The sequence below is a fragment of the Lathyrus oleraceus genome, chromosome 1 (genome assembly GCF_024323335.1).
Source record: "Lathyrus oleraceus cultivar Zhongwan6 chromosome 1, CAAS_Psat_ZW6_1.0, whole genome shotgun sequence".
In the NCBI taxonomy this organism is placed as follows: Eukaryota; Viridiplantae; Streptophyta; class Magnoliopsida; order Fabales; family Fabaceae; genus Lathyrus; species Lathyrus oleraceus.
In genome coordinates, this window is record NC_066579.1 from 178677917 (window position 1) to 178750005 (window position 72089).

A 72089-nucleotide genomic window follows, 5' to 3' on the forward strand; every position below is an offset into this window, starting at 1 on the left:
CTCTTAATACTAGACAATTCTGCCAAACTAATTTTGGAGTGTCCTTCATAAAACTGTTCATGGAACTTCTTTTCTAACTTGGCCCATGAATCAATCGAACTTGGGGCCAAAGAAGTGAACCATGTGAAGGCAGCCTTAGTCAGAGAGGAAGGAAAGTTTTTCACTCTCAAACACTCATTGTGAGCTAAATCTCCTGACTTTGTTAGGTATCTGGTGTCGCAACGCGAAAAACAACCGGCGGGAAAAGACAAAACAAACAGAGCCGCCATCGTGCGTTATTTATCCCAAAGGAGGGAAAGGAAACGCTCGAAGTAAACCTGGAAAGGAAATGGTCTTGCGACCGGAGTCGGTTACGCAAGGGGAAGGTATTAGCACCCCTCACGTCCGTCGTACTCGACGGGATCCATGCTCAGAAAGAATAGAAGAAAGGTTGCTAAAGAAACTGCTCAAAGAATGCACAAAATTAGACTGAAACACAGATGAAATACGGAAGAAGCGGACTCGGCAGGATATCGCATCCTGGGCCTACGTAGTCTGTCAGACACAGACATCAGAGTCGACGTAGTTCAGGGGAACGGGAAACGTGCTCGCTAGGATACCGCATCCTATGCATATGTATCTTCTTTAACCAGAGAAGAATCAGAGCACTCGTAGCTTGGCTAACGCACACTGAAATAAAACACAAACAGGAAACCGACTGCCAATCGCTGGACTTACGTCAAACTCCGAACAAACAAACACAAACAGGAAATCGACTGCCAATCGCTGGACTTACGTCAGACTCCGAACAAACCAACACACACAGGAAACCGACTGACAATCGCTGGACTTATGTCAGACTCCAAACAAACAAACACACACAGGAAACCGACTGCCAATCGTTGGACTTACGTCAGACTCCAAACACACACAAGGGGGTTGAAAAAAAAAAGGGCGCCCGGAGAGATCAGCTCATCTCCTTCCTACGTACCTCATCTGGTATGAGGATCAGGGCGACGTAGTTCCCCTTAACAGGGAAAGAACTTCTATCCTAACCAAAGACTAGGGAGATAACAGACTACTAGGGAGACTACGACTCGAGCCTAGAAGTTGTCATGCATATGATCCCTATGTTGAAGTCTCTAATCCTAACTCGCACGGGAAGCAAGCTAACCTAAACATCAATCAAGTAAGCAAACACAAGCACAAGAGAGCAAGCACACACACTATATGCAAACAAATGGCTCATACAAGATTGGGCTTTAGTCAAGGGGTCATGTCAACCTCGACAGACAAGCCAACTGGAAAGGGTGTTTTGTGCTCTTAACCCTAACATTGAGAGTTAGGGTGAAGCAGATGAAATAGGAAATGAGGGCAAGACCTCATAGCTCTTATCCCTGGCCTGGGAGAGCTTGAAACAATGAAAGTGTGGGAGTCCATAATGAGGAACTCTACTCCACATGACTGACTCGATATACAATAATCTTCGGTGTTTATTCAAAATGCATCAGCACGTAATGCGAGCAAGATGAATGACTTAACTGAATAGCAGGGGATGGATTGCACATCCCTTCTATCTGCCAATGCCTCTTCACTTAGGAGGTCTTTACATGTACAAGGCACAAAGATAGACAAGCACAAACATTGCCTCTTAAGGAGGGCTTCAGACAGGTGCCTTCCAAAATAACATGACAGGTCTTCCAGACTACATGGAGAATAGGAAGTTACCCAGGTGGTATGCCAACCATAAGCAAAGTAACTCAAACAATGAGTTAAAGCGGCTAAAGTACCTGTGTAAACAACCAACCAATCGGTATGGTATTCAGACAAACTATTAACAAGCAAAACAACAGTCAGGCAACCAATATACACAACAAGTCAAACCAACAAGTGGCAAACAATCTAGTGAATTCCTCTCCAAGGGACCTACAGCACAATCAACATTAGTTAAACAAAGCAAAATCAAAAGCTCAAATGAGGAAGCAACATCAACCATGGAGCTAAAGGCTTGATCCTGAAATACAAAGCTCAAATGTGAGTCTAAACCCCTAGGGCAAAGCCTAGGGTAAAAAATGAATCAAAAAGCCAAAACATAAACCAATATTCAACAAGAAGCATGTTTAATCAATCAAGAACATGTCCTAAAAAGGACCAAATCAAAAGCAATAAGCAAAGGCACTTCATGAGCATGAGAAGGCAAGGCAAGCAAAAGGTGCATACAATTGACCATCAAGAATGAAAATTCCATATCAAAACAGAAATGACTCAAACAATTCTAGAAATTTTTATGAGCATTCAGCACATCAAACACAACCATCATACCAAAAATCATAAACAGAGAAGCTCATTTGACATGGAAATAAAAATGCACAAGCTAGACATCCAAATGTGTGACACAAATTGTCACACCTAAAGTACATGTGTCCCAAACAGTGAAGACAATAGCAAAAAATGCCAAATAAAATCACACAAATCCATCAACATGTTAACAATCATCATGCAAAATTTCATGGCATTTGGATCATGTATGAGCATTTTATGATAGAAAGAATGAAGCAAGGTCACAAAAGCATACATGTTCAATCAATCAACCACAATTCAAAATCCAGAAATGGTAAAATCATAAAATCAAAACCATAAAATTCTAGACATTTCAAGGATCATTTAGCAAAAAACCTGGAATTATTTGGATCATTTTTCAATTTGGTATGCATTTTTCAAAGTTGGATAAAAAATTATGAAATAAAATGTGACATGTACATGAAAATGGACGGAAAAGGTAAAATGATGAGTAATTTGAAATTGTGCGTTCAGCCAGAATCGAAGCGAGGGAAGCGCCTGGACCAAAACGCGGTCGCTTGATGCGCTACAGTGAATTTGCAGCAAACCCTAGCGTTACAGTAACCATGGTCGTGCACGGTGGGGCTCACGGCGGAAACCACCGTCTTCCTCATGAAGACGGTGGTGAACAGTACCACGTGAAAAAAAAAATTGCAGATTTTTAAAATGAATACATCATTGGACTCGTCTTGGCACGTAGATTACAAATCTAACAATATTTCAGTCTAAATCATCACAACAAATGCAGATCGAGCAAAATAAGTTTGATGCACAAAACTTCACTCAAGCATATCTCAGTCAATAAGCCACCAAATCACATGAAATTTATATCAACATGCTCAGCATTCAATGTTCTACAAGATTATCCACATAAACTCAGCAATTAAAAGGATCGAAAAACCTACCTCTTGAAGAGCAGTTCTTGAAAACGCACGATTCAAGGCTTCAGATGATCCAATTCAACTCATGAGATGATAACTTGAAGCTTTGTGCAGTAATTGAGGCTTGACATGACCTAGATCCAGCTCAGATTTGAACTTCCATGTATGTGTTCTTGAGCTTGCACCACACGAATCTGGTCCAAATTCGATGATCCAAGGCTTGATCTACACCAATTCCATGTCACAGAACCAGAATATGCAAGAAAATAGCAAGGTTATGTGGAAGAAATTTGAATTTGGATTGGGAGAAAAATTTGGAGGGAAGAAGATTTTAGATCTAGAAATGGTGAATAATGAACAATTCTGTTAGGATTTAGTATTTATATGATGTCCTAATCATGCTGAGAAACTTAATTAAGCTTGGTTAATTGTGATTAAGTGAAATAGAGTGTGTGACCAAAATTTGGAAAATGGAGGTGTATGGAGCATGCATACGTGAACAGTAACCAATGAGAGCTCAAATTCACTTAAAAACACCTCATGCACACAATGGCAATGGAAATTAGTTCATGAAATGCACCAATTTTAAATTTAGCATTTTCCCTCCAAAATGGGCATGAATATGCATATGATCATATGATGAATTTTCATGTAATGTGATGAATGATTTGTACAGTTCATGTCATGAGAAGAATTTGGCAAAAAGGAGCACTCAATTTGGAGTTATGAGCCAAAAGTTATGGCCTTTTGAAGTCTCATGCACACTTGACAACGATTGGATCATATCTCCTCAACCATTCATCAGATGCTCATGATCTTGGACTTTTTGGAAATGGGAGAGAAAGATCTTCAACTTTCACGTTGGACAAAATTTCATTTGAAGCTTCTTTGATGATGTAAGATCAAGTTGAATTTGGACCAAAAACTTTCCATTTTTGGAAACTTTCAATTACAGGTCACTTTCCATTTTTGGAAACTTTTGATCTGGCCTCAAATTCTTCAAGATAGGCATTTGACATGATAAATAAGCCTCTTTGGCACATGAATGAAGTGTTAAAATGCAAAGATTCTTTATCAAAATAAACGGATGTTTTTGCAATCAAAACGGTAATGAACACAAAAAACACAATTATTTGACTGAATATGCATTTTACTGATTGAAAAAGGTGGCTCAAAAACTGAGTAATACAAAGGAAGCAATTCCTGAAAAGAGGTAATTGCAATCAAAAGAAAATCTATCCTAATGGCAATGTGAAACCGTGATCTCATCGAGTTCCAACTCGGTTACACCCCATATGTCCTCAGACTCTCCGTGCTTTCTGCCTTCTGAACAAGACGTTTTCGACCGATCCCTACCGGGGATTATCCATGTCATAACCAAAGCACAAACGATCATGCTAGACGCAGTTGTTCGTTTCAATCCCTCTTTTGCCTGGACCGCCCTTTCGGGTTTTCAGTCCACCGGGATACCCTTATTTGCCCAAGCCGCCCATGTGGGGTTTTCGACTTGTCGGGTGTACATTTTTCTTTTTATCCCTAATTTTTGCCCGAACCTTTTTTCATTTATTTTTTTTGGTTCGCCGGGATGCCCATTTTTGCCTGGACTATTTTATTCTTTTCGTCCAGCGGGTCTCTTTATACGAAGTATTTTTTAATTGCGTCTGCATTCACAGGGGATGGAAAGTCCTCGCCATCAATGGTCGTCAACAACAAGGCTCCGCCAGAGAAAACCTTCTTGACCATGAATGGACCTTCATAATTGGGTGTCCACTTGCCCCTACGATCGTTCTGAGGAGGAAGGATCCTTTTCAGCACCATGTCTCCCACATGATACACACGAGGTCGTACCTTTCGGTCAAAAGCACGCTTCATCCGCTGCTGGTATAACTGCCCATGACAAATGGCCGTCAACCTCTTTTCCTCAATCAGGCTCAACTCCTCGTACCGAGTCCTTACCCATTCAGCTTCTTGCAATTTCACATCCATCAGGACCCTCAACGACGGAATCTAAACCTCAACCGGTAGCACGGCTTCCATTCCATACACAAGAGAGAAAGGCGTTGCCCCAGTAGATGTACGCACCGAGGTACGATACCCATGCAATGCAAACGGCAACATCTCATGCCAGTCTTTATAGGTCACAACCATCTTCTGCACAATCTTCTTTATATTCTTATTGGCTGCCTCAACCGCCCCATTCATCTTCGGACGATAAGGAGAAGAATTGTGATGCTCAATCTTGAATTCCCGGCACAGCTCTGCCATCATCTTGTTGTTCAAATTAGAACCATTATCAGTAATGATTCTCTCGGGAACCCCATATCTGCAAATGATGTCACTTTTCAAGAACCTGGCAACGACCTGCTTTGTCACGTTTGCATAAGAGGCTGCTTCCACCCACTTGGTGAAGTAATCAATAGCCACTAATATGAACCGGTGCCCATTCGAAGTCGTAGGCTCAATCTTCCCAATCATATCAATGCCCCACATAGCAAACGGCCACGGAGACGACATTAAGCTCAACAGGTTTGGAGGCACGTGCACCTTGTCAGCATAATCTGGCATTTATGACATTTCCGCACGAAGTTGAAACACTGGGCCTCCATTGTCATCCAATAATAACCAGCCCGTAACAACTTTTTCACCATTGCATTCCCACTGGCATGGGTACCAAACGACCCCTCGTGTACCTCTTTCATCAACTGGCTTGCTTCTTTATCATCAACACATCTAAGCAAAACCCAATCGAAATTCCGCTTGTACAAAACCCCATCCTTTTTCAGATAGAACACCGTGGCCAACCTCCTCAGAGTCTTTCGGTCCTTTTTGGATGCTCCCTCAGGATACTCTTGGGTCTCCAGATAGCGCTTGATATCGTAGTACCACGGCTTCTCATCATCAGGCGCTGTGTCAACAGCAAACACATAAGCCGGTCTATCCAGATGTCCCACCTCAACACTAGGGAACTGATTCCACCATTATACCTTAATCAAGGCAGCCAGAGTAGCCAAAGCATCTGCTAAAGGGTTCTCCTCTCTAGGCACATGATGTAATACCACCTTGGTGAAAAACGTCAACAATCTCCTCGTATAATCCCAATATGGAATTAAATGAGATTGATGCGTATACCATTTTCTGTTAACTTGGTTCACAACCAAGGCTGAATCTCCATAGATAACAAGGTTCTTGATTCTCAAATCAATCGCCTCTTCAATCCCCAAGATACAAGCTTCGTATTCAGCCACGTTGTTGGTGCACTCAAATGTTAGCCGGGCAGCAAAAGGAATGTGGGATCCTTTCGGCGTAACCAAAACAGCACCAACTCCACTACCATTCACGTTAACGGCCCCATCAAACATCAGAATCCATTTGGATTCAGGGTCAGGCCCCTCCTCCGGGATAGGTTCCTCACAATCTTTCGATCTGAAAAACATGATGTCCTCATCAGGGAACTCAAACTTCATCGGTTGATAATCCTCAATGGGTTGCTGGGCAAGGTAATCAGACAATACGCTCCCCTTGATTGCTTTCTGAGAGGTATACTGAATATCATATTTGGTCAAAATCATTTGCCACCTCGCAACCCGTCCGGTCAATGCTGGCTTCTCAAAAATATACTTGATCGGATCCATCTTGGAAATCAACAAAGTGGTATGAACCAGTATATACTGCCTCAGTCGGCGAGCAGCCCATACCAAAGCACAACAAGTTTTCTCGAGCAGTGAATATCTTGTTTCACAGTCGGTAAACTTTTTGCTAAGGTAGTATATGGCATGCTCTTTTCGACCAGACTCGTCATGTTGCCCCAGTACACACCCCATTGACCCCTCGAGGACCGTCAAGTACAGAATTAACAGTCGTCCCTCCACAGGAGGCATCAGAATCGGAGGCTCCTGCAAATGTTCTTTTATCTTTTCAAATGCCGCTTGGCAATCATCATTCCACCTGACCGTTTGATCTTTTCTCAACAACTTGAATATAGGTTCGCACGTGGCAGTTAGATGAGATATGAACCGTGAAATGTAGTTTAATCTACCTAAGAAACCACGAACCTCCTTCTCTGTTCTCGGTTCAGGCATTTCTTGTATTGCTTTTACTTTAGCAGGATCAACCTCGATTCCTCTTTCGCTTACAATAAAACCCAGCAATTTACCGGACCGCACTCCGAAAGTGCACTTATTCGGATTCAACCTCAGTCTGAACTGTCTCAGCCGGTCAAACAGCTTGGCCAGATCCACCAAATGCCCCTCCTCTGTCTGGGACTTTGCTATCATGTCATCAACATAGCATTCGATTTCATGATGAATCATATCATGAAACAAAGTCACCATGGCCCTCTGATAGGTTACCCCGGCATTCTTGAGACCAAATGGCATCACCTTATAGCAAAAAGTGCCCCACGGTGTGATGAACGTTGTTTTCTCCATATCATTTGGCGACATCTTAATCTGATTATAGCCAGAAAAGCCATCCATGAATGAAAACACCGAGAATTGAGCTGTATTATCTACCAACACATCAATGTGAGGTAACGGAAAATCATCCTTCGGACTAGCTCTGTTCAGATCCCGGTAGTCCACACACATTCTCACCTTCCCATCCTTCTTCGGCACCGGCACAATATTTGCGACCCAAGGTGGATAATTAGTGACAGCGAGGAAACCAGCATCCAACTGCTTCTGCACTTCCTCTTTAATTTTCATGGCCATTTCGGGTCGAGTTCTGCGCAACTTCTGCTTCACTGGAGGATAATCTGCTCTCAATGGTAACTTGTGCACAACAATATCGGTATCCAACCCTGGCATATCTTGATAAGACCAGGCGAAGATATCAACATACTCTTTCAACAACGCTACCATTCTGCTCTTGACATTTTCCTCCAAAGCGGCCCCGATTTTCACCTCTTTCCTGACCTTGTTGGTACCCAGATTCACAATCTCGACTTGTTCCTCGTGCGGTTGAATCACCTTCTCCTCTTGTTTCAACAACCTGGCTAATTCCTCCGGCAGTTCACAATCTTCTTCGCCTTCTTCTTCTGCATGATAGATCGGATTGTCGAAGTCATATGAGGGTGTAACAGGATTGTTATCAATGAGATCCGGAGAATGATCGCATCTGCATGAATGTTGATTCATGCATCGCTTTAGAACCGGAACGAAGAAAACGAAAAGGAAAATGAAAACAAACATTGCCATTTTTATTGTTTATTATTTTTTTTAAACTGCAAAAATAAATGAAAAACAAGGAACACCGCTTTTAATGAAAAACATCCATTTATTGATGATGCAAATTTTGCAAAATGAAACACATGAGGTGGCCCTTACAATGAACCATTACGTTTCGGGCAAAACGTATGGCTTTCATGTAGACAGAATTGAAAAATAGAAATATTACTCTTCACGTAGAGTGACAGTGATGATCTTTTCGGCCTTCCAGTTCTGGATCTCTGTTCCTGGTACGCACGGTTTTATCCATTGATCAAGCTCACAGTCACTGTCGACCTCTTCACCCACCGCACAGATGCGATCTGGATCCAGCATTCCAGCACTGGTGAACGTGAAAGGATGACGACGTCCTCTGCCCTGTCCAGACGAGCCTCGGCCCAGCTGATAACCAACCTCAAACCGGTCTTCCTTGGCGGCGATGTCAATCATCTTTCCCCAACCTGGGGCTTCTCCGCTCTTCACCACCTCAGCAGCCTGTTTGTACGAAGAAATGGACGGCTTCTTCTCTTCTTTGACAAAAGTGGCATTCTCCACCTTAACGGTTTCAAATGCTTGACTTGGTGTTTCCCATATTTCACCGTCCATTTCAACATACTTGAACGATGATAGGTGGCTGACGAAGATGTCTTCTTCTCCACAAACGGTGACAACCTGCCCGTCCCAGATGTACTTCAATTTCTGGTGCAAAGTCGAAGTTACTGCCCCAGCAGCGTGTATCCATGGCCGACCCAACAAGCAATTGTATGCCGGCTGGATATCCATGACATGAAATACGGACTTAAACACCTCGGGCCCGATCTTTACAGGGAGCTCCACTTCCCCGAACACAACCCTTTTCGAACCATCAAAGGCTCTAACTATCAGGTCCGTGGGCCTCAAGATCAACCCTTCACAGTCCAACTTCGCCAGGGCCTTCTTAGGCAACACATTGAGTGATGAGCCGGTATCCACCAACACGTGCGAAAGCACCGCTCCTTTACATTCCATTGCAATGTGTAATGCCCTATTATGATTACGCCCATCAACCGTCAAATCAAGATCAGTAAAACCCAACCCATGGCTGGCATTGACATTGGACACCACTGTCTCTAGCTGATTGATCGTTATCTCTTGAGGAACATAGGCTCTCTTCAGTATTTTCAACAAAGCCTCTCTATGCCCCTCGGAGCTTAACAGCAAGGACAGGATTGAAATCTTAGACGGCGTTTGCTGCAAGTGGTCAACAAGCTTGTACTCTGACTTCTTGATGATCCTCAAAAACTCTTCATCTTCGTCATCAAGTTCTCTTTCCGACCCCACGGGCGCCGGTGTCACCACAGGAGTACCCTCGCTTACCACCTGCTTCCCTCTTGCCCTGGCTAAAGCCTCGGCCTTATCTTTCTTTTCTTTTTCTCCCTCTCCACTCCTCAAAGTGTCTGGTGCAAACAACCTTCCACTGCGAGTGAAACCACTGGGTCCGGCATTATCCACCTTTGAAACGGTGGTTTCACCTGCAACCTGATCCTCCAACTTCTCCCCATTACAGTAGACCTCTCCACCATAATGTCACGGCACCGCATCGTCATTGTCATAAGGAATTGGCCCAGGTACCGTGATGGTAACCGGAGCCGCATCTGCTAGCGCTGACAGATCGATCGGATCATAATAGATGGTTATGGTGGAGACATCCTCTTTCCCCAAATCAACTTTCTCAAATCTGAGGCTTCCCTCATCCATCATCCTCTGGACAACCTCCCTCAACAAGGCACACCCATTAGGAGCCACGGTGCACGCAGCACAACAACCATCACACCCCGGGAAGACCCCATTCCTCAACAATTGTCTCTTGACCTCAGCCAATGGAGTCTTTAACCGGTTCACATCCGTCACCCAGATTCGGCCCTCAGCCTCAGAAATTGCATTCACCCCCATTTGACCATGCGCGGGCATGGGATTCGCATTCACATTTGGAGATGGAGCAAAATTGATGGCTTTAGAATCCACCAAGTCCTGGACAACATGCTTAAAAGCTTTACAATTCTCCACATTGTGTCCAGGGGCACCAGAGTGGAATTCACATTTGGCATTCTCATCAAAACTGGCCGGCCTCTGATCAGGTCTCAACGGAGCCAACGTCCTCAGCTGGACCAACCCCAAATCTTTTAACTTTTTCAGCAAGAAGGAATATGTCACAGGTGGTCTATCAAATTGACGATCATTCATTCGCCATCTTACTTGATACCCGGCCCTCTGCGGTCTCTGTTGAAATGGTTGTCTTTGTTGTGGTTGTTGTTGTTGTTGCTGTTGTGCGGGTGAATTATCAGCAGGAATTGTTACCGCAGCAGTGTGTTGGTAGTAACGATCCCTACCTTGTCCCCTCTGGGTATACACAGCACTTGTATCACCCTCCTTCTTTCTCTGGCCATTACCAAAGGGCTTCTTCGATCCAGACGACGAAGTGTTACCCTGTATCTTCCCCAGCTTCAACCAGCTCTCAATTTTTTCTCCAGCCACCACAATATCAGCAAAGTTGGTAACCGGGCATCCCACCATTCTTTCAGCAAAGGTCCCCTGAAGGGTACCCATAAACAGATCAGACATCTCTCTATCTACCAACGGAGGTTGGACTCGGGCAGCCAACTCCCTCCACCTCTGTGTGTATTCTTTAAACCCTTCATTAGGCTTCTGAGACATACCCTACAATTGGGTACGGCTAGGAGCCATGTCATCATTAAATTGATATTGTTTAAAGAATGCATCTCCGAGATCCTGCCAACTCTTGACATCAGATGACCTCAACTTAGTGTACCATTCCAAAGACCCACCAGACAGACTGTCCTAGAAGAAATACATCCAAAGCTTCTGGTCCATTGTATAAGCAGAAATCTTTCGGACGAAAGCCTGGAGATGAGTTTCCGGGCAAGAATTCCCATTATACTTGTCAAACGCAGGCGCTTTAAACTTTTGCGGGATCACAATCCCCTCAACTAGCCCCATGTTTGACATATTAACAACCCCCAGAGTAGCATAGCTTTCTAGAGCCCTAATTTTCTCCGCCAGCACCTGAATTTCCTTGTTTGGTGGTTGAACACCATATTGACCGAATTGCTCATTTAGCATGGAGAACTGATCCGCTTCTTTATCTTCCTCTCTATCCTCCTCAGCCCCGAAGAAAGGAGGAAACAGACTATCCTTCAGATTGTTGTTCATCGGACCCGGTCCACCGCCTGTAGCAACACCAAAACCACCACCATTATTGATCACCACCCCAGCAATAGTCTTCTTTCTGAGATCTCCTCCATCCCTAGAACCACCCAGACCATTGTTGGAAACACCCTCCTGATTATTACCGCTGTTGGCAGCCGAAGCCCGCTCGAGCTTTTCCACCTTATCAGCAAGTGCCTTCTTCCCCAAGGTAAGCCCTTGCATAACATTGATCAGTTCTCCCATTTTCTCTTTCAGCTCGAGAATATCTGCGTTGGATAGATCCATCAGCTTGGATTTGTTGCGCCTGGTAGGGTATCTGTGTGGACGTGCTACGTGCAAGGGAATGATTCTACGTGCGCGAGCAATGATTCCTGAAACAATCAAGCACGTTAGAAACCGACACCTGCAAAATAGAAGACAAGTTATTATGATTGATGCATGAATGCAATGTCTATCCATATGAGGAACACTCTGTCTTTCGATCCTGGTTTCATCGAGACAGATAATAATTTTCCAGCAACACTTTGACATCAATCATCTGGTTTCACCATATAGAGCAGAGAATTATGATTTAGCAAAGATATCACCCAACCATGTGTGTGCTATGTGAGTGCATACAGGAAAGCAAATAAAGCTCAAAGATCAATCACTGAATGATGACAATCACTGTATATCAAAAGCGCACAGTACGTGCAACAGTCATACATCAAGTTTGATACAAATCAAATACAATTCTCCATAATCAGAAAGAAAATACAAGCAAGTGAATTCCGTCAACATGCCTGACGGTAATCCAACACAAATAAGAAAGGTCTAATCTGACGAAGATCCCACAAAAGGCCCTACATCATCAACCATCTTGGTAAACTTCACGGCGAACCTGAGCTCAGTGTTCTCCTGCTGCAATCTCCCCACCTCCTTCTGGTGAATCTTCATCTGTCGGAAATAATGATCCCTCTCAGCAAGATAGTGATCTCTCTCAACCCTAATCTTCACTTTCTCCGCTTCCCATTCTGTGGCAAGGACTTTGGCTCTAACTTCCCTCTGATTCTTCACAAGGATCTGCCTCCTCTTCTCATCTTCAATGACCCTTAAAGCTCTAGCCAACTTCTCCTTGGTGATGTCATGCTCCTTCGTAGATGACTCCAAAGCTTGGCTGATCTTGCGGTAATAAGCAGTGTCTATCTCAAAGCGCTTCACCTCAATGGCATGTCTCTTATCCTGGTCTTCTATTTTCCCTTTGATTTCATGATTAGCCATTTGGATTCTAGCAACACTCATCTCCCACTTAGTCTTCTCTGCTTGCAGCTGATCTCTGGCTTTCTTCATCTCAAGGAACTCTTCCATGCTGATGGAAGAACATAGCCCCTCAATCAATGGACACCAAGGATCACCCCCAGGAAATGGTAGATGCGTGAGCTCAATCCTCTTCCTAAGCCAATCATCAAACAGAGGAAAAGACCTGCTATTAACCTTACCAAAAGGAACCTTGCCCTTTCTTTGAATGTCGCGCCACTCATCAGACATTTGCCTCAACTTTGGCTGATTACCCTCAATTGGGAAGTAGAAAGACTCCTGAATCTCGCGCCCAAGGGGAGGACCCTCCACAGCAAATCCCATTTGTCTCCTCAGAAGCACCGTGTTGTAATTAATGCAACCTTGAACTCCTATAAGAGGCACATTGGGAAGACTCCCACAACTGCAAATGAAATATCGTCCAGCCACACCATTGTGAGTCCAAGCTATGTCCTTGGCTCGCAAACCCATCAACCTGATTGACCACTTGACAGTAGGATCAAGAAAGACAAAGGTACCTCTGGAAGGCAAGTATCCCATAAACCATTTGTACAATAGTTGAGCACAACATCTGATCAATCCCTCAGGCCGCTTCTCGTTCCGATTATGGACCGATTAATAAACATCCTCAACCAGGGTAGGAATAGGATTCCTCCGAGCAAACAACCTGATGGCATTAATATCCACAAAGTTCTTCTGATTGGGAAACAGGATGATTCCATAAATGCTGACAGCAAGCAAAGCACAAACAGCCTTCCAATTCCCCAAAGTAGCATGCTCCTTGGCTTTAACCTTCAAGAAACTCAGATGAAAACCGGGCAACTTTCCCTTCTCCTTCAAACCCCCCTTAGTCACCTCCGGGCTCAAATAAAGAGCACGAGAGATCTCAGCAACATCAGGTTCCTCCTTAGTGACATAGAATGGAATCTGATCTCTGATCTGAATACCCAGGATACTAGCATAGTCCTCCATCAAAGGCCCTAACAAGTAATCCGGGAGAACAAAGCATCTCAAACTCGGGTCATAAAACTGGAGAAGGGTATGGATGGCACTCCTATCAATGTCTGTGAGCCTGAAAACCAACTTCAGAATACCACCATAAGTCTCACGGAACATCCCCACACGGTCAGGTGTAATCAATGTTATCATATCCTTCAGCACACTAATCTCTGGATCAAAGAAACTGTAGACAACATCGTCTTTCAAGCCGGTCCTCATATCTGGAACAAGAACGTCTCTCAACCAGGATCTCAATCAAGAATGTCCCCTGCATATGGATAAACATGAGTTAGATGCGGATAAATGCAAAATGAGAATGATGTTGATGCATGAATGCAATGCACTGTGCCATCCTCCAAGTCATCTGAACAACCACTGCACTGGGTTACGGCCTCTGAACTGATCACAACCATCTGAGGTACTGAATAACCATAAATCCAACTTTGGAGGTTCCGAAATAAAGGGAACAGATATATCACCATCATCACCGGAAAACCACTGATCTGATAGCAACAAAATCATCTGTACCAGCCCAGGGAATCCTGAAATAAACGGATCCCCACTGATAACCACCACGGATAGAACTCCGGCGTCTCAGAAACAAATATCCATAAATCCGACTTATAAATAGGACTCTGATCAAGAACTGAACCATTAGTCACCATCAGGAAGTCACCACCAGAACATGCATCTGTAGGAATCAAACCCTCCCCTCACAGGTGAATTCTAATCAGGTCATCCTAAGGCGGATAATGGTCTCGACAATCGGACAAGATACTCAACGGGTTTGCCCTTCCGGGTGTGCCGCTGCAGCTCTCATAAGATCGTCTAAACCAAAGATCCGGGAAAGAACGGTCACCAAAGTCACCAGCTCAGATGAGGTGACTCAACCAAAGTGGATACTCCACAAAGGAAGAGCTCCTTCAAAAGAACCTCGTTCGGCTTGTGGTATGTCACGTCGCCCAAAACATGTTGACCTAACATGAGATGCAACATGAGACCACGCTAATCCTAGGTGTATACTCGGGCCTGGGTTTTAGCCCCACTCAGAACACCCACCCCAAATCAGAGGAACCAAACCTATACCGAATCCAGCACAATGATAATATGATGCATGCAAACATATATGCAAATATATACAAACACAGTATAATAATCATAAGTGCAATAAATAGAGCAATAAAAGCAACCAAAACTATCCTAGAGAGCGCTAGGATTGACTCGCTTAGGGAAGATGGACCAGCAAGAGGTCAACTTCTTTTTAGTCCCCAGCAGAGTCGCCAGTTGTCGCAACGCGAAAAACAACCGGCGGGAAAAGACAAAACAAACAGAGTCGCCATCGTGCGTTATTTATCCCAAAGGAGGGAAAGGAAACGCTCGAAGTAAACCTGGAAAGGAAATGGTCTTGCGACCTGAGATTGCAAGGATCAGGAGTCGGTTACGCAAGGGGAAGGTATTAGCACCTCTCACGTCCGTCGTACTCGACGGGATCCACGCTCAGAAAGAATAGAAGAAAGGTTGCTAAAGAAACTGCTCAAAGAATGCACAAAACTGGACTGAAACACAGATGAAAGACGGAAGAAGCGGACTCGGCAGGATATCGCATCCTGGGCCTACGTAGTCTGTCAGGCACAGACATCAGAGTCGACGTAGTTCGGGGGAACGGGAAACGTGCTCGCTAGGATACCGCATCCTATGCATACGTATCTTCTTTAACCAGAGAAGAATCAGAGCACTCGTAGCTTGGCTAACGCACACTGAAATAAAACACAAACAGGAAACCGACTGCCAATCGCTGGACTTACGTCAGACTCCGAACAAACAAACACAAACAGGAAACCGACTGCCAATCGCTGGACTTACATCAGACTCCGAACAAACCAACACACACAGGAAACCGACTGCCAATCGCTGGACTTATGTCAGACTCCAAACAAACAAACACACACAGGAAACCGACTGCCAATCGCTGGACTTACGTCAGACTCCAAACACACACAAGGGGGTTGAAAAAGAAAAAGGGCGCCCAGAGAGATCAGCTCATCTCCTGCCTACTACCTCATCTGGTATGAGGATCAGGGCGACGTAGTTCCCCTTAACAGGGAAAGAACTTCTATCCTAACCAGAGACTAGGGAGATAACAGACTACTAGGGAGACTACGACTCGAGCCTAGAAATTGTCATGCATATGATCCCTATGTTGAAGTCTCTAATCCTAACTCGCACGGGAAGCAAGCTAACCTAAACATCAATCAAGTAAGCAAACACAAGCACAAGAGAGCAAGCACACACACTATATGCAAACAAATGGCTCATACAAGGTTGGGCTTTAGTCAAGGGGTCATGTCAACCTCGACAGACAAGCCAACTGGAAAGGGTGTTTTGTGCTCTTAACCCTAACATTGAGAGTTAGGGTGAAGCAGATGAAATAGGAAATGAGGGCAAGACCTCATAGCTCTTATCCCTGGCCTGGGAGAGCTTGAAACAATGAAAGTATGGGAGTCCAGAATGAGGAACTCTACTCCACATGACTGACTCGATATACAATGATCTTGGGTGTTTATTCAAAATACATCAGCACGTAGTGCGAGCAAGATGAATGACTTAACTGAATAGCAGGGGATGGATTGTACATCCCTTCTATCTGCCAATGCCTCTTCACTTAGGAGGTCTTTACATGTACAAGGCACAAAGATAGACAAGCACAAACATTGCCTCTTAAGGAGGGCTTCAGACAGGTGCCTGCCAAAATAACATGACAAGTCTTCCAGACTACATGGAGAATAGGAAGTTACCCAGGTGGTATGCCAACCACAAGCAAAGCAACTCAAACAATGAGTTAAAGCGGCTAAAGTACCTGTGTAAACAACCAACCAATCAGTATGGTATTCAGACAAACTATTAACAAGCAAAACAACAGTCAGGCAACCAATATACACAACAAGTCAAACCAACAAGTGGCAAACAATCTAGTGAATTCCTCTCCAAGGGACCTACAGCACAATCAACATTAGTTAAACAAAGCAAAATCAAAAGCTCATTTGAGGAAGCAACTTCAACCATGGAGCTAAAGGCTTGATCCTGAAATACAAAGCTCAAATGTGAGTCTAAACCCCTAGGGCAAAGCCTAGGGTCAAAAATGAATCAAAAAGCCAAAACAGAAACCAATATTCAACAAGAAGCATGTTTAATCAATCAAGAACATGTCCTAAAAAGGACCAAATCAAAAGCAATAAGCAAAGGCACTTCATGAGCATGAGAAGGCAAGGCAAGCAAAAGGTGCATACAATTGACCATCAAGAATGAAAATTCCATATCAAAACAGAAATGACTCAAACAATTCTAGAAATTTTTATGAGCATTCAGCACATCAAAGACAACCATCATACCAAAAATCATAAACAGAGAAGCTCATTTGACATGGAAATAAAAATGCACAAGCTAGACATCCAAATGTGTGACACAAATTGTCACACCTAAAGTACATGTGTCCCAAACAGTGAAGACAATAGCAAAAAATTCCAAATAAAATCACACAAATCCATCAACATGTTAACAATCATCATGCAAAATTTCATGGCATTTGGATCATGTATGAGCATTTTATGATAGAAAGAATGAAGCAAGGTCACAAAAGCATACATGTTCAATCAATCAACCACAATTCAAAATCCAGAAATGGTAAAATCATAAAATCAAAACCATAAAATTCTAGACATTTCAAGGATCATTTAGCAAAAAACCTGGAATTATTTGGATCATTTTTCAATTTGGTATGCATTTTCAAAGTTGGATAAAAAATTATGAAATAAAATGTGACATGTACATGAAAATGGAGGGAAAAGGTAAAATGATGAGTAATTTGAAATTGTGCGCTCAGCCAGAATCGAAGCGAGGGAAGCGCCTGGACCAAAACGCGGTTGCTTGATGCGTTACAGTGAATTTGCAGCAAACCCTAGCGTTACAGTAACCATGGCCGTGCACGGTGGGGCTCACGGCGGAAACCACCGTCTTCCTCATGAAGACGGTGGTGAACAGTACCACGTGAAAAAAAAATTGCAGATTTTTAAAATGAATACATCATTGGACTCGTCTTTGCACGTAGATTACAAATCTAACAATATTTCAGTCTAAATCATCACAACAAATGCAGATCGAGCAAAATAAGTTTGATGCACAAAACTTCACTCAAGCATATCTCAGTCAATAAGCCACCAAATCACATGAAATTTATATCAGCATGCTCAGCATTCAATGTTCTACAAGATTATCCACATAAACTCAGCAATTAAAAGGATCGAAAAACCTACCTCTTGAAGAGCAGTTCCTGAAAATGCACGATTCAAGGCTTCAAATGATCCAATTCAACTCCTGAGATGATAACTTGAAGCTTTGTGCAATAATTGAGGCTTGACATGACCTAGATCCAGCTCAGATTTGAACTTCAATGTATGTGTTCTTGAGCTTGCACCACACGAATCTGGTCCAAATTCGATGATCCAAGGCTTGATCTACACCAATTCCATGTCACAGAACCAGAATATGCAAGAAAATAGCAAGGTTATGTGGAAGAAATTTGAATTTGGATTGGGAGAAAAATTTGGAGGGAAGAAGATTTTAGATCTAGAAATGGTGAATAATGAACAATTCTGTTAGGATTTAGTATTTATATGATGTCCTAATCATGCTGAGAAACTTAATTAAGCTTGGTTAATTGTGATTAAGTGAAATAGAGTGTGTGACCAAAATTTGGAAAATGGAGGTGTATGGAGCATGCATACGTGAACAGTAACCAATGAGAGCTCAAGTTCACTTAAAAACACCTCATGCACACAATGGCAATGGAAATTAGTTCATGAAATGCACCAATTTTAAATTTAGCATTTTCCCTCCAAAATGGGCATGAATATGCATATGATCATATGATGAATTTTCATGTAATGTGATGAATGATTTGGAAAGTTCATGTCATGAGAAGAATTTGGCAAAAAGGAGCACTCAATTTGGAGTTATGAGCCAAAAGTTATGGCCTTTTGAAGTCTCATGCACACTTGACAATGATTGGATCATATCTCCTCAACCATTCATCAGATGCTCATGATCTTGGACTTTTTGGAAATGGGAGAGAAAGATCTTCAACTTTCACGTTGGACAAAATTTCATTTGAAGCTTCTTTGATGATGTAAGATCAAGTTGAATTTGGACCAAAAACTTTCCATTTTTGGAAACTTTCAATTACAGTTCACTTTCCATTTTTGGAAACTTTTGATCTGGCCTCAAATTCTTCAAGATAGGCATTTGACATGATAAATAAGCCTCTTTGGGACATGAATGAAGTGTTAAAAATCATTTCTCCCCCTTTTAGCCCTCAGTTGACTTTCTGTTGACTTTCTGGATGACAGATGACTTAGCAGTGCTTTGATCAGCTTGAGCCTCAACCACTTGAGGAATTGGCTCCAAAATGAAACCCTAGCTCTTGTAAGTTTCACATAATAATCATATGATCCTCATCCAAGCAAATAACCTCATCTCCTTGAAAATCCCTGGTTGAAAGAATGGCACTGATTAGGGTTGACCAGAGGTCAAAACCCTAATCCAGAGGAATCTGAGCATGAACAATGAGCCCCTTGAGAATGACATAACCATGATGATGATGATGTACCCTTTCTAATAAGATAATGCTCAACCTCCTTGAGAGATCAAGAAAACCCTAATTGAAGCACATACCTTTAGATGGTTGGTGATCAATTCAATAAGACCCTCAGGCTTGAACCTCTTAACCCCTCTATCTCTGACAAGACCTTAGAGGATGACTTGCTTGTTCTCATATGCTATGAAATATGCAAATGCCTAATGTCCTAAAAAAATGAAATGCAATATGCTAAGCTAGTCCCAAGAAAGGAGGGCAAATTTTGAGGTGTTACGTATGGCAATATGCTCTATTGTTGACTCACTAGATTCTCCCCCAACTTAGTGTACTTAGGCACTTTCATTCCCCTAGGTGCCTCGGTTTGGAGAATAAATTCAGCCAATGGGGAAGCATATAATGGCCTTTGCAATGTGGCACTCATACCATTCCTAGCCATAATCCTTTCGACAATAATTGTCAAATTATTTTCTACTGCTAAGTCTTCTTGTCGATGTTGATCGACAATTTGGTCAGCATCTTCGTGTCGGTTAACCAACACATCTGGTTACGTCCTGCTACTCCTGATTCAACGCCTTGATTTTGTTGGGGTCTAAGGATTTGTCCCTCGTGAACTGTCTCATCTTTTGTTGCCCCTATATCCATCTGAATAGGAACGGTTTGTCTAACCACTTGTGTCATCTGTCGAGCCGGTGCCCCCAGAAAATTACACAAACGCATCAATTGATTCTCCACCTGCCTATTTGTTTCAGCAGATTCCTGTATCATAGGATTAAAAAATGTACCCATTTGATTAGTTAACATATTAACCAACTCATGGTTACTATCATCCATTTGCTGCCTCAACACCACTATTGAAGTATTCGACAGCGGCATGGTTCTATTCTGAGTGTTATTCCTATTCTGAACATTGCCCCCTTGTGTTGATCCTTGCAAGGAGGGATTCGTAATTTGAGCGTTGTCTGAAAATAATGTTGCACTTGATGTCGACTGATATCCTGGCATTAAGGAATACGGCATTCCATAAAGAGGATCTGTGGTGCCAAAGCGAGGCACATAAGGTCTGAATGTCGTTATCGTTGATCCTGAACCTCCCGATGGAGGTAAAGGAATTGATGCTCCAACCGCACCCGTAGTCGACATCGTTGAGGTTGCACTTGTCATCGACGGCAAAGTTGCAACCTGTGAGATTACTGTTTCCGTAGTGGATAAAGTCCCTTGTGGCACTTCATCTGCATTGGAGTTTGACACTTTCACAGTTTCTTGTGGCCTACTATATAGTTTGCCACTTCTAAGTTTCATGCAATTGCGTAACTACACTAGCATTGGTCGCACTGGGCGTGCCATTTTGTTTACTGTGGAAATTGGTAAACAACTGTTGGTCCTCCCTAGGCCTTAAACTAAGGGTTACTTGCAGGATCGACCAGTTGATCCTAAGACATGTGCTAGTGTGACAGTGTGTGACTTATTCAATTCGACAGATAATTAGCTTTGTGAGAAACGGCTCCTGACAAAGTATTGAACAAGCACAGGTTTTTTCCACACGAAATGATAATGATGCTATAGCCTATGGGTGACTCGTGACCGACAATACTACAACATTCAAAAGACGTACACGACGAACACGCTTTTGGTGAATTCTATTATCGTAATAGAATCAGTGTCGACAGCATAGACGACAACGTAAAGTGATAACTCAAAAGTAAATGAAATTAAAATAAAGTGTTCAACGGGAACAATTGAAAAATAAGGAAGTTGCATTGAAATAAATGTGGTGATTCACGTACATGGCACTCTTAAAAACTCTTGCTTCCTCGCGCTGGGAATGAGAAGTTTTTGATAAGTGATTTTGGTACAAAGTGAACACCCCGAGCCCCTCGTGGGATATCCTATTTATAATAAACTAAAGAAACTGCCTATATGCCAAAAACTTCTAAAAAATAACAGACGTTGTGTCACACGATCTACAAACTGCTCCATACACGTTCTGCAAACTGCTCCATATTCTGGCGCTTATTCTCCTTGTAACTGCTAGCCATTTCAAATTTCAAACTTCTCCCGCCCAGGTATTTAGGTCGACCTTGTCTCCTATGTGTTTGGCGCAACCAGAAATTCCTTAAGTCTCAGTCTTCATTTCAGTCGACGGAATGGGTTTCGACCAAACATGATTCGTCTGTCGGTTTCATCTCCTGGTGACTTATATTTTTCTCAATTCTTGCTTATCTTAGACACATCTTTCTTTCAAACTACCCCTTGGTGGGGTATAAACCTTAAATTCATAAGGCACTTTCATTGATTACGCCTTCAACATGCCTTATAGATTTCTTGTGGTAACAGGATGTTACTTGATGTTCAAGTAAAAGTTTGTTGGAGAGAGAATTTTGTTCTAACAAAAATTTGCTGGCTTAATATCCTTTTTGATCTCGTATCTTAACATTTGGGTTCCTTAACTTAAAAAAGTTTCATATTGGTCCCTTAACTCTTAAAAATATATCATGAAACTTGAGGTTAAGATACATGACTAAAAAAGTATTAAACCAAATTTATTTAGTTAGTTAGAGTATTTTAAAAATTATTTAGAGGTGGTTGAGTTGCTTAGAGTGCAAGAAATCTCATTTAAATACTCTAGCATTCTAAGCATTTATGTGTTAGTGCAATATATCTTTCTTCTTTCTCCGATCTTTAATCTCTTATCTCAATTCTAAATAGTGCATAGTATGTGTGAGTGAAGAATAAAAGGCTTAGTTATCCAGAGAAAGAGGAAGAAATGCCAACATTATGCTTAGATTAAGCGGGAGAGTAGAGAGGGAGTATTCGCAGAGAGTTTTGGTGGATGCGGTGGAGATGACGGTGTGCACTTGTAGATTAAGACAGGTAGAGTATTCCCCACCAGCTCTCATTATAGAAGGATTTAGCAGGCTAGGGGCTCGTAGAGCTGGACGGGTCAGAGATCATGATGTCAATGCATATGTTGACATTGTTGATGATGTTAAGGAAGAGGTGACAATTCAGGATGATACTGAGGTTCCTCCTAAGGCTAATACAAAGGTTCCTGATGTAGTTGATATGAAGATGTCAATTCAGGATAATACACAGACATTTGTACATGTCGACAAGGATGAGGGGGATTCTTTGAGGGCATTATGACCCTACAATGCTAACTGAGTATGCAATAATTTGATATTTTGATTATGTTAAAGAGAGGTATAAATATTTTAATTTAAGTTATTTTTATTTAATAGTGTATTATTGAATGTAACTGGTGATTTATGTTTTACTTGTTACATGATTGGGCTCCATTGAAGGTTCACTCATGGTTTGTAGTTGAAGAAATTATCTGAAGTGCATATGCCTCATGAGGTCAGGACGATTGTCATTGATGATGGCATGCTTCCGTTGGTGGGGTGTTCACTCACCATACTTAACGCTCCCTTGATGTTTGTTTTTGTTGAGCAATAACATAATGAGAAATCTTCCTTTCATCTTCCATTTGGTGAGATGAAAATTATCCTGAATGATGTTTACATCCTCTTCTGTCTCCCCTTTGCCAGTAACTTTTTCATCTCTCAGTTGATGAACTGAGGGATTGCTTGTATGGTTGTTGACACATAATTGGTTATTACACAAGGAGGATATTGGAGGAGTTCATGGCTAACAGGGATGCTCGTTTCCTTCTTTCTTGGCTCTAGGATATTTATCAGTCACAGGGGAAACACTCTATGTATGATTTGATCGCTCGGGTATACATGTTGCATATGGTTGAATGTATTATCTTAGCATATAAGTCTCATGTATACATCGTTGCAAGATACATATCCATATATTATCTTAGCAAATAAGTCTCATGTATACATCGATTAGACATGAGATTGTGTCGCTTTGATGATACTATCTACTTCTCTTAGAAAGGCGACTGCCTTTTAGACGAGATAACTTGTCGGTTATATGAATCTATTTAAAGTAAGAATGATTACAATATTTTATTTATCTTCTTCTTATTTATCAAATACATTTCATATATGTGGTTTGTGTTTATTGTACAGTTTTAAATTTACAAGCATTTTTCGTCCATTTGTGAGAGGTGTGATCGTGGTCCTATCATGTATGGCTCCCCACAGACCACCAGATGGAGGTCCGAACATTCTCATTTAGGAGGTCTTCTGTAATACAGGCGGAGGATCGATTCTCTGATCGTCGAAGATGTCATATGGACACCCTATGTAAATCATAAAGTGCATCAGGGAGTTCGATGATATTGCCCTTTTTGGGGCTATCTGCAATGGGAGAATATAGTGGCTAGATATTTACCTGAGAGGTGTTTGCGCATGTTTGGGTATGTTCAGGGAAATCCTATACTAGTTCCTACTGTGCCATATGTGGGCGTGGGTATTGATGGATGGTTTAGGTCTAACATTATCAGCATTGTCATTATTATTAGAAAAAATGCATTGAGGATTTTTTTCCTAGCCAGTATCTGAATGGTTATTTAGAGTGGTAATTTAGAGTAGTACACCCTCGGATCATCCCACTTGTCTAGTCTGTGGATAATGTTGGACCCTCACATGATGAAGGACATTCAAATGACGCGCCATTGTCTCCATCTAGAATGATTGGTCAGCAATGACTACATATGATAACATTTTTCTCTAATAACCTTATGGATTTGGTAAACTTGGATCGTGAGGTCCATGTCGGGTTATCACAGATAACACACATTGCCCGTGTTGGACCAATGTAAACTTTATTTGTTTATTTTTTATTGTCGTTGGAATTATTTTGGATTTGTACTAAATTATTTGTAAATTATTGACATTTTATCTTAAGGTTGCATTAGATAAAAATTAGCATTACATTACGGCGGAATGAACATAACTTAACATGAACATTGCTTAACTTAATTTAACATGAAAATAACACAAACGTAACTTAAAAATTACTAGATGATTCAGGACGTTTCAACATCTTGATAATATCATCGACAAATCTCGTAAATGTCGCATCCACCTTGATTGGACATTTTGTTTTGTATTGATGAAATGTGCTCCATATAACTCTTAAATCTTCATTGGTACTCATCTCAAAGTTGTTGAACTTCACCTTTCATTTGTCATCAATTGGTGAATGGTACTCGATTTTAACCACCTTTTTGTTGTTTGGATAGCGCAAGAGATTATACAGTTTGTATTTCAGATCATTAAGAGAGACGTCCTCTGTGAACTTAAAATCAATAGGACTCACATCGTTGAAGTACACAAATGCGAGATAACAAAATTGAGATATTGCGAGGTATTTTTGTTAACAACGTGTAGGACATATTTATATAAATTTTAAATCATTATGGTCCACACAAAAGTGTAATTGCAATCACAATCCTACAAAAAGTATCGGCAAAATTACAACGACACAAAAAAGCATTACCGAATTTTAAGGGGTGGGAATAATATTCGGTATAACAGATTTTTTTTAAATAATCTGGTAAATCTTTTACTAGAACCAAATTTTTTAAATAATTCAATAAATTTGTTGTTAGCGCCAGATTTTTCAAATAATTTGGTAAAAACATATACCAGATTTTTTGTAGCCACTAAATTTTTTTATGTCTGAGAGAAAATTTTGCAATGACAAGTTAATATAAAAGTGAAGAGGTATTTTTGACAATTTTTGTACATCTAAGAATTTTTTTTTGCAATTGACATGTTAATAGAAAAATGAAGAGGGCATTTTTAGCATTATGCAAATATATGAGATGTCCTCACCTACATTTCATCTCAATGTTTTAAAAAGCAAAATCTCAGTTATTTTGGTAATTCAAGCCTTTTTGTCCTGTTTTGAATGGTTTAGTGCTGTTAAAAACTATGACCAAGTAGAGTATTGCCAATTCAATATCTGGTTCAGTTTTAAAAACATTGCTACTTAGTATCTACATTTTGCTAAATGTAATGAAATGATTCATTAATTCCAAACACAGCATTTGTGTTTAAACTCCAACAAAAGGTAAAATTCATTCAAAAGTTATTACAGAATCTTACAAAGAAACTTAAACCATATTCAAACTGCTAAAACTGATCCTCTATTTCTACACTGAACTTCCCAACATTTGGTTGGAATTAACCAACTACTTTCATAATTCTCTAGATCCTCAAATTGTACACTAGAAGGAACAAACTCATTTATGTAGGGACGAGGAAATGTGCTTCTTCTTGACTGTTGATCCAGATTAGAGGTGTAGCCATCGCAACAATGAGAAAAGACAGTCCACAGAAGAATTTGCGCTTCGCCTTTTGAAGTGGCTTCTCCGCAGGAAGAGTTTGTGGAGCTTTTCTATTCTCAAGAACCTTTTCAGAAGGCTTCTGCGTATCAGAATTACCGAGAATGTCATAGGTTGATGAGACTGACTCTTGTTCATCTTGATACTGCATGTCATCGCCACATGAGCTTCCATTCTCATTGCTATCATCATATTTGATATGATGAGCAATACCGTTCTGGTCATACTTGGAATAACACGATGGACTCAAAATAATGTTTTCTGAGGATAGACTCTTGTACCGTCTAATCGGTTTTTCAGAACAATCAGAACTATCATCGGTTGGGTCTTGAAGCGAACGAATGAGCCTCTTTGGAGTGTCGAAAATTTGAATCCCTTCAATGACTTGAGTGCATGATCTCTGAGTAAAGGATACATCAAGTTTCAATTAATAAAAAGGAACACTAAGTTGAAGCCAGAACTGATTTATGCTAATGAAAAGCTTGTGCATGAAAAGCTAAGTAATAGCGCATTCAAGTTTATGCATGTTCGTAAAAGAATTATGATATGTAAGTGTAAACCGTAAATTAAAACGAGTAAATGAAAAAGTTTAACGTGTACAATAGTGATTATGCATAAGCAATTCATTAGCAGGAAACATAAAATCGAAACAACGTAGAAAACCAAACTAGAAATATCTAACCATTGGGTAAAGAATGCAACACTTACGAGGGGACTTGTGTTGGTACTTCTGGATATTCCATGCATAAGATTTCCTTGGACAAAACCAGCAAATTCTTCGGTTAAATCTCCATTTCCATTGGAAAACTTGTGATCCGTTGTGTTATCGAAGAAGACATTTCCCTCGTCTGCATTTGATGAGAACAAACCATCCTTGAGAGACACATCGACTCCTCCATTTTCACGGCTCCAAAGCTTCCTATTGACACTCCTTCGCGAATAGTTCAGATTATGAGAAGACTGAAAAGTCGAAATGGGAGATTCAGTAAGGGATCCATGTCCGGGGAAATAGTCAAGTGTACGTGACTCAGGTGAATTAGATGCCGGAGTAAGGTCTCCGTCGCCCGAAGAACTATCCCCTTCCATATAGTCTTTCCTGCTAAAATTTGAATTTGAACCTGTCACTGAAGCAGGACTCTTCATACATCTCAATTTTTTATCGGTTGCAACTTTCTTGGCTGTTTGCAGGGCTTCAAGTGCAGCACCTTTGATGAATGCCATTTTGTCGAATTGGCACTGTTCCATCTCCTCAATTACTTGTTCGACTTCCGAAAAAATACTCCTTGGATCCAAACACTTCATCAAGTAGTTCACCATTTGAATAGCTGCGAACCGCTTCTGAGAATTCCCGTCCGAAAGCTCTCCGCCAACATTTAGTATTTGAAGTCCGGAATGTATGAGCAGCCGGGCATATGCTTCGACAATCAGAGAATTGCGCTTGGCTAACGACATTACCAAACCCATATGCGAATTAGTCTGAGTAGACTTTCCGTCTAAGGCCGCAGCAACGTTTTGGCAAACGTTATTAACCATTTCATTCGAAGCATACCGCCAATTATCGGAATCAACAAGTGCCTTCAAGCAAAGAGCTGCGCCGCAGCTCAAACTCTCCTGAGAACTCGTGAGCGAATCAGAAAGCGGCTTACAAATAGAACGAATTATATTCTTCTTCTTATCTTCGGGCATTGTAGGGTCAATTCCGTATCTCGCTACAGCTGGAACAACCTTGGAACATGCCTGTTGGAGAGGGAAAGATCCTGCACTTGAAGCTAAAGTCTGAATTATGGATTGCATGATACTCTCAATCATGGGAACAATTTTGACACCATGAACCCTAGCAAGAACTTCGTACAACGATATTGTGAATTCTCCGGACAAAGTACCGGTTTCCTTCGTCTCAGACACTTGAGCTAGAAAGATAGGAATTGTCCTAAAGTCCAAATCCTTCACATAAGACTTCAATGCTCTCATTGCCGATTTGCGACTATCAGCATCTTTGTCAAGATTTTCAAGCTCTCTTTGCAGCACAGGACTCAAATTCCTCCCCATTGATGAACTGAAACCGAAAAACAACCACCATAAGTAACAGCAACAAAATCAAATCCAAGAAGACAAACAGTCACACACAAAAATTGAGCTCATTTCACATCAGAAATTCTATAAAACACAAATTCGTAACCCCATTACATTCTTCCTCAATTTCTTATCAAAAATTGACCTAATTTTTCCCCTAAAGCTCAAAGCTTTTCAAAACAAAATTCAACAAAACCACTAATATTTAAAATGGCTTTCTTTAACAAAAAGAAAGTAAAAGATTAATCTATCAAATGTGTCTATTAAAAAACTCTCAGCTGAATCAAAAACTCCAATACCTGAAAACCCAATAAATCTAATAATCAAAAAACAATCTTTTCTTCTGAAAATTCACAACCCAGTAGAAATGAAAAATAAATAAATTATTAACAGCAATAGAAAACAAAAAGAACACAAAACCCTAATATTGTAATCAAATCAGAATAATGATGAAATTAAAAAAGGTAGTACCTTTATGATTTGGAATGAAGAATTGGAGGTAGAAATTGAGCTGTGGAGTAGTAGAGTGTAGAAGAAAGTGAGTATGTGGCAACGTTTGAATGTGAGTTTTAGGTTTTGAAGATTCAATTCTTTTTGGCGTTAATAGATTTTGAATTGTTTTGGGGAATTCTTTTGTCCAAATTCCACCGCTATCCCTTCCATGTGGGGTCCACATGAAAATGATATATTTTCTAAGTTTTTTTTTCTTTTGATTTGATGTTATTTGGATTTAATGGTTGAGATTTGAAATTTGAAATTTGAAATTTGAAAAAAAAAATGAAAGAAAAATCTTGAGAGAATCCGTTTCAGTTTTATTTTGGACAAATATATGTTTTTTAATTAATTAGAGTTGTTATTTGATATATATTGTTATTTTAAAAGTGTATCATTTATTTTAAGAATTTGCAATAAAGTGGTTGAATTAATTTATTCTTTTATATAAAAGAGAAACTGAAAAGTTGAAATCTAACGGAAAAATTAACTGAAATTGGACTTTATGACACGTATAAAACTTTATTGTATAGTATTAATAATAAGATAAGAAAATATGAGAATAAAGAAGAAGAAAATATTGAGCTAGAGAGTTAATGAGACATTTATTTAATAATTAACTAATAATATTAACTGATATTATTAGTAATCAAGATTTCGTTAATGAATGTTGATAGAGAACATCAAGGACATTTTTTTATAGAGAATGTTCAGTTGTGTGGCATAATTAAATAAGAATATATATATATATATATATATATATATATATATATATATATATATATATATATATATATATATATATATATATATATATATATATATATATATATATATATGATCCTTTATGCGTAAATTAATGAATGATTTAATTGCGCAATAAACAATTAATATATAAAATGTATTATATTTAAATAATCATACAAATAAAATTTTATTAATGTATAATATAATTATTGACTAATTTATTTGTTTCGATTGACATGATAAGAATATGATGATTTTGAATTTTCAATATTGATATAGTATTGATTGTAATCACATTTAAAGCATGTTCAACAATTATGTGATAACCATAATTTCTTTTATAAGTGCAACCATGAAGATTGAATTGTAGTTAATAAACATGGACATATAAATTGAAATTGGTCAAAATGTTAATGAAGATATTAATTGCTGTTATACGGTTATAGTTTTATATTATTAATTTGGTTACAAAGTTTTAATTATAATCATAGAATTGAATTAACACTCTCTTAGTAGGGGTATTGGTTAAGTTGGTACTTAGACTCCAATTTTTTTATGTAGAAGTGGTTGATTGGATAGAGCAGCTCATATAAGCAAATTGGGTCTGCTGTATAAGAAAACACATTTGGTCATGTTACAAATAAATTCACATTTGAAGAAAGCTATGATACCATTGACAAAACTATTGTTATATTAGTAATTAATGTACCAAAGGAAAAGTGATACATGTAACATGAAATAGAAAGTTGAACATTGTAACATGACATACTACTTTTTATTGTAAGACAATGACTTCAAAGATGATCCCTAGACCCTTAAAATATTAACTAAATGACGGATGGGATCACTATAATAATATTTATTAGTTGTAATTCAAATTTAAGATTTCTGATGGTGAATCTTCAAAATGGGAACACCAATACTATTTTCTTCCTATGATTAATGAATATAAATACTATATATTTTCATTTCATGTCTTATAATATGAACAACTGAAGAAAGATTTTTGGTGGTTAATGGTTACTATTATTGTATTTGGGTCTAAGTATGTTGTTTATGTTGTTGACAATTTGGTGTATGTGTAGAGATCGAGAATAAAATATCTTGGCTAATGTAATGAAAAGATGTGGCAGGAAATTTTTCAAACATTGTGCATAAAATCAAAGTGACCGAACATTATAACCTGAAAAAAGAAGTGATATTTCTAAATAAAATTTTACTTGATAAAACAAAGTAATAGTTGTAATATGAGTGATACTTGAAAAGAAAGTTGATCAGTGGTGGAGCATTTTTGGATATTGAATGTCATAACAAGTTTTCATATTTTTTCTATTTCACTTTCAGTCATATTCTCCTTATCAAGAAATCTCATTGTCGAAGAATCTAAGAACACAAGCAACTATAACAAACATATGTCCTTTTTTAGAGCTGACAAATCTCAAATCTATGTTTGTGCCACCAAGATCCACTATTGATATGGGTACCTGCTAAGCAGATGTATGTTTTAAGTTTACATAAAGCAAGCAGACATAAGAATAAAAAAATTGTCCACTCCAAGTTCTAAATATTTTTGAACAGGTTGAGAAGGACTCAGAAATATTTATAGGATTATTTTCCAACATCAAACAAAAGAGTTCATAAATCATCACCTCTTCCCATTCTTGAGCCACGGTTTCATCTGTCTACGAAAAATTTGCATGCATGGTAAATGAAAAAGAATACAATAAGCATCAATTTACTTCGAATTGTATCCAATTGAAAGGTAAAAATGAAAGAACATGGAAGGGACTAATCTGGAAAACTATAGAGATTATGCAGGATGTGCGTGAAATGTCCAAAGAGCCTATATTCTATGGAATATGCTGAAATTCCACATGAAGATCCTTGTCACCTCTTAAATAAATACAAGAACGACGGAGTTCCACAAGATGGTACTTGTTGCCTCATAAGGCAATACAAGAATGGTCAACTTCCATAGGAAGATCCTTTCCGCCTCATAAGGTAATACAAGAACGATGGACTTCCATATGAAAATATTTTCCACCTCATAAGGCAATACAAGAACATCTAACTCCCACAGGGAAATCCTTATCGCCTCGTAAGGAAATACATGAGTGTTGGACTTCTACAGGAAGATCCTTTCCGTCCTCATGGGAATATAAATAGGCTATATGTGGGGGGATTTCCCTACCTTAACTCCCCACCTGAGTAGCTTGGAGTTTTCTCAGGAAGGATCTAACTTAAAGTTTATCCCAAGGGGTGCGACCAAAGTATGGCTCCATAGGATTTAAGTAAAGTATTGTTTGAGGGCTTGATACAAGTCTCGCCTAAGGGGCCCAACGCCTCGTATAAGGGCCTTGAAGCCTCATTAATCAAGACTTAACATATAATCGTGCCTAAGAGACTAAGAGCCAAATCAAACATGCTTATCTCAACACCCCATATGAGCAACTTGGAGTTTTCTCAGACAAGATCTAACTCAAGGTTTAACCTAAGGGTTACGACCTAAGTTTGGCTCGAGAGACCTTAAGTAAAGTATTTTCTAAGGGACTAAGAGTCCCATCAAACAGGCTTATCTCAACGCCCCGATTGAGTAACATGGAGTTTTCTCGGGAGAGATCTAACTTAAATTTTAGTCTAAGGGGTGAGACCAAAGTCGGACTCGATATACTTTAAGTAAAGTCTGGGAGCTTGATAGAAATCTCACACAAGGGGCTCAATGCCTCACCTGAGGGACTTAGAGTCTCATTAGTCAAGGCTCAACATATAATCATATATGAGGTAATAAGAGTCTTATCAAATAGTTTTATCTCAATGCCTAGAGTAACTTGGACTTTTATTGGACGAGATCTAAATTGAAGCTCAACCTCAGGGATGCGACCAAAGCATGAATCAAGAGACTTTAAGTAAAGTCTTGTTTGAGGGCTTGTTAGAAGTCACACCTAAGGGGATCAAATCCTTTCCAGAGGGACCTGATATCTCATCAATCGAGGCTAAACATATAATCATGCCTGGGGGACTAAGATTCCCATCAAACTGACTTATCCCAACATCCCACCTGAGTAAATTGAAGTTTTCTCGGACGATATCTAACTCAAAGCTTACCGTAAAGGGTGCGATTGAAGTATGGATCGAGTAACTTTAAGTAAAATCTTGTCTGAGAGCTTGATAGAAGTCCCGCCCAATGGGCTTAATGCCTTTCCAGAGAACTTGGAGTCTCAACAGTCAAAGCTCAACATATAATCGCGCTTGAGGTACAAAGAGTCCCATCAAACAGGTTTATCCTAACGACATGAGCAACTTGGAGTTTTCTCAGGCGAGATCTAACTTAAAGATCAACCTAATGGGTGCGGCCAAAGTATGACTCAAGAGACTTTAAGTAAAGTATTACTCGAAGGATTGATAGAAATCAGGCTCAAGGGGCTCAACACCTCGCCTGAGGGACTTGGGCCCCCTCAAACAGATATCCCTAACTGTAGCGGTAAAAATTTTGAGATTAAGTTATTGATTAAGTTATTGATTTTCTAAAGGGAAAGGGAAAAAGTACAAACAAAACCCAAAGAAGTTTTAAAACAAAACTAATAAAAAGAGAACAAGAGTTTGAGGGTTAGTTATGCAAAGGGAAGGTATTAGAATCCTAAACATCCATGGTACTCCATGGGAACATCTTTGAAAATATGTACATTTTGGTTTGAAAAAGGTGTTGTTTGTAAAACATTGAAGGGATGAGAAAAGAAGTATATTTTCTTATTTTTATGTTTGCCAGGACTTTTAAAGTCCCATGCATACGTACCAACAAAGTGCAATGGAGGATCAAAACCTCGTAGTTCGTGGTAAAAATAACAAAAGGAGTTTGTTTTGATTCATTTTTCAGGGAAAAGACATTTTGTCATTTTAAGGAGGATACTCAACTAGCCACCCACAAGTATGAGAACTTTACATCATCATAAGATGGACTCCAACTTGGATAGGGATCAACAAGTATGCCACTAGCTCCCACAAATGGAAAATAATTATCATCAATACTATGGAGATATGAGAATTATAACTCAACTATGGAAATGACTCATGTCTAATGCCTTGAGAAAAGTTTTAAAATAAAAAGTACACAAGGGCACAAAAATGGTTTGAATGAGTTATGCATTTTTTTTAGTCTTTTGAAATTAGTCTAAACATGCTTAAGATGGATTTCCATTTATTAAGAAAAAGGTTTTGAAAATAACTTGACAAAAGTCAAAGTTTATTGAGAAAAATGATTCAAGTTTAGAAAATAAGAAGGTTTTAAAATAGAGAGAAGGTTTTGAAAATTTAGGAAATGGGGGAAGGAGGAGAAGAGACTATCCTAAAGCATAAAGTAAAAGCTAGGGAGTAAAGATCTAATCAAGAGATAAAAACCTTTATGACATAAGTCAAGCAATACTTTCCTCCTTTGGATTAAGCCTCAAGCAAGCAAAGTAAGCAAGTAGTAATTCATGTGTCAGATGAAACCAAGGTAACCAAGTCAAATCTTAACAGAGATGTCCAAAGTCAAAGGTATCAGATGGATTCCATGGTCTTAAGTCTCAAATCCCAAAGCAAAGGTCAAGATCTTAATCCTAAGTCCATAACTCCATAATGATGCCAAGGATAGTAACCACAAGTCCATGAGTTAGGAGAAATAAGTTTCTTTTTTATTAATGTCTTCTTAATAATGATATAAAAAGAAAAATCCAAATGGACGGAGAACAAAATGTCATAAACACAAATAATATGATATGAAATGTTAAACATAAAGCATAAAGTAAATGACATAAAATAAATGCATAAAGGTAAATGACTTTGAAGTAAAAGTTAATACAAGTAAAATGTTAGTAAAAGATGTTAGTGAAGATGAAAAGATGTTTTGGTCCTTTTTGGAAGAACACACAACCATCCACTCACAAGCATGAAAATATGAACCTATACATCATTTATGAGAAGGGCTCCAACTTGGATAAAATCAACAAGTATGCCACTAGCTCCCACAAATGAAAAAGGAGCAACATTTTCACATAATACCATGAGGAATAGTAGACTTACAATCTCACTTATAAAAATGCAATTTCCTTTGGGACAAATTTAGTGCTATGTTAAGCAATCGTAATTGGACTTATGTAGAAGTCACAACTATTTGAGGCTGGTCAATAATAATATTTGTGTTAATACATGCTAAAGAAATGCTATGTAAATCATCCTCCTAAAGCCATGCCACACAAGAAGAGAAAAATAAAGGGGATGATCAAGCACAAAGGCTATGAGGATGGTCCATTACTTTAATCCACACTTCATGACACTTAGGACAAACTTATGCATCAATCCAAAGTACCTTAAGTGATTCATGATCATTTAGAAGGTAAATTTGAAATGATGAAAGTTCATAAAGTACCAATCCACACATCATGAACAAGATGAACACAATCCATCCAATTAATCAAAGGGAAAAGAAGGAGATACAGAAGAAGGGGATAAGAGAGATCACACCCAAATTGGATCAAAAATTTTGATCAAGTCATCATCAAAATCAATCATCCATTTTGGTGGATTAAGATTTTCACCCCATCAATACCCAAGATCCATTGAGTTTGATGAGACTTGAAGTCAAAATCATCATGATCCAAGGCCAACAAAAGTCCACAAGGTCATGCAAATTTAAAATGCAATTAAGTGAAATAAAAAATGCATCAAAGGTATTTTTAAATGATTTTTAAAATGGAAATAAAATGGAAAATCCACAAAGTCCTTTAAAACACCAAATAAATGGCCAAGAAAATTATGGAAGGTTGAAAATAAAATGAGAAATATATAATAAAATTTTCAGAATTTTAAAATGTAGAAAAGTACTTTTAAACTAATTAAAATAAGGGAGAAAAGAGAAAATTCATGAAAAATAGGAAATCAATAAAATAAAATGTAAAATAATAAAAATCAGATAAATAAAATAAAATAGAATTTTAGAAATTATTTTGGGATTTTTTGGATAAAAAATGAAATTACTATGAATTTTTAAAGAAAAATCAATTTAAAAATAAAAATAGAAAAAGAAATAAATTATAAAAAACCAGGAGCGTTGGATCACGCCTCATTAATTGACGTGGCAGATCCAACACTCCAAACATTGAGAAACACTATAGAACACGCTGCAAGCAAAACACAAGAGCCAGTTTGAATTTAACCAATCAAAACATTTTAAAATGCCAACGTGTCTGGTCCAAACTCAGATCACTTGAGAAATACTCCGGTCATCTTCTTCGGTGAGCTCTTATCGGAGTTTCATCGTTTGGTAACTTCAAGACACGAGACCACCACCATTGTGATCCCTTTCTCATCCTAGATTCAACCTCATACTCCAAATTCATTTATGTGAAATGAGCAAAGGGAATTTCAAAGAAGTTTCAGAAACAAGCAAGCCACGAAAAATAAAATTAAATGATGAACACGACCAATCAACACCAGATAAGTTAGGGGAAAGCATCTGAGAGTGGAGGACTACATTGTGGTAACTTGTTTAAGTTCAAATGATGCTCAAAACTACCTTGTCCGGATGTGATCAGAAGTTGATGAAGCTTGATCAGGTTGGATCACTTTAGGAGGTCTCAGAGCTTGGGAATTGTTGTAAAAGTTTCAGATGATGCCGATGGAGCTAATGGAATCAAGAAAATGGATTGAAAAAGGCTGAAACTCAAAACACAATAGTTGAATTTATGGAAAAAATTTAAGTTGCAGCAAGGGTTTCTTAGCTCTCCAAAACTTGCAAATTAAGGCAATAGCTTCCTCTATTTATAGGGAATGTGATTGGATCCAAATACGTGTGGAATGATGCTGAATTCGTGTAAAACGAATTTGATACAAGTGTGACTTGAAACTCCTCAAAACTCAGTCAAATGATGTCTTTTAAGTGTCAATTAACTTCTTGAGACTTGTTAAAAACATGTTTAAGCCTAAAACACTTGCTAATTTAGCTTGGAATTGAGATTAGTCATGATCAAATTTTGGGCAATGGTGATTTCTTCAGTTTCAAGTCACCATATTCAACTCAATGGGGCATCCTACTCAAGAGACTTTTTTATTCCATTCTTTTTGCAATGTGTTAACATCATGTCCAAGATTACAATGAGCCAAGAAAGATTGCATTTGTATGTTTGAGCACAAAGTTATGGTGTGTTGAAGTTGGCATAAAATACTGGCCACATAACTTAGAAAAAATTTGAGTGCTTCATGGCTGAAAAATGACCTATAATGTCCCAATAAATTTCATGGCCTTCTAAGAATATTTTGACCTTGGTCCTTGAAGAAAACTTGTAGAGCGTATCACCAATGGAATTGTGAAAAAGAATCAGCTCCATATGTTGAAAATTGAAGATGTTGTGATTTTTGAAAGTTGGCAAAAAGTCACTTGAAAATAGGTCAAATTTCACTAAGTCCACAAATGACCTATAATGTCTCCAAACTTTTGATGATCTTCCAAGCATAATTGGCTATTACCATGTAAAGAGAAGTTGTAGAGGATGTCGAGAAGAGTCAATTTCAAAAAGAGGAATTCAAGAATGTTGATAATTGAAGTAGTTATGATCCTTGGAACCTTGACTTCAAAATGTTGACTTTTAGGTCAAACCCCTTGGAACAAACTTGTGTACTTGAACTTTCCTTCCATTTAAAAGCACATGGTTGATCATACGAACTCAAGACAAGGTGTCCTTGATTGTCTCTTGATCAAATTGCTCAAAGCTTGAAGTTACTTGTTGAAGAAGGCATGGAAATAAACACATGAACCTTTGACTTTTCTTGAGAAGTAAGCCACCAAACTTTGAGGTGCTCTTGACTTGAGGAGCCATACCTTGCACAATAAACTTAAGTGAAACAAGACATATTTTTGGTATTTGATTAGTGGTTAGATAAGAAATGAATCAAATAAACACAAAGGTAAAACAAAGAGGTGCTTGGTGATCCCTACAAGAAGCAAACCCAAAGATGGTTAGAGGAAGGGCCAAGATGTGACATTGTTTGTATGCCAAAGATGCAAATGAGATATGAGATCTTAGGATTAAAAATTTGGGTATGACACTAACGCTATGTTGTTTAAATACTTCTACCTTATCAGTCCCTCTTGCTTGAGTGATTGTGTAGTGATATAAATCTACTAAGACCTAATAATGAGTGCCCATATATGGGCTAACACCCAAAGAATGACTAACATCCAAAGAATGGGGAACTGCATCTAGAGCTAGCACCTGGTAGCCCAACAAGGTTATACGCCCCATAAGGCTAGCATCTGGTAGCTCAAAAGTGGTCGCCTCCAGGGCTAGCCCTTAGTATCCCAAAAGTGGATGCTCCTGGGGCTAGCACCTGGTATCCCAAAAGTGGTCACCTCTAGACTGGAAATTGGTAACCTTTAGATACATAATCCTAAGAGTCAGTCAAAGTGTAAACCACTTCCTCCATGATTCTAGGAAGGACGAGTCTTTCCTAACCACTTTCTTAGTCATGGAGTTGTAGCATAATCTTTCACTAACTTTGCAACCCTAGGCCCAAAGATCTCTATAAATACCTCACCTAGCAAGTGAGAGGGGATCATAACATACTCATAACTATGCATAAACACAAAGCTTTTCACCTCAACTGAGTTGACTCTCTTCATAACCGAAATACCACCACATATGGTTACTCACCACTATGAGCAAGCCCTATCACTATCAATTACTAAGGCCTCTAGTTATCTCCTACCCACGTAGGGATACCACACACTCCTGTATTTTTTGACAAGTTCACATTCTTTCCATTTCCGAGTCATTTTATCCTATAAATAGATAGCTCATCTCTCGGTTCACTCACATTATAAAATGTATTTTTAATACTTCTCTCTCTCTCTCTCTCTCTCTATATATATATATATATATATATATATATATATATATATATATATATATATATATATATATTTATTTATTTATTTATTCACTTTTGCATGAGTGCTTTGAGAGAGAACTTTTACATGTGAGGTGTTTGGGTTCTGGTGTAAGGCATTGTTGTAATACCTCTCTTGTGAGAAGTTTTTTTTGGTTTTAAGCTAAACCAATTAAAAGCTCTTGTTTGGTTATTAAGGTGAACCTAGTAAAACCTCAGTTTGGTTTTCAAGATCCGTGCGTTAAAATCTTGCGTTTGGTTCATGAGCTTAGTCTGATGTTAAAAGCTCTTGTTTGGTTCGAGACAATCTTGGTGTTAAAATATTGTATTTGGTTGGGAGGTCTTTGTAGTTAAAACTCATGTTTAAATTAGAGGATAACCATTGTAAAACTCGAGTCTGTTTGTAAGTAGGTTCATGGGCAAAACCTGAAATAAGCTCAAATCATAGTGAAAACTCTACAAAATAAATTCTTATAGAGAGGAGTAGTCTGAATGGCTAGACCAAACCTCTATAAATATCTTATGCATATATCTCTTCCCTTATCTCTTTACATTTAAATCATTTATTTAATTCCAATGTATTTCTTTCTTTCTACTCTAATTTTCTTTATTCCTCTGCTTATTCATTCTTTGTTTTACAAAGTTGTTTTAAACTCTAATTTGATAAAAAAAATATTTGGACATCATTTTTCAAATCCACATAATCCACCCCTCTTGTGTTTGGAGTCACTTGTCTAACACGCACGTCTAGTAAAGAGGAAACCTATGTGTCTCATCTTCTTCATACATGACCTCACGATAATAGAGAACCACCCTTAACCCAAACAAATGTTTCCTACCAATTTTTGAAATTGGAAGTGTAAAGGGATAAAAGAGATCGCTCATGGATGGTACTCACAGAGACCCATCCACCATGTTCGCCCCTGTCATCTCACAGAAGGATAATAATATGTCTGATGTATGCATAATATTAAGAACCAAATAGAGAATCTCAAAACCTTAGAAAAATTCCCAACTATTCGGGTGCCATTAGGAAGGGGTGACATTGACAATACTTAAGATGCTGAAATGCAGAAGGGTAAAAGGAATATTGACCATAAAGTCCTCGATAACCCTAATATTAAAGTAGAGATATTTTTCCTCCATCCCCCGAGGTCGCCATATGCATATCTTCTCATTTTATGAGCGCGGATCCAATATCATGACGACCTCGTTTCCAACATTGGACAACTCTATATCTAATTGAAAAGCTTGTACCCAATCATCTTCAAGACAAATTGAATCAATATTCATAACATATTCACAAAAGGAACTTTAATTAGGGGTTGAGAGTGCTAAGTCGGATCTAGTCGGACTTGAGGAAGAAGACATTAAGTTAGTGTGGCTACCACTAGGCAATCTGCTCCTCTAACTACCTCTAGACATCGTTTTGGGATTCTATGACCCTCCTAGATGAACCACACTCTTAAATAACCACCAAGAAAGAATAAATGAAAAACACATAAAAATAGAAGGTTTCCTGGTGTTATGAGGGGTTGTTAGGATGCAAGACAAGGAAGGGAAAACAATAAAAAAAATACTTGTTGCAACTATACGAGATGAACCAAATAGATGAAGAAAATTAAAAACCATTAACCTTATTTATAGGATTGAGTGGAAGACAAAAGGTTGACTGCATTTAACACTACCCTTTTGGGGCTATAAGAAGTAGGAATATTCCATGAGTTATTGCTTTTCCCAAGGCATTTAACAACCATCACAACTATTGTATATGGAACCGTTAGGCAACCAACATTAGCTTATCACACTCAAAGACCACCACGCCTAAAAGAATTAAGAGCAAGTTCCCCAATAAAGATTACCCATTGAGGAACATCGAACAATCACTAACCAGTCTCAAGAAAGAATTTCTCCCCTCATGCTTGACGGGATATGTACATGTTTGGTCTCTCGGTAGGTATTATGAAAGAATTTTACTCCTACGAGCCTCACGTTTAAGGGGTTGTATGCATGTCTAATCTCTCAGTATGTCTCAAGAAAGCATTTAACCCTTACGCAGCTAATACTAGAAGGAATGTATACATGTCTAATCTATTAGGCTGCATCATTGGGAATGGGTTAAGTTTTAGCTCATATCCGATAGACCCGTCTCGAATTCTCGCTCATCCAGCAGGACAAGGTCGGGTTGAGTCATCTAATATGTCAGATTGATCATGCCGACCCAAAATTAATACAATGGGAATATCTGGATTAAAGATATGAGAGATAACATAATTATGACTAATTGAGAGCATTATGAACTAGGATATGACAATCAATTTTATTTTCCAATCACCTTTAAGATCCCACTGATAAAGGATAAACCCCTTAAATGGTCTATGATTGTCCTTGAGGACGAAATAAGTTAGAAATACTACATATGAAGATGATCACAGAGGAAAAAGATGGAAAATTCACATATCATTCAATGATGAATTTGTTGACCATCGCTAGTAGAGTTATGAGACACATAGAATCTCTTTGAAAATAGTTTTTTTAAAGCTTTTATGACAAAATATAAGTGTAAGTAAAAACTTCCAATACATATTATATAGATGTTAACAACATGCTTTCTTCTTCTCTCTTTTCTCTTTGTTCCTTCTTCTTCTATTCTCAACTACCATTCAAATTCAATCATCACCCTTTCACCACCAAAACCATTTCCAACAATGACAAGGCAGTTTTAAATAACTTATGCTACATTCATGGTTCTTGTTCTACTGACAAAACAATCTTGTGTTTTCTTGTGCAGTTACTTTGTGGAAATTTGAGTTTTGTAACACTCGTCAACACTGCATTAAACTATGCACACAATAATGATGAACTTCCTCAGAAGGAGATTGAAAAGGATGATGCAAATTCCAGTGGAATTAGTTTATCTCAAGGAACAACGTGGTGTTCGTGCTAATTCTCAAATTTTTTTGTGGTTATTAGAAGTATCATACCCCAAATTTTGCTCACCTTTCATATGCTTTCTAGTGTCACTTTATTTTGAATAAATGAAATAACACAATTGGTAGAATAACATGTTTAAGGAGTTACAAGGAGGATGGTCATGAATTTGAATCCCACCTTTCTCACTTTTAGTGTTTTTTTTTCTCTTTTATTTGTTTTTCCTTTAAAAATCACAAAAATAACATTTCTTTATTATTTTATTATTAATTTTTGTATTTTTTATTAACGCATTTTTTAAAATATTATTTTTCCACTAAAATCATGATTTTATGCATAAAATCTCAAAAAAATAAAAAATAAAAAAAATAACAATATTTTTCTTATTAGATTATTTTCATTATATAATTTTTTATTCAAAGTCAAAAAGCCATGAATTCATCCAGATCCATTGACTTGGTCCCTAAGAAACAAATAAGATCAAATCTGAATCAATCAAACATCAATCAAGTATCAATCAAATACAAATTTTCCTACACAATTCAATCACGCATTCAATGCTTAATCTAACTCTACCCTATAAATATGACTCATTTTCTACACTTTTTTTCTCATCCACAATTTACATATCCACTGTCCTAAATTTTTTGTTCTTCACATCGAAGAACAACAATGATAAAACCATAATCTAAGCCCCATCAATCGCTGCAGTTCAAGTTTCGATAAGCATCAAGGCAGAAAGCGAGAAAAATGAGAAAGAAGGAGAAAAGAGTCTGCATCTCTACTTAAAACCAGAGAAATCCTCCTCGCTATAGGTTGATCCATATATTCCTGTCTATACCTTTGTGATAAGATATGATTATTGTGGTGTATTGTTGTCTTAATTTATTTATATGACATGTGTGTGCTTTTAGATGTATGTTACTACCAAATAATGTTTTTTTTCAAAACACATAATTATATTCTAAACTAGTTAAAACTAAAAAAACATATATAACTTTTTTTCTTTGTTAGCAATTGATAAAAGTCAATTATGTTTGGAACAATTTTTTAATGTCATTAAGTTTTCTTTTAAATCATGTGTTTTTTAAATAAATAATATATTTTTTTTTAAAAATCTGAAGCAATTCTTTAAAAAATTATTATTTAGATCAATTTTTTTATAAAACCTTTTTGCTAATATTATATCATAAACCTTTTTTAAAATTAATATTATAAATCCTGTAATAATCAGAACTATAATTTGCTTAAACCAAAACCAGATTTTGGTTAAAGTTCAAATCCTACTCAAATCTAAAGTTATATCACTGAAACTCAAACAACATTAACATAATGATGAGATTAACAAAAATAATTAAGTAATTATTTAGATAACTATAATAAACATGGGATAAAAATACAAAAATAATTAGGGTTACGGTTAATTTTATGATTAAACATAGTTAAATTATCAATTAATTTTATGGATAATATTCCCCCTTAATATAAATAATAATTAAAAATCAAAACAAATATAATTAATTAGGAAAGTTAATTACTTAAGAAATTAGGGTTAACCTCTGGGATAGTTTTGAGGAGGATTATGGTATAAAATTCTATGTAAATTTCTAGGGTTTTAGGGATAGAAGAATTAGGGACAAAAGTATAACATTTGGGTTTATATGATGAAAATTTTACTATTTTTATTAAATAAACATATAATATCATTATTAATTTATTTTCTTAAATAAATTAATTATTATATTTTTGTAATCAATCAATGGGATAAAATTAACCTAACACACCTCAAATCATAAGTCCTATGTCCTTGTGCATTGAGGAGTTTTTCAAAACCAAACACTTCTCTGCCCCCGATGCGTGTGAACTTTTAAAAGATAAAAACAACAAAATAAACCAATATTTTCTACAAGAACTACGATGCTCTGATCTTTCATTAAAAGTGAAGGTGCATAAGCATAAAGTTGTAAACTCTAGCGAGTATAATAATCAAATTTTTTAAAGATTTTTTCCTCTTAATAAATTTTCTTTTAAATAATAAAAATAATTTTCTGTAAATAAATAAATTAAACAACTAATAAATAATAAAGCAGATATCCTTAAGCAAGAATAACAAACCCTAGAACTTAGAGGAGTATCCTATTGAGTACAATGGAGGTGAGGGGCGCCTAGTACCTTCTTCTCACTTAACCAACTTATGAACCTAGTCTTACCTTTAGTTATTAGGTTTTATCATTATGTATGTGTTCCTTAGGAACGAATAAAGGGTGATGGCAACTCTGCAATTTTCTAACCGCGACAGTTGGCGACTCTGTCGAGGATTTCCTATATTTTGCTAAAGAGAGTCCATCCTAACCATGAGTTTTAGGGTTGCTTGTTTGCTTTGTGTATTTTCTTTCCTTTGTTTCGTTTTTTATTTATTCTTTATTATATTATTATGCATGTCATATCATATTGGTTGGGACTGTTGCTATGTGTGAATCCAAAACTCAGGCTTGAGGAAAAAGTAATAAGTTAAGTAAGGGGCCGTCCTGTCTTGGCCACTGTGGATTCTTATCCCATGGGGTCTTTGATGATGATTCCGTCTATAGTAGATAAATTCATATGGTTTGTCATGAGTTGGCTATCACTTCTTCATAATGAAACCTTGAATTTGGTATATGGCTCTATGAACCTCTTCTAGAACACCTTTAACTCAGGGTGACCTTATGTTATCAACCTGCAAGGGTCGTTACTAGGATCCCGCCTAGATGAGACATATCCCAAAGGATTACCGTATGAAGGCTTGCTCTTTCTCATGGTAAAACAATTGTATAATCCATGACTCTCGGGTTATCATCTCACAATAACTTTATATCCTACAAGTGAGGGGATTGGATAGTCTAAACCTAGATCTGATCGATCATAAGAAGCCTACCCTAACTAGGTCATGCTTGCATGAAATCTCAAACCTTAAACATTAAAACTCAAAACATTAAAAACATTCATATCATCGTATCATTAAAATCATTTTTTTGCATTTAGGATTCCTTAAAAAAATCATACAAACTCATGCATTCATTGATACATCCACATAAAAGAAAAAAAAATCATTTTACCATACTTTCCCATAGTATCATCGAACGTGACAACTTGACTCTCCAAACTCGAGCTCATCGCAAGAAGGCCATGGAGCAATTTGAACAAAATCAGGTTGCACTTAGGGAGGATATTGACTCATTCAAAGGGAATATAGAGGAAATGAAAGACAAGATTTATCAACTCATGAGAATCATTACCAACATGATGACAAGAGAGGCTGAGGCTGACAAAAGAAAGGCTGCTTCCGCATCTACCCCTCCACCTGTAGATGGTAACCCTCTGCAAGGATTCATCTCTAACATTCAAGGGGTGTAGCTAAGAATAACACCCTTCATCCTGAAGGGTCTATCCCGACCATTGTTTATAGTGGGGCATCTCGTCCCATACAAATACCCATTCTGCAGAACAACTATGTGGATCTGAGACAACAATATAAGGATGACGATTATTGGGGTATGGTCCAGGAAAGTAAACCAGCTGCCTACCGTATTGTCGCTATTAGGGAAACAAGAGTTGAAGACAAATATAAAATATTGGAATAAAGGATGAGGTTTGTTGAGGGCTTCAATATCTTTGGAGTCGATGTTGTGGGAATGTGCTTGGTATCCAACATGGTTATACCACCGAAATTAAAAACACTGGAGTTTGAGAAGTACAAGGGTGTTAGCTACCCTAGGAATCACCTCCGGATGTTTTCCAGGAAAGTAGTTGCCTACACGAATAATGAGAAATTAATGATTCATAGTTTCCAAGACAGTCTAAGTGGGGCATCCTTAGATTGGTATATGTAACTAGAGAGAATCCACATAAATACCTGGGAAGACCTGGCCAATGCTTTCCTAAAACAATACAAGTATAACTTGGACATGGCTCATAATCGTATGCAACTCCAGAATCTATCTCAAAAAGGCAATGAATCCTTCAAGGAGTATGCTCAAAGATGGAGGGAACTACCTTCTCACATGTAACCTCCCATCTTGGAAAATGAGCTAGTTGACATGTTCATGGGCACCCTGCAAGGCCCTTACTATAAAAAGATTATCGGTTCAGTGTCTATCGGATTTGTTGACATAGTGATAATCGGGGAAAGGATTGAGAATGGCTTAAAGAGTGGTAAGATTGGAAAAAGATCCTCCAATCAAAATAGTAACAAGAGGTACTTCAGTAACAATAATCCGAAGAAATGTGAGACCAACGTTGTTACAATTGAGGGGAACTCTCAGGTACCTTACAATCCCTATATAGTCGCGGTAACTCCTAATCAGTACCTATAACAAGCATGTTTTAGGCCTCAAGCACAACAGCCTAGGGTACCGTGTCGTACCCCAAAATTTACTCTCCATTTTTGCTTTTTACCATGTATACTCATGCATACTCATCATTCATTCATGACTAACATTGACTAACAAACATCATATATTCAAGGTTTATGGTTAACAAAGCAGGTTTGGATTGAAGATCATGGTATTGCTCATCATGGGGGTTGTAACCCTAATCTTTGACCCTGACCTTATGGGAGCTTATGGTTGGCTTATGTGCAGGAGCTAAACCCTAAGTGGAAACCTATGGTTGTAGGAGCTTTGTGGTTTGACATGAAACCCTGATACTTGATCTTGGAGTTGGTAACCCTTGCATTTTACTCTGAAGGATTGGAGACACTAGTTGTGACTCATGGCACTGATACACTACTTGTGTTGATTATCGCTTGGTCTGAGACTCTTGGTTATTGCTTGGAATTTGGATCTCTGACCTAACTAGAACCCTTACTACATGGTTTACTTTGACTCAAGTCACTTCACTCATTAATTCCATTGGACTTCATTGATCCAAAGTTCATTGATTCAGTTGGGTCAAGTCATGGCACGATCACTGAGTGTCCCTGGCCTTCACTCACAAGATGCATTGGTCCTAATTGGGTCATGGTGCTATTTTGAACATGTAGTTTAATCAAGGGAAGTCCATTTCATCATCTTTTTGCACCAGCTGACTTCTGGTCAACTGTTGACTTTTTGGTCAACCAGTTGACTAAAGTCAATTTACCATAATTAACTATGGCATTTAGCATAAATATTAACGATCATTTCATCAGTGTTTCAAATTGGTTATGACGTTCCGTTTCCATCACTAGAACTTCCTTTAGGTTGGATTTCAATATTAACTCATTTAGCATGTCCAGGTTCTTAAGACCATTCACTTCCCTTTTTTAGTTGTTAAACCTATGATTCAAAATTAACTATTTCATTATTTACCACCAATTATCCAACAATTATCCAATTTCCATATCCATTTTTGTTAACCCTATTATCCATTTTTAACCCAAATTTCAAACCAATTACCCATTAATTAACCACTACCCAAAATTCTAAGCCCAATCTACATATCCAATAATGATCATGTTTTCCACTTTAATATCCATTACCCGAATCCATGCATGATACAAACCATTATCCAGGTAAAACAAAAGAAGATAGGTTGAAACAATTTGAAGGTATTAACACTCAAATAGAGGAGGCTTCGGCAAGTGGAAAGTTTGTGAAACTTAAAGTAAGTAGGATAAGTGGGTTCTTAAGCATAGGCCAAAGTTGGAATATATAGAGTGGCCCATAGTGAACCTGATACCGTTACCAAAGAAGCCATAAGTTTCATTTTCCAAAACTCAATTACACCACTACATGACTGTTACCGATCCAAATATCCTGCATAATTGTTTTCGACATTTAGAACAATCTCATGGCCATGACAGATACTTCAAATTAAAACTTTCAGAATTAACATCTTTATAACAACAATTAGTATGCCTACTAAACAAAAACCCTTTAACTTCTCTTTTCATTGACATCCACCCCTAAGCTAATTTGATTCCACACACATAACCAGTGGCGGAGCTAGATAAAAAAAATTGGGATGACCGCTAACGTAAAATAAAGATTATAAATAAAATGTAAATAGTATTTTAAATAAAACATTAAAGTTAAAATAAATACAAAGTTAATTACTAAAAATTTAAATTACATGACTTAAAACTACCTTAAAGTAATGCTTTACGCGTTCCGAGTGACTTGAAATCGTCAATAATTGACTCCGAACTAATGCTTGCACTAATCTCCCTTTCAATATATACTATCATGCTATCTCCAAGAAACCCATCATCCATCTTGTTTCTCAACTTAATCTTAATAATTTTCATTGCTGAAAAAGACCTCTCAGTTGTGGTCGTAGAAACGGGAAGAGTCATGATAAGACGAAGTAGTCTATCAATCAAGAAGTAAGTTTCAGCTTGTCCAGATGCAACCAAACATGAACATAGTTCTTGAATAGTTGATAAATTATTCAAGTTTGATGCTTGACGAGCAACAAATAGAAAATGTTGGAGTTGAAATTGCAAATTATTCTTCTCTTTATCACTAAAATCCATAGGATAATATTTTTCAACTAAATAACAAATAGTATCAATGCTAAAAGTTTTATATCCATCCTTAGGAGATAAAGAACAAGAAAGAGTTAACAAATCCATTGTCTGCTCGTTGAATCTGCTATCAGTGGCGGAACTGAGGGGGACGTGGGAAGGCCACGGCCACCCCTCAACTTTTTTTTTAATTCATATATATTAAATTACTAAAACATCCTTATTTTAAATTAAAATTAATTTTTCTTTTTTCTTTTTCATTCAAAGTTAGGTTAAAATACATATAAGGTAAAAAGCTTTTACCTTTCCTTTCTTTCTCATATGGATTTGCTACCGGCACGGAAATCGGAACAGATTAAAGTGATCGGCATCTAACAGGTAAAAAACTTTATTCATTCTTCTTTTATAAAAAGTAACAAATTAAAGTGATTGCTTGATTTGTGTTTTTGAGATTTTTAGGGTTCTTCTTTTTTGATGTGTTAATATAATCTATATGAGGTTTATTAAGCCAATTCATAACACTGTAATTTACAAATATAGTTATACACTATAATAAGGTTTATTTAATCATTGTTGCTACTAATTTATAATAGTGAAGTTACCGGTATTTGAAAACAGATTAAAGTTGATTAATTAAGTTTATTAATTTTTTTCTCTTTTAATTTATATATTCTCTAAATTGATTTTTGGATCTGATATGATATTATAGGAAGAGTAAAGATGAATAATAGGAAAATTGATTCTTTTTTCAAAAGGAAAGCATGTGAAATTAAAAGAGAAGAGAAAGATGAAGAAATTATAATCCCGACATCCGAATCTGAAACAGTTCTTGAGAATCCAACAATTGAAGAGCATCATGGTTTTGAAAATTCTTTGGAACGCGATCCTGGAAAGCGTCCTCCGATTTGGCAATATCCACTAAATCAAGTGGATGCAATACGAAGAGCTTATCTAAAATGGGGTCCATATCAAATTCATTTAGAAAACTATACTTTGTCCGGTAACGAGGATCATCCGAGAAGGTTTCAACATACTTGGTTTAGCATATTTCCATCATGGTTAGAATATTCACCATCTGAAGATGCCGCATATTGCTTACCATGTTACCTTTTTAGCAAAAAACTAAGTGGGGACGTCCCGGATCACTTGTCTTTATTTCTATGGGTTTTAGAAATTGGAAGAAAGTTAGGAATGGAAAACATTGTTCATTTCTTAAACACATAGGGAAGGATCCTTGCTCACCACACAACAATGCGATGAAAGCTTGTCAAGACTTGTTGAATCAAGATGGTCATATTAGAAATGTTATTCAAGTGCAAAGTTCAAGTCAAAGAATGAATAATCGGTTACGACTCAAGACTTCAATTGACACTGTTCGTTGGTTAACACTACAAGATTGTGCTTTTAGGGGTCACGATGAAAGTAGCAAATCAAGAAATCAAGGTAACTTTCTTGAGTTATTGAAACTTTTAGCATCCTATAATGATGAAGTTGCAAAAGTTGTGTTGGAAAATGCTCCACAAAATTGCAAGTATACTTCACATCAAATTCAAAAAGAGCTCTTGCAAATTCTTTCTAGTAGGGTGAAAAAGAGTATTCGTGGGGAAATTGGTGATTCCAAATTTTGTATCGTTGTTGATGAAGCTCGTGATGAGTCAAAAAAGGAACAAATGGCTCTTGTATTAAGATTTGTTGATAAAGTTGGTTTAATACAAGAGATTTTTTGATGTGGCACATGTTAAAGACACCACATCTTTAACTCTTAAGGAAGCAATATGTGATATACTTTCTCGACATAACCTTGATGTTTCTAACATTCGTGGCCAAGGGTATGATGGTGCTAACAATATGAGAGGAGAATGGAATGGTTTACAAGCCCTCTTTATGAAGGATTGTGCTTATGCATACTATGTTCATTGTTTTGCTCATCGATTGCAACTTGCATTAGTTACATCATCAAGAGAAGTCAAACCTGTTCATAAATTATTTGAGAAGGTTTGACATCATCAAAAAAATTTATGAACACGTTTGACTTCTCTTAATGATGTAATTAATGCAAGTTGCAATCGATGAGCAAAACAATGAACATAGTATGCATAAGGACAATCCTTCATAAAGAGGGCTTGTAAACCATTCCATTCTCCTCTCATATTGCTAGCACCATCATACCCTTGGCCACGAATGTTAGAAACATCAAGGTTATGTCGAGAAAGTATATCACATATTACTTCCTTAAGAGTTAAAGATGTGGTGTCTTTAACATGTGCCACATCAAAAAATCTCTCTTGTATTAAACCAACTTTATCAACAAATCTTAATACAAGAGTCATTTGTTCCTTTTTTGACTCATCACGAGCTTCATCAACAACGATACAAGATTTGGAATCACCAATTTCCTCACGAATACTCTTTTTCACCCTACTAGAAAGAATTTGCAAGAGCTCTTTTTGAATTTGATGTGAAGTATACTTGCAATTTTGTGGAGCATTTTCCAACACAACTTTTGCAACTTCATCATTGTAGGATGCTAAAAGTTTCAATAACTCAAGAAAGTTATCTTGATTTCTTGATTTGCTACTTTCGTCGTGATCCCTAAAAGCACAAGCTTGTAGTGTTAACCAACGAACAGTGTCAATTGAAGTCTTAAGTCGTAACCGATTATTCATTCTTTGACTTGAACTTTGCACTTGAATAACATTTCTAATATGACCATCTTGAGTCAACAAGTCTTGACAAGCTTTCATTGCATTGTTGTGTGGTGAGCAAGTATCCTTCCCTATGTGTTTAAGAAATGAACAATGTTTTCCATTCCTAACTTTCTTCCAATTTCTAAAACCCATAGAAATAAAGACAAGTGATCCGGGACGTCCACTTAGTTTTTTGCTAAAAAGGTAACATGGTAAGCAATATGCGGCATCTTCAGATGGTGAATATTCTAACCATGATGGAAATATGTTAAACCAAGTATGTTGAAACCTTCTCGGATGATCCTCGTTACCGGACAAAGGATAATTTTCTAAATGAATTTGATATGGACCCCATTTTAGATAAGCTCTTCGTATTGCATCCACTTGATTTGGTGGATATTGCCAAATTGGAGGACACTTTCCATGATCGCGTTCCAAAGAATTTTCAAAACCATGATGCTCTTCAATTGTTGGATTCTCAAGAACTGTTTCAGATTCGGATGTCGGGATTATAATTTCTTCATCTCTCTTCTCTTTCAATTTCACATGCTTTCCTTTTGAAAAAAGAATCAATTTTCCTATTATTCATCTTTACTCTTCCTATAATATCATATCAGATTCAAAAATCAATTTAGAGAACATAAAAATTAAAAGAGAAAAAAATTAATAAACTTAATTAATCAACTTTAATCCGTTTTCAAATACCGGTAACTTCACTATTAGAAATTAGCAGCAAACACTGATTAAATAAATCTTATTACAGTGCATAACTATATTTGTAAATTACAGTGTTATGAATTGGCTTAATAAACCTCATATAGATTATTTTAACACATCAAGAAAGAAGAACCCTAAAAATCTCCTATCACTTTAATCTATTCCGATTCCGGTGCCGCCGTGCCGGTAACAAACCCATATGAGAAGGAAAGGAAAGGTATGAGTTTTTTACCTTATCTGTATTTTAACCTAATTTTGAATGAAAAATTAAAATTAAAAATTAATTTTAATTTAAAATAAGGATGTTTTAGTAATTTAATATATATGAATTAAAAAAAAATAAAAAATTGAGGGGTGGCACGTCCCCCTCAGTTCCGCCGCTGCACATAACAAGGTCCGCGTGTGACTCTCTTTTCCCATCATCATAGATTTAACTGCTGCGAGAGGAAGGTTCACAAGGATTCGCATTCTCGACGTAGCTTCTTATTGAGATCAAACAAGGTGAAGTTTCTGAGGCAAATTACTCGACCTTGTAGGAAATGCCGAAGACCTCATTCGGGTGCTCTTCGTGTAACTTGTCGTGATCCAAATACCTTGGTCGCGAATAGAGGAGAAATCGTTGTTCCTCGTGTCGTTGGTATTTCCATAATCGATCAAGGCTCTTCATGTCAGAATGGTTGATAAAGTTGTTTGCATTGGTGAAGCTCCTGGTGGTCGGTCGTATTTGCTAATCCCAAATGTTTTGGATGTTGCTCATAGCCAAACGAACAATATCGCATCCTGGATATGGCTTCCTTGCTGAGGATGTTGGGTTCGTTGGCAGGATATTCATTTTTTCCTGCAATTTCAAAACAGAGTAAAATCATAACAATGCATTAAAACCAAACACCATTCAAACCAACTCTAACATGCAAAATGCCAAAACAATTCCAACAAACCAGTGCTTTGAACTGAACCTGCAACCTGCAGTAGACCACAACCAAATTTAACATGAGTATTTTGCTAACTCAACCTTTAACTGACAGTAGTTTCAATCAATCTTCAAAATTGCAAAAGCAAGTTTCACTAACTTCCTAGTCTCTAACATTCTAATTAACACAATTAACCTCATACATCATCATGGATATGTTAAAGCCAAAACAAATAGCCAATTTGTAACATGACCATTCCAAATATATATCATCATCATCAAAAAGTGACTTAGTAGTTTTCGAATAGAAACTGAGTTTACCCCAACAACAAAATCCCCAACAGTTTCTAACATCAAGCAGCTAAGAGCCCTCCTACAATGCATACAATTAGAGTTCCAACAGAATAACATGACTAATTTCTAACACCTAAACAACTAATTAAATCAGTTAAAAGGTTCATTTCAACTAATAATTAACAGAACATTAACATAACCCAACTTTTCCAACTAACTCACCCTTCATTCTAACAATAAACTTCTAACAGGTCACTAACCTCTAACTGTTTTTTCCATTTCAAAGTGAATTTCATATGCATTTGAGTTTGAGTTTCTACAACTAACTAGGTTTAACTAGGATTAGACCTGTTTAATGCAGGATATTCAGTTTAATTAGAGTTTTAGACTAGGTTTAGAATTTCTAGAAAATTTGGATTTAGTTAGAATGGTTTTGTTTAGACGTGTTAGATGTTTCGTTGTTAGATTAATGTGAAATGACTATTTTACCCCTTCGGAGTTTATTTTGTTGTTTTTAGCTATATAACTTGATCTGCTTCTTTAGTACTAATTCTGACATAGAATTTTAATCAAAAGTTTGACTAACTATAACATGCTCCCCTAGGATTTTAACATAGATTTTCTAATCAATCACAACATGTACCCTTAGGTTAGTTTGATTCTCACCTTTAGATTAGGATTAACCTAGTTTCCTAAATCATTTCAAACCCTCCGATTTAAATTGGTCAAAATCAATTTTGATCAATTAAATCCTTTGAACTTGTATAATTCCACAGTCTAATTTGAGTGACCAAAACAACCTTGGTCACTTAATAAGACTTGCCCTCTAAGTTGTGGATCTCGAAGCCTCAAGTTAGATTCTCGATCAAGGCATCCTCAGTCATACCAAGCAGTGGATGATACAAGCAATCAAAGGTTGCAAACTACAAGAGCTTTTTAAATCAAAGTTAAGATTGTGTGGCATGAGCCTTAAGTAATAGAGAAGGAGTGGAACTGGAGAATTCCTACCCCCATTCTGGATATCTTTGGGTATGGGACGAATAACCCAGTGTTCATCGTATTCACCTCTATTCATAGACTTTAGCATAATTCTAATCATACGATTAACAAGTCTCTCCCCCTTCATAAAGCATCATGCAACAAGCAAGGACTACATCAACAACTTATCAATCATGAATCAAGTTGTACGACACGAGCCTTAAGAAATGGAGAACGAATGGGATTGGAGAATTCCTACCCCCATTTTGGATATCTTTGGGTACGGGACGAATGACCCAGCGTTCACCATATTCACCTTTATTCATAGAATTTAGTGTAATTCGAATCAAACGATTGATAATGTCTTCATCAGTACAAGAAACAACAACAAAGATTCTCCTCTCTCCACTTGAAAGTTATGATGAGAATTACATGCCATGAGCCTTAAGTAGTAAAGAAGGAATGAGACTGGAGCTTTCCTACACTCATTCTGGATATCTTTGGGTGAGAGACGTTTGGCTCGTTGCTTATTGTATCCACCTTTACTCATAGACTTTAGTGTGATTCTTATCAAATAACTATCAAGTCTATTTCACTCTTTCAATCATTTTATCATCTTTTCGTGTCTCTTTAATCACCTTGTTTTCAGCCCTAGTGGGCTGAACTACGAAAGATCTGATTTTCTTATTGCACTATAAGGATACGTAGACAGGATAATCCAGATTCTTCGCGAGCTATCTTATTTATTCCTACCCTATTTATTAATCAATCATTCTCCATTCATGCAATCAATAACATCTTTTTGAGATCGAATATCACTTTACCTTGGTTTCCATGTTCATCCTTTTAGGACGCCTAATGAATAGTCTGCCTTGTGAACCAAGAGTTGTTTGGATTGTCCCCAAACATTTAATTTATTGTGACAGGAGTGGGTATGCCTAGTTTCCTCCATGTCCTAATCGATACTTATTTCCAAGAGCCACTTATCTTGGTGCCACCAGTTCCAGGAAGACCACTTATAATGTACCTAACGGTACTTGACAATTCTATGGGACGTGTATTGGGGCAACAAGACGAGACTGGGAGAAAGGAGCACACAATCTATTACTTAAGCAAGAAATTTACCAATTGTGAATTTCGATATTCGCTCTTGGAGAAAACTTGTTGTGCTCTAGTCCGGGCCACTATATGTTTGAGACAATACATGGTGTGTCATACTACTCTATTGATATCTAGATTTGATCCTATCAAATATATCTTTGAAAAGCCGGCAGTAACTGGGAGAATAGCCCAATGGGATATGCTAATAACAAAGTATGACATCTAGTATGTCACACAAAAAGCTATAAAAGGAAGTGTGTTAATGGATTATCTCGCGCATCATTCAATAGAAGATTATTAACCTATACAGTTTGACTTCCCTTACAAAGATATTATGGTAATAAGGGATTATGAGACCCTAGGTCCCGATGAGAGACCCGAACCGGGATCACGATGGAAGTTGGTGTTCGATGGTGCTTCAAACGCAACCAGACTTGGAATTGGAGCTGTCATAACCTCCCTAACAGGGTACCATATTCCCTTAACGGCTAGGTTATGTTTTACTTTTACTAATAACATGGCTAAATATGATGTGTGTATCCTAGAGATTGACGAAGCCATTGACCCGAGGATCAAGATGCTAAAAGTATATGGAGATTCAACTCTCGTTGTAAGACCCCAATTTTGACCCTAAGACCCCTCATGCAATTACATCATAAACATTAGCATTGGGATCATGACTTGGCATCCTCCTTACCCCTCTTTCACTGGGTTTGTTTTGGGAGAGATCACCAAGCACTTTGTGATTATATCATACTTTTATATTATCATTTTACTAACCAAAATACCAAAAATATGTCTTTGCATTTTCCTAACTCTTTTGTAGGTAGGGCATGATCTCATTGATTCATCAAGTTCACATCTAGGGTTTGAGACCCTCATGAATAAAAAGCACAACCAAGAATTGATTCAAGAATGGTTATGAACATCATATATGAGTCCTAATGTTCTCTACATGTTATATTGATCAAGTTTTCTTCAAGAGTTTGAGGGTGATTTGCCTTGGAAACCCTAGTTTGACTAGGTATCTTGAGTAACTTCTCCAACAAGCTATCTCACCAATTGATCAAATTTCTTGAGGGACACTTAAAATTCATCATCTTATGCATATATGATTTACCATGAGCCTAGAAAGTCAAGATAATTGGAAATTAGCAAGTTGGTTAATGGTGGTTGGCCAGATGAATTCATCTGATCAAAATTGGGTCTCCCTAGACCCTATCTCGTACAATTTTCACCATATGAAAATGATTCCAAGATAAATATTACTCTAAATGACATTCCAAACAAATTTTATGTTGAGACCTAGAGCTAGTTTTGCTTGGAAAATCATTTTCTATGTTGAAACATTATAGGTCATTTTGTCTAAACCCTAATTTGAAAGTCAACTTCCCAAGGCCATAGCTTGCTCAATTTTTATGAGATGAAATATTTCCAAGTTGCAAAATCAAATTCAATGTGTCTAATTCAACTTTGTTTTTTGGAGTGGGAGCTAATTCAACTTTTTTGAGTATGTGATATGAGGTTACATTATAGGTCACTTTTGACCTATACCATTGATCAAGTGATTTTTCCAAACTTCAAAAATGCATAACTCTATCATTTCAAATCCAAATGACATGAAATTGGTTACCATTTTGAAGTTACTTGAGATAGATACAACTTTTATGAAGACACTTTTCTCATTTGAAGCTCCCATAAAAAGTTAATCAAGGTGGAAATTTGAGACATATGGCTTGACACAGAAAAATTTTGATATGTCAAAAATTCCCAAACTTCCACCTCAAATTTCTCCAAGTTCCAAGCTCCATATGAAAAATTGTTAAATATGAAAGTTGTTCCTCTTGATCTCACCTTTCCAAAGAGCTCAAATTCATTCTTTTTTGGACAAGAAATGCATAGGCTGCGCATGGCTTAAACAGAGTGACATCACTTGGCATGAATCAAACTTCAAACATCAATGAGCATTTGCCTTGCAATCCAAGCTTACTTCAGAGCATCTGATGTTCATTTATGGACCTCAAACAATCATTTCATGGGCCTATACGCGCCCATGCACCATTACATCATCATTTGCCAAAATTGGAACCACAGGATCCATGTGTTTTGTTCTAATCCTGAACGTTGGTTTTAAATACCACATTTGCCACGCGCTGACTAAGGTCCATGGTGGATAGCGTGCTTTGGACCATCTGATCTGCCACCTCAATTAATGAGGGAGATCTGATGGTCCACGTAATTTAGATTTTCTGGATTTTTATTTTAATTGCATTTTCTTCAATAATTCATATTAAATTCAATATTGATCCAAAAAATATGGGACTTTCACTGAAAATTTTCAAATATTTTTCTCTTTCATATTCTGAATTAAAATTATTTTTTGGATCATTATTAATATTTTTCATGAATTAATTGATTTTTCCTTTGTTTTTAATTGTTTAAAAACAAATTTAAATGTCCAAAAATTATGAAATTTTTTCTCCAAGGTCCTTTGACCTTGTTTGACCTATGATAAATCTCATGGCCATTTCTTGGGTGTTTTGATGAGATTTTAGGAATTGGACAAAACATATTTGATTTAAATGCACTATTTTATTGTTTTTAATTGAATAAATGCCAATTAAATTTTGTTGACCATTTGTATTGACTTGATTGAGTTTGCTTATTGTTGTTGGGCCTTGGTCAAGGTTGATTTGACTTTGTCAAATTAATATCATTAGATTTAGGGGATTGATGGAATGTACATTCCATCTCCCAAAATGAATGAATGATATTAATTTGGTAAAAGTCCTCCTTTGACCAATTTTTGATTTCATTCATCCCTTTCCCACTTCATCTCATTCCTCTTCTTAATTCATTCATCCCATTTGGCATATGACATCTCAAAGTCCTAATGCTAGTTGATTGAAAAATTGACATGAGTATGGATGAGATTAGGCCACACCTTTTGCATATTCTTTTTTGTGTGTGATATGTTTTATGAGCATAATTTATTATACTATGTCTCTAACATGCATTAACACCAAAATTCTACTGCCCTGCCTCAAATAGTTGTGACTTCTATATAAGTCCAATTACGATTGCTTAACATAGCGCTAAATTTGTGACATAAAAGGCATAAGCATTCTAGTTAGTGAGATTGTAAGTCTCCCCTCTTTCATGGTATTGTGTGGAAACTTGGTCTTCTTTCCTTCCTATGGAAGATGTTTTGGTTCAAGGATCCATGCTTGTGATAAGTGGGTTGAGTGTTCTCCAAAGAATGTCTTGAAAAGCAAAAGCAAAGCAAAATTAACTCCTAACCTACTAACTACTATCTTTTAATTTCAAGCTTTTACTTTAATGCAATTTACTTTTAGCACTTTATTTCATTTGCCATTGTTCATATCATTCTAATTGTTTATGGTAATATAATTTTCACTTTGTCTATTTGGACCATATTGTGTGATATATTTTGTTTGTGTATACTTTGTTTGTTTGTGTGGTCTTTGACCATTAATGTACATAATAACAATAAAAACCCTAAAAAACTTTTGAGTGGATTGTTGGATTGATCTTGAACAAATAGACTTAGAATCTAGACAACATTCCTATGCTAATGGACTTGGCCAATGCCAACTTATTGAAGAACCAAGTGCTTGCAATTTGAAAATTCATCTGCAACATGATCATTGTGAAGCTGTTATTTTGAACCTGTGACTTGTGGAATTCATCTCTTACATGGGCTATTTTGAAGAAGATCATGGAAGGGATAAGCTTGGATGAGGCCATATTTATTTGATGCCTTGATCTTCAAGATAATATAATTGTACATTTGTGTGTTGCTTGATTCTAAAAGTCCAAGGGAATTCTGGGTTTCTATTGACATTCTTGTCTATTTGATTGCTACCCATTTGTTCAGATCTTTTCAACCCTAAACTTTTAAAAAATTTGTATATAGGATAGTCTCTTCATCTTCTCCCTATTTCTTTAATTTCAAAATCTCTCCCTCCATTTTCAAAATCTTCTTTGTGTGAACTATTTTTGTTCTAAACTTTGACCACTTTTTGCAAAAAAAGATAGAAACTTTGGCCTTATGCCATTGCATTTTCAAACTTATTTTCTTAAATCAAATTTGTAAATAAACTTAACAATACTTGACTTAAACTTTCAAAAATCCAAAAAGAACTAACTCATTTAAATCATTTTAGGCCTTGGTGCCTTTCAAACTTAAATTTTGTTAAAATCAATGCATCCACTTTGAAATTTATAGCACGAACTACGAGGTTTTGATCCCTCATTTTTATGTTGGTACGTAGGCACAAGTCCGAAGGTCTTGTCAAACACAAAAAATATAATTAATGAATTCTTTTCTCATCCCCCCATTCTATTTGTTTGTAAAACATCACTTTGTACAAAATACATATGCACACAAAAAGGGCTCCCTAGGAGTACCTAGGACACTTTGGGTGTTAACACCTTCCCTCTGTGTAACCAACCCCCTTACATGTGATCTCTGACTTTTATTAGTTTTTATTTGAAAATTTCTTACTTATTGGGTTTTGTTCGTACTTTTTCCCTTTTCCCTTGGAAACAATAAAAGCGCGGTGGCGACTCTTGTTAATTGATCTCTAGCTTGTCAATAGCTTGATGATCATGAATTTCCCGCTACACTTGTCATCAATCAAGTCAAGGGAGAATGGGGGACCTGTAATGCTAAGATAACCTGGTACCGAGACCATGTCCAGAAGATGATCACCTACTTTGACGAGATTACCTTCCAATATATTCCTCGGGAGGAGAATCAACTAACAGACTCCTTGGCCACTTTGTCATCCATGTTCAAGGTCAAGTGGTACAACAAAGCACCAACTATAAGAATTCACCATTTGGATGAACCCTCATATTGTGTGATTGTAGAGGTAAGTTGATAGTAAACCATGGTTTCATGACATCAAATAATTCCTCCAAAAATAGGAGAATACTGCAAATGCCTCAAGTGGGGATAGGAAAATGTTTAGGAGATTGGCCTCCCAATTCTTCCTCAATGGGGACGTATTGTACAAAAGGAATCACGACATGGTCTTACTTAGATGTTTAGATGGATATGAAGCAAACATGCTTATCAAATAGATTCATGAAGGATCCTTTTGCCCTCACACCAATGGACACTTCATGGCTAAGAAAAATCTCAGAGCGGATTACTACTGGTTGACTATGGAAACTGATTGCTTCAAATACGTCAACAAATGTCACAAATGCCAGATCTATGCAGATAAAGTGCAAGTGTCACCTACTGCTTTAAATGTATTGACTGCTCCATGGCCTTTCTCTATGTGGGGTATAGACATAATCGGGATGATTGACCCAAAAGATGCGAACGTACACCGATTCATTCTGGTTGCTATCGATTACTTTACCAAGTGGGTAGAAGTTGCTTCTTACACCAACGTGACGAGACAAGTAATTACACAGTTCAACAAAAAGGATATCATTTTTTGCTATAGGGTTCCTAACAAAATTATCACGGATAACAGGTTGAATCTAAACAACAAAGTAATGGATGAGTTATGCGAGAGTTTCAAAATTGAACACCATAAATTCTAACACTATCGACCAAATATGAACGACGCAGTAGAAGCAGCCAATAAGAACATCAAAAAGATTATCCAGAAGATGTTGAAAACCTATAAAGACTGGCATAATGTGCTCCCATTTTCACTACATGGCTATAGAACTTTAATTCACACTTCGACAGGAGCAACTCCTTTCTCTCTGGTATATGGTACCGAAGCAGTACTCCTTATCAAAGTTGAGATCCCCTCTTTAAGAGTCTTGATGGAGACTAAATTAGACGAGGCGGAATGGGTGCAAATCAGGTTCGATCAATTAAACCTCATATAAGAGAAGCGCATGGCTGTAATATGTCACAGGAAACTATATCAACAAAGGCTCAAGAAAGCGTTCGACAAGAAAGTTCGTCCTCAGGTATTCGAAGAAGGTGACTTAGTACTCAGAAAAATATTACCCATCCACAAAGATCCCCGTGGAAAATGGACCCCAAACTATGAATGGCTATATCTCGTGAAGAAGGTCTTCTTTGGAGGAGCCTTAATTCTCACAACCATGGATGGAGCGGAGTTACCACGACCTGTGAACTCCGACACAGTAAAAAAATACCATGCCTAGAAAAAGAGGATAAAAGCGTGCTATATCTAAAACCCTAAAGAGAGACTTAGGAAAAAATTAGGACATCCTGGTGGATTGAAAACTTGAAAGAGCAATCCAGGCAAAAATTAGGGACTTCTATAAAAAATAAAACTCGATAAGTCGAAAATCCAAAAGGGCGGCTTGGGCAAAAATGGTTATATCATCTTGGTGGACTAAGACTCAAAAAGAGCGGTCCAGACAAAAATTAGGGATATCCAAAAGGTATATGACTACAACACTAGGGTCATACTACAACATGAATTCATATGGGAGCAATCAATTCAATCATCGTCGTCAGAAGCAAAGTATTGTGACCTCGAAAATATAGGGATAGTAGCATGTGTTAGGTTCAATAGGGACATAAATAAATCTATTTTCATTGCCATTTTTATTTTTTTCCTTTACCATTTTTCAATAATCTCCTCTTACAGGAATTATTTCCTTATGTACTATCACCCATTTACGGGACAATTTCAATAAATAAAACTTTTGTTTCTTCAAATCTTATTTCTATTAATCCTTCTTACTTGATTACAAATGTCAGTTATTTTTGGATAATGCATTGAAACATGGGTATAATAAAAAGCTTTCAAAATTTTATTTTTCTTTGATCTTGAAACATCGAAGGGACCATAGTCTTCTAGTACTATATCCCGAGTAAGGCACAAGGTCCATAAATCAATAATCGCAACTTAACCAACATAGAAATCTCTTCCCTTCAAATCATATTACATAGTCCCAGACAACAAGAATATCATGGTCTGGTCCTTGTACATATCAAAATCTCAAGGGATCAGAGAGTCGGAATGTCACTAAAACACCAGATCTCGCAAAAACATTTCATATGCATATCATACAAGAGGCGGTAACCCAAATACTGCATCATGCATAAAACATACATCAGTTTAAAATATGCATACACATAAACATGCATATATAATACATGGCATATGATTTGTGACCAGTCTTAGAGGTCCAATCCCCAGTTATACCAATACATTTGCCTAAGCATGAACGCTTATTGGCCTTCCTCAATAAGTAACACTTCCATAAGCACCTTTTTAGCAAAGGACTTCCCCAACAAGCTCGTTCACCGTGAGTCTTCAAAGGAATTTATCTAGCAGTAGATCATCCTAAAAGATTGTTGTCAACTAGTGAGAATGTCTTCACCTCTCACATCCCTAGCTTATTAACCTATCCTACACATGTGATATGTTCCATTAAATACACCAGGGTTTTATCAAGTGATTCTATCAAAGGGGTTATACTAGAATTGTATCAAATGGGTTCTACCAGAATTTTATCATGGGGTTCTATCTAAATTTTATCAAGGGGTTCTACTAGAATTTTATCAAGGGGTTTGACCAGAGTTTTATCGGGGGGTTTCATCCAGAATGATCGGAGTATCACTAGAGTCTTGCCTAATTCCAGTAACGTGATCAGATGATCATAGGAGACATATACAAGGTTCACCATGAGGGGTTGAAAATGATCATTAGGGATTAATTAAGGGGTTTTATCAGGGATTTACCAAGGGGTTTCATCGGGGTTTTATCATCAGGGGTTCCATCAGAAGTTGTATAAGGGGTTTCATCAAGATTTTTACTAGGGATTTTATTTGAAGTTTCATCAGGGGTTCTACTAGGATTTATCAAACAATGACCGAAGGATCGTTAGAGTCATGCTGATTTCTATGATTATGGGAATCATATACAAGTTTCACCCTGATGGGTTGAGATTAATCAATAAGATATTATCAGGGATACATCAAAATGGGATACCATCAGAGCACCAAGGATTGTTCAATCATTGCTCATCTCCAGAATTTACCAACTTCACGGTCAAAATTAGGGTTCCTTTTTATATTTAATCATCTCCTCCCCGAGAAGATGAAGACTCACCGTCATCATCATCTCAGTTTGAAGTTGATTAAATAGGGGCAGATGTCGTACCCTAAATTTTGCCCACCTTTCATATGTTTTCTAGTGGCACTTTATTTTGAATAAATGAAATGACCTAATTGGTAGAATAACATGTTTAAGGATTTACAAGGGGGGGTCATGAGTTCGAATCACACATTTCTCTTTTATAGTGCTTTTTCTCTTTATTTATTTTTCCTTTAAAAATCACAAAAATAGCATTTTTTATCATTTTATTATTAATTTTCGTAATTTTTATTAATGCATTTTTAAAATATTAAATTTTCATTAAAATCATGATTTTATGCATAAAATCTCAAAATAATCTAAATAAATAAAAAAATAACAATTTTTTTATTAGATTTTTTTCATTATTTAAAATAAATTTTTATTCAAATTCGCAAAGTCATGAATCCATCCAGATTCATTGGCTTAATCCCTAAAAAACAAATAAGATCAAATCTGAATCAATCAAACACCAATCAAATATCAATCAAATACAAATTTTTGTAAACAATTCAATCAAACATTCAATGCTTGATCTAACTCTACCCTATAAATAGGACTCATTTTCTACATTTTTTTCTCATCCACAATTTACATATTCATTGTCATAAAGTTGTTGCTCTTCACATCAAAGAACAACAACGATAAAACCCTAATCTAAGCCCCAACCACCCATGTAATTCAAGTTCCGATAAGTATTAAGGCAGAAAGCGGGAAAAAGTAGAAAGAATGAGAAAACAACCTGCATCTTTGCTTAAAACCAGGGAAATCTCCCTCCTTGTAGATTGGTCTGTCTATTCATGTTTATACCTTTGTGATAAGATTTGATTATTAAGGTGCCTTGTTGTCTTAATTTATTTATATGACATGTGTGTGTTTTTAGATGTATGTTAGTATCAAATAATTTTTTTTTTCAAAACACATAATTATATTCTAAACAAGTTAAAACTAAAAAACATATATAACTTTTTTTCTTTGTTAGCAATTTATAAAAGTCAATTCTGTTTGTAACAACTTTTTAATGTCATCAAATTTTCTTTTAAATTATGTATTTTTTAAATAAATCATATATTAATTCTTTTTTAAAAATCTGAAGCAATTCTTTAAAAAATTATTATTTAGATCAATTTTTTTTATAAAACATGTTTACTAATATTATATCATAAATGTTTTTTTAAATTGATATTATAAATCCTGTAATTATCGAAACCATAATTTGTTTATATCAAAACCAAATCATGTTTAAAGTTCAAATCATACTAAAATCTAAAGTTATTCCACTCAAACTCAAATAATATTAACATAATGATGGGATTAATAAAAATAATGAAGTAATTGTTTAGATAACTATAATAACCATGGGATAAAAATACAAAAATAATTAAGAGTTTAAATTAGGGTTAGGGTTTATTTTATGATTAAACATAATTAAATTATGAATTAGTTTTAAGGAATAATATTTCCCCCTTAATATAAATAATAAAAAAGAACAAAAAAATATAATTAATTAGGGAAGTTAATTACTTAGGAAATTATGGTTAATCTTTGGGATAGTTTTTGGGATAATTATGGGATAAAATTCTATGTAAATTTCTAGGGTTTTAGGGACAGAAAAATTAGGGACAAATGATATAATATTTGGTTTTATATGATGAACCTTTTAATATTTTTATTAAATAAACATCTAATATCATTATTAATTTATTTTCTTAAATAAATTAATTATTATATTTCTGCAATCAATCAATGGGATAAAATTAACCTAACACACCTTAAATCATAAGTCATCGGCCCTTGTGCATTGAGGCATTTTTCAAATTCAAACACTTCTCCGGTCCCGATGCGTGAGAACTTTTAAGGGATAAAAACAACAAAACAAACCAACATTTTCTACAAGAAATACGGTGCTCTAATCCTTTATTAAAAGTGAAGGCACGTAGACATAGAGTTGTAAACTCTAGCGAGTACAATAATCAAAAACTTTTTTAGGTTTTTCCTCTTAATAAATTTTCTTTTAAATAATAAAAATAATTTTTTTGTAAATAAATAAATTAAACAACTAATAATAATAAAGCATATATCCTTAAGCAAGCATAACTAACCCTAGAACTTAGAGGAGGATTCCATTGAGTACAATGGAGGTGAGGGGTGCTTAGTTATTAGGTTTTTATCATTATTTCCATGTTCCTTAGGAACGAATAAAGGATGATGGCGACTCTATAGTTTTCCAACCGCGACAAGAAGGTTGTTTAAAATCTAGATTGTCATTTTTTATGGTTTGAAGCTTCATGGGAAGATTTTGAAGATTGGTTTTCATGATGAAGTGATTATGTATGAACAAATTATGGATTTTTATTTTGAATCTAGTGATTTGAATGGTGCAATTAAGATGTTTGATGAAATGCATGTGAGGTCTTTGTCTTGTTGGAGGAAGATTTTTCATAGGTTTGTTATGGAGAGGGTGACTGGTAGTATTATGGGGTTGTTCCAGTGGATGATGAAGGAAAATTTTAAGCTTTATGAGAATACTCTTGCTATGGTTTTGAGGGGTTGTAGTGGTAGTGTAGTCCCTTTTTAATTTGTGGAGCAAATACATGCTAAGGCTATAACATATGGTTTTGAAAGTAGTCCTTTTATATATAATCCTTTGATTGACCTCTATTGAAAAAATGTATTTTTGAATTCTGCTAATTGTTTTTTTGAAAATCTAAAGGTGAGGGACAATGTTTCTTGGTGGCTATGATATCCTATTTGTCACAAAATGGGTATGAAGAAGAAGCGATGCTTCTATTTTCTTAGATGCACACATCAGGTATCTGCCCCACCCGTATATTTTTTCAAATGTGCTAAGTTATCGGGGAAATAATTACAATTGGTGTCTGAACCAACATAGCAAGTGTAGTTGCAATAATATAAGTATCTACTACTTGACCTGATGAATTGATTGTAAGACCCTGATCCTTGGCAAGCACGAGAAACTTCTACAACTAATTCATGTTATCTACAAGATACAAGTTACACTTGTTAAATATACACGAGGTACCCCCAAAGTCCTATCCTCTCCAAAGAGATATTGCCTCTCTGCATGGCCGGACGCATTGATAAGCTCACAAGTATCAATTAGTTTCTTATTTTTCTTAGAAGGAGTCACTTCACCATAACCAAATAATTGATTATAGTTGAGCCCTTGATAACAAGCACACATTTCCTTCTTCATTTTCACCTCCTCGAAGGATAGAGGACTTAACCCGATATGGTAGAAAGGAAGGGGCCGACAGAAGTGAACTCGAAACCAGTACTTGAGAAAACCACTCCTGCAAGAACAAGTGAATCTAACTAGAGCCGAGGACTAACAGAATGCAGACAGAGCCTCAAGAGTAATAGGTTTCACCAACATGAAATGTTCAAGATAATTACCCCAATCATTGGTAAATGGGTCAAACCAAGGTACATTGGGACGAAGGAAGATTAATCCCTGATCCCAAGCTTTATCTCGAGAGGTACGAGTCACATAAAAGAGATAAAAAAATATCTCAAGAGAAGGTTTCTAATTTTTTTGCTCGACATAAAGTTGGAACACCCTCATGTAATCCTAGACCCTAGGATGAAGTTGCGAGAGGTAAACTCTCAGATGGTTCATCACAGCCACCTAGAAATTAGAAAAGGAAAAATGTACCCCCAACCTGGTAAGAGGCATTCATACATAGGAACCGAGTAGCCCCCAAAAGAATTTCATATCCTCTGCACCTCATTTACTAGAAGAACCAATCAATTTATTGGGTTGCCGACCATAATATCAACATTTGATATATCTACAACAATGTTAAAAATGGAAGGAGTCCCTATCACTTAAGTGGCCACCAAATAATATTTAATTGCATTATCCTACTCAACTAACCAAATCCCCTTTTGGGCCAGTTCATCATCTTTAAAGTGATCACCAGGTCTGATCCAGGATACAACATTATATTTTCACCAGTACCTCAAATCACTTGCAATTTCAGCATCGTTGGGGTCACGAACTTTCAATCTCTGATAGAGCTAAACAAAGTCACTGAAACATTCTCTAATTTTCTAAACAACTTCTATTTCTGCCTCAGTCAAGACAAGGGGAGTGTTGCAACGCAAAAAATACCATGAGCGTAACGAACACTCAAAATAATAACAGAGTCATCACCGAAGTTTATTTATTCCAAAAGGAAAGGGAAAATATCGATAAAATCCTTAAACAAAAAAGAAAATGGTTGTCGCAACCAAATTTGGGTTCGGGAGTCAGTTATACAAGGGGAAAATATTAGCAATCCTCACATCTGTTGTACTCAATGAGAACCATTTAGTCAGCTTTGCAAATAAGAATGTTAGCTTAAGTTGCTTTTTTTCTTCTACTTATTAAAATGTTGAAAGGAAATGAGAAAATTACTGAAATAAGTTTTTTATTAGGGTGTCTGACAAGATGTTGAATCTCGCTCATATGTATCCCTTGGTGTGATGGGGAACTCAAGGCTACATAATTATGAGTAGCATATGTTTGTTTGTTGGTCGATTTTAGAGAAAGGTACTTAGTCGCATTTGAATGGAACACATTGCTTGCTACCCAAAACAAGGAGAAATGAATATTTACATCGAATCAGAATGGATAACATAATCTGGATTCTTACATAGATTTATGTTTTCATCGCATTTGAGCGGAAAACATTATTACTTCTTGCACATGGTAGGAACAAAGCGTTCTTTGTATCATATAAGAATGGAAGAAATATCACTCGTTTGTGAAAAGGTTTTGACATCGTGTTAAGACGTAAAAAGATAATTTGATTGGTTGAGATTATTTTTAGGTGGAAGACAAATATTCGATAAGACCAAAGAGTGTGCCCCAAGGCCGATTGTTCGGGGTTTCAAAGGAGTGTGCACCCCAATATCCTTTTTCATCCAATTTTATTGTGAAAAAGATTTTGACGGAAGACGGAGGCTCGGTAGGACCAAGGTGTGTGCCCCTAGGCCAATTATTCAGGGTTTTAAAGTGTTGGAGAATTGCCATCCAAGGCGCAGCGGAATTTAAAAATTTCTCCATTTAGTGATCCTTACGAATGGGCATGATCAGTGATAGAATCGTTACCTCTTGTGGCGATTCAAACCTTTGGTGCAGATCTCTGATAATGATCAAAACCTTTGATACAGATCCACGGGGCGATCACGAACGTTGAACGATGACAACGTCTCTATTTAGTCCACATGAACGGATTCCTTCAATCGCAGTGCTAGCTGTTATGAATGAAGGCTTTGAGTGAGAGAGAGAGAGATACGAAATTCCAACTCTTCAGTTGTGTTGTCTGTCTCAGTGAATTACTGTGGAGTTACAATGCTTCTACCCAAGGGGTTCTATTTATAGAACCACTTGTGTGGGCTTCAAGCCAAAAAGCCCACTTAAGTGCATTTTGGCCCATATCTCATAATATGCCAAAATCACTTAAGTATTTGGTACCTTACCATATTTCGTATTCTACTTAAGTACACCGTACCTTACGATGTTCCTTAATTATTCTATCTCTCATCAATCTGTCCTTTGTGTGTGACCCTATAGGTTTTCGCGGCGTTGGCAATTATATTAAATCACTCATTTAACATAATAAATAGTGAGCGGTATCTAGCAACACATCACTGCTACCCAAGTCACGAAAATGTCATGTGATCTGACAAAACCTCATGTGATAATAATTATGTGTATAATTACCCCTTTGCCCTTATGTCTATATTGAACACAAGGTATAGACCGTGTCACCCTTGTCCAGTTCAATATTGGGCCCATAGACATTTATCCTGTTACGCAGGATTGGCAAATTCCATCTAGGACACTCATGTCCCTCAACATGCTTTATGGAGTACCCATCAACTGTCTTTATGGTTATCCAGTTACGGACAACGTTAGATCAGCAACAAAGCACTCGACTCTACATCTAGGATCCATAGTGGTTTCAGGTCGAAGAGTGGTATACACTATTATCACCATGAGAATAACTTATGACACTTTGCATAACTTTCTATATAGTATTCTCATAGCGGGTCAATCCGGTATAAATATTACTCCTAATATTCATACCTATGTTTAAGACTTGATAACTCTTTATCCATGATCCATGAGATGTGATCATCAGTCTACAAACATAATAGTCTTAATGCTTTAATGTTATCCCACTTCACATTAAAGCTCGACTACGGATACTTTAAGAATAGTGTCTTTATATTTAATGTGTTCTCATGATTAAGTCACACTTAATACATTAAACAGACTATCTATTCCAGGGACTTTATTAATCAACCATAATAAAGAAAATGCCTTTTATTATTAATAAATAATTCGATACAAGTACCAAAAGTATTGGCCTCTAGGGCTTACACCAACAATCTCCCACTAGCACTAGAGCCAATCCGGCATACCCCGTATGCCCATTGATCTAGTATGTCCATCATGCTTCTGCTGCGCAAGAGGCTTTGTCAGTGGGTCAGCTATATTATCAAGTGTAGGTACTTTACATATTTTCACATCTCCTCTATCTATTATCTCTCGAATGAGATGATAACGCCTAAGTATGTGTTTGGATCGTTGGTGAGATCTAGGCTCCTTAGCTTGTGCGATAGCACCATTGTTATCACAATAGAGACCAATGGGATCCACAACGCTAGGGACTATGCCAAGTTCACTAATGAACTTCCTGATCCAAACAACTTCCTTTGCTGCACTTGAGGCAGCAATATACTCGGCCTCGGTTGTAGAATCAGCAACTATATCTTGCTTCGAACTTTTCCAGCTCACAGCGCCACCGTTCAAGCAAAACACATAACCAGATTGTGATCTAAAGTCATCCTTATCTGTCTGGAAGTTAGCATCAGTGTAACCAATTACAGCCAACTCTTCCTGACCTCCATATATCAAGAATGATTCCTTAGTCCTTGTCAAGTACTTAAGGATATTCTTAACAGCTACCCAATGGGCATCACCAGGATCAGATTGGTACCTACTCGTTGCACTTAAAGCATACGAGATATCTGGTCGAGTACATAACATGGCATACATGATAGATCCTATTGCAGATGCATATGGAATCTTATTCATGCGTTCCCTTTCTTCCTTAGTTGAAGGGGATTGTGTTTTTGATAGACACATGCCATGTTGCATAGGTATGAATCCTTTCTTGGAATCATGCATATTAAAGCGTCTCAACACTTTGTCTATGTATGTACTCTGACTTAGGCCAAGCAGTTTTTGTGATCTATCTCTATAGATTCTGATTCCTAATATATAGGCTGCTTCACCTAGGTCCTTCATAGAAAAGCATTTCCCCAACCAAGTCTTTACTTGTTGCAGGGTAGGGACATCGTTTCCAATGAGTAATATGTCATCTACATATAACACCAGGAACACGATCATGCTCCCACTAACCTTCTTGTAGACACAAGGCTCATCTTCGTTCTTGATGAATCCATATTGTTTTACCGTTTCATCAAAACGAAGATTCCAACTTCTGGAAGCTTGCTTCAATCCATAGATTGATCTTTGTAGCTTACATATCTTATGGGCTTCTTCTGGTATGTCAAATCCTTCAGGCTGTGTCATGTACACATCCTCAAGAAGATTCCCATTAAGGAAAGCAGTTTTGACATCCATCTGCCATATTTCATAATCATGATATGCAGCGATAGCAAGTAAAATCCGAACAGATTTAAGCATTGCAACTGGTGAAAAGGTTTCATCATAGTCAACACCATGAATTTGTTTATATCCTTTTGCAACCAGTCTTGCCTTATAGATATGTACCTTACCATCCATGTCAGTCTTCTTTTTGAAGACCCACTTGCATCCTATAGGATTAACTCCTACAGGAGGCTCTACCAAGTTCCAAACTTGGTTCGTGTACATGGAATCTATTTCGGATTTCATGGCCTCTAGCCACTTCTCAGACTCGGGACCAGTTATGGCCTCTTGGTAGGTCACAGGCTCATCTTGATCCATGAGTAATACATCACCTTGATCTGTTATGAGATATCCATATCTCTCAGGTAGGTGACGTATCCTGCCTGACCTACGCTGGTCTTGTTCTACTTGAGCAGGTTGCTCTTCCACAACCATTTGTGTTTCCTGCTCTAATTCCTCCATAGGTGTATCGATGCTTTGTGATTCTTGAATTTCTTCAAGCTCTACTTTCCTCCCACTGGTTCCTTTGGAAATAAAATCCTTTTCTAGGAAAACTCCAGTTCGAGCGACAAACACTTTGCCCTCAGAAGGATTGTAGAAGTAATATCCTCTTGTTTCTTTAGGATATCCCACAAATAAGCATTTGTCAGATTTGGGCTCAAGCTTAGTTGAAATTTGTCGTTTCACATAAACTTCGCAACCCCAAATCTTCATGTAAGACATATGTGGTTTCTCTCCATTCCATATCTCATATGGTGTCTTATCAACCTTTTTGGATGGAACACGGTTAAGTGTGTAAGCTGCGGTCAACAACGCATGTCCCCAAAAGGAGTTTGGAAGACCGGCTTGACTCATCATGGATCGGACCATGTCCAACAGGGTTCGATTTCTTCTCTCAGACACACCATTCCATTGGGGTGTTCCAGGAGGAGGGAGTTGGGATAGGATCCCACACTCTTTCAGATGGTCATCAAACTCTAGGCTTAAATACTCACCACCTCGATCTGATCGAAGAGTTTTAATATTCTTACCCAGTTGGTTTTGTACTTCATTCTTGAATTCCTTGAACTTTTCAAAGGACTCTAATTTGTGTCTCATTAAATACACATAACCATATCTACTGAAATCATCAGTGAATGTGATGAAGTACTGAAAACCTCCTATGGCTGGTATGTTCAGTGGTCCACATACATCAGTATGTATGAGGGCCAAAAGATCATTAGCTCTTTCACCTTTTCCTGTGAATGGAGACTTTTTCATCTTTCCAATTAAACAAGATCTGCATGTCTCATATGATTCATAATCAAAAGAGTCCAACAATCCATCTTTATGGAGTTTGGAAATGCGTTTCTCATTTATGTGGCCTAATCGACAATGCCAAAGGTAAGTTGGATTTAACTCATTAGGTTTCATCCTTTTGGTATTAATGTTATAAATTGGCACTTCAAGATCAAGGACATATAATCCATTGTTCATTTGAGCAGTAGCATAGAATATATCATTCAAATAAATTGAACAACAATTGTTCTTTATTATGAATGAAAAACCGAACTTGTCCAAACAAGAAACGGAAATAATATTCCTGCTAATTGCTGGTACATAATAGTAGTTCTCTAACTGAATTATTAAACCACTAGGTAAAGTCAATTAATAAGTTCCTACGGTTAAGGCAGCAACCTTTGCTCCATTTCCAACTCGTAGGTCGACTTCACCTTTTGCCAAATCTCTACTCCTTTTTAGTCCATGCACATTTGTACAAATGTGAGAACCGCATCCAGTATCTAATACCCATGATGCAGAAGTAGATAAATTAATTTCAATAACAAAAATACCTGAAGTTGGAGTCTCTACTCCATTCTTCCTATCTTCCAGGTAATTTGGGCAGTTCCCCTTCCAGTGTGCGGTCTTACCACAATGGAAGCAGGTGCCTTCCTTTTCTATGCTTCCACTAGGCTTCAAAGCAGCACTAGTGGGTTTGGGTTTGGCAACTTCCTTGCCTTTCCCTTTATCATGTTTGAGGACAATCCTCATGTCTCGATACCAATCCAGAAAATTTGTCCCAGACAATTTTTCTTTGTCAAGGTTTGATCGCAATATGTTGTTAGAGGTGTTTGTTGTCATGGTAATCTACACA

General features: G+C 37.1%; 1 protein-coding gene across 1 annotated transcript; it reads right to left on the reverse strand.

The window, feature by feature from the left end:
* Positions 1-25488: 25488 nt before the first annotated feature.
* LOC127125989 (protein SINE1) lies at positions 25489-28520 on the reverse strand. Its single transcript, XM_051054846.1, has 3 exons — positions 28366-28520; positions 26530-27877; positions 25489-26221 (listed from the first exon to the last, which is right to left on the reverse strand). Exons 2-3 carry the CDS (start codon positions 27868-27870, stop codon positions 25724-25726), a joined length of 1839 nt encoding a protein of 612 aa, XP_050910803.1. The 5' UTR covers positions 27871-27877; positions 28366-28520; the 3' UTR covers positions 25489-25723.
* Positions 28521-72089: the final 43569 nt, after the last annotated feature.

Excerpts from the sequence above, each read along its gene's own strand:
- LOC127125989 (XM_051054846.1), bottom strand. The coding sequence starts at position 27,870 with ATGGGGAGGAATTTGAGTCCTGTGCTGCAAAGAGAGCTTGAAAATCTT. Across the intron at positions 26,222-26,529 it reads GTACCAACACAAGTCCCCTC|AGATCATGCACTCAAGTCAT; the intron begins GTAAGTGTTGCA and ends TCCTTTACTCAG.